Raw genomic sequence first — 72,089 nt, 5'->3', positions numbered from 1 at the left:
ACGGCTGCGGTTACCCTTGACGTTACATCACAGACAGGAGCGCCTGCGATGGTTTACTCGACGACGAACCTGGGTGCACGAATGGCAAAACGTCATTTTTTCGGATGAATCCAGGTTCTGTTTACAGCATCATGATGGTCGCATCCGTATTTGGTGACATCGCGGTGATCACACATTGGAACCGTGTATTCGTCATCGCCATACTGGCGTATCACCCGGCGTGATGGTATGGGGTGCCATTGGTTACACGTCTAGGTCACCTCTTATTCGCACTGACGGCACTTTGAACAGTGGATGTTACATTTCAGATGTCTGTGGCTCTACCCTTCATTCGATCCCTGCGAAACCCTACATTTCAGCAGGATAATGCACGACCGCTTGTTGCAGATCGTGTACGGGCCTTCCTGGATACAGAAAATGTTCGTCTGCTGCCCTGGCCAGCACATTCTCCAGATCCTTAATTAATTGAAAACGTCTGGTCAACGATGGCCGAGCAACTGGCTCGTCACAATAAGCCAGTCACTACTCTCGATGAACTGTGGTATCGTGTTGAAGCTGCATGGGCAGCTGTGGCTGTACACGCCATCCGAGCTCTGTTTGACTCAATGCCCAGGCGTATCAAGGACGTTATTACGGCCAGAGGTGGTTGTTCTGGGTACTGATTTCTCAGGATCTATGCACCCAAATTACATGAAAATGTAATCACATGTCAGTTGTAGTATAATATATTTGCCCAATGAATACCCGTTTATCATCTGCATTTCTTCTTGGTGGAGCAATTTTAATGGCCAGTAGTGGATATCAACGACTGTCGACAGCTTAAGGTCTTGATTTGATTATGATTTCAGTAAGAACTTCTGTTTACATCTCCAGTGATTCTAGAGGCATCCATGCTTCAGGCACCTGTTGCTTAGCTGTAACTAACGCTAGTAGATCAAACCGGGTGTGTTGCCAGATGTCCAGGTCTTTCACGACAGTCCCGCTTTTAAGATTAAAGAAATCGGCTTTCGGGACGTTAGTTTGTTTCAGATTTCAGAGAAATATTCTCATAACACCTAACTTTTGTCCAAATTGTTGAATGCATCTTTGTGTGTTAGGCTAAATACCAAAAGTTATTATCGCAGCTGAGCCCCGTAAGGCCTCGCATGATATCAGCTCTGAAAAAACATGTTATATGTCTAGTGTCTTTTTGAACCCATTGTGATTCTATCAACTTACTGGCGATAAAATGTAAAATATTTCCACAAAAACAATAATGATTTATTGAAAGACCCATGCACAATGTTGAACTTACAACTTCATAGTTACTTGCTATAATTAAGTTATACGTATAAGTTGCAATTATGTGCTAGGTAATTTTGAAATATGAAAAAATACGACTATGTATTACTTAGTCTGTCTGGTTGCAAAAATTATTTTGAGACAAAATATTCATATATCAAACACTATGTAACAATACCGCAATTAATCTTGAAAAGTTCATTGTGGCTCGAAAAATATGTAAGCCATACACATCTGACGAAAATTGCCTCAGTGGCTTCCCAAGCGCCTTGTGTAAATCAGCTATTGTATACATAACAAAGAATGTCTGTAGTTCCATAGAGTGAAGTTCAATCTAGTGCTCTAGATGTGGGAGTAGAATTTTACTGTCGTCTGAACGATTGTTGGTATGCATTACTGTTACTCTCTGCATGTGACTGGTGATAAGAAGTCTGAGACAATCTGCCCTGCTCTGTAATTGTGATGTAAGGTGACGTGGAATACGTGCAGTTTCAAGTACTACATTCCTCGAAATCTGCTTGCGCACATCGGGTTGTACTACGTCATATGCTATCTGTCCACTTCTAGTTAGAGGAGTAGGCGCACTATTCCTGAGCGAGCGAGGTGGCGCAGTGTTTAGCACACTGGACTCGCATTCGGGAGGACGACGGTTCAATCCCGCGTCCGGCCATCCTGATTTAGCTTTTCCGTGATTTCCCTAAATCGCTTCAGGCAAATGCCGGGATGGTTCCTTTGAAAGGGCACGGCCGATTTCCTTCCCCATCCTTCCCTCACCCGAGCTTGCGCTCCGTCTCTAATGACCTCGTTGTCGACGGGACGTTAAACACTAATATCCTCCTCCTCCTTCTCGAATCAAGAACAGCTGCCAACATAAATAACGTAGAAGTAGATATCCTCGGAGTAGTAAAGCAACTTAAATCACTTAACAAAAGCAAGTCTACCGATCCAGATTGTATGTCCGTTAGCTTCCTTTCGGAGTATGCTGATGCAGTAGCTCCATACTTAACAATCATATACAACAGCTCACTCGACGAAGCATTCGTACACAACGACTGGAAAGTTGCACAGGTCACGCCAGTCTTGGAGAAAGGCAGTAGGAGTAATCCACTAAATTACAGGCCCATATCGTTAAGTTTGATATTCAGCAGGATTTGGGAACATTATCAATTACCTCGAAGAAAACGGTCTATTGACACACAGTCAACACGGGTTTAGGGGACATTGTTCTTGTAAAACACAACTAGCTCTTTACTCACACGAAGTGTTGGGAGCTATTGACAATGGACTTCAGATTTATTCCGTATTTCTAAATTTCCAGATGGCTTTTGACACTGTACCACTCAAGCGACTTGTACTGTAATTGCGTGCTTATGGAATATTGTCTAAATTATGTGACTAGATTCGTGATTTACTGTCAGAGAGGTCACAGTTCGTAGTAATTGACGGAAAGTCATGCAGTACGACAGAAGTGACTTCTGACGTTTCCACAGGTAGTGTTATGGGCCCTTTGCTGTTCCTTATCTATATAAACGATTTGGGAGACAATCTGAGCAGTCGGCTTAGGTTGTTTGCAAATGACGCTGTCGTTTATCGACTAATAAAATCATCAGAAGATCAAAACAAATTGTAAAATGATTTAGAAAAGATACCTATAGAGTACGAAAATTGGCAATTGACTCCAAATAATGAAAAGTGTGAGGTCATCCACACGAGTGCTAAAAAGGAACCCGCTAAACTTCGGTTACACGATATATGAGTCAAATCCGAAGGCCGAAAATTCAACCAAATACCTAGGAATTACAATTACGAACAACTTAAATAGGAAGGAATACATAGAAAATGTTGTGGGGAAGACTAACCAAAGACTCTGTTTTATGGGCGGAACAATTAGAAAATGTAACAGATCTACTAAGGAGACTGCCTACACTACGCTTGTCCGTCCTCTTTTAGAATACTGCTGCGTGGTGTGGGATCTTTACCAGACAGGACTGACGGAGTACATCGACAAAGTTCAAAGAAGGGCAGCACGTTTTGTATTGTCGCGAAATGGTGGTGAGAGTGTCACAGAAATGATACAGGATTTGGGGTGAACATAATTAAAACAAAAGCGTCTTTCGTTGCGGCGGAAACTTCTCACGAAATTTCAATCACCCACTTTCTCCTTCGAATGCGAAAATATTTTGCTGACGCCGACCTACATACGGAGAAACGATCACCATGATAAAATAATGGAAATCAGAGCTCGTACGCAAAGATATAGGTGTTCGTTTTTTCCGCGCGCTGTGCGAGATTGGAATTTTTGAGAATATCGTGAAGGTGGTTCGATGAAGCCTCTGCCAGGCACTTAAATGTGATTTGCTGAGTAACCATGTAGATGTGCATGTAATGTAGACTTTATAATGTTTTTTGAGGTATCGCTATTTCTCATACGTCCCCACTTAACACCAATGTTTGGGCGTCTTAAAGTCGCTAGTACCGACTATTCTGTGATGCATCTGAGCAGGGGCTATTGCTAGATCGTACAAACATCCTCGAAAATGGTACGCGACATTACAGTTTTTTACTGATGCGCTGGATGAGGTGTAATGAAGCAGAATCGGCGCATGGTTGGCAGCATCAGAGGCAGTCCAGAGCGGTAAGTGATTTACGAAACTCTCGGAAGCAAACGTCTTGTCACGCAGAAAAATGGCGAGTCGGCACTACCAACACAAGTGGCGGGGAATCCTCATGTCATGTTAATCAGCAGCACGACTGCAGCTCCGTAGCGTCAGCGTTATCTGCTGCTAAGGCCTGACCCTGAATGTGCGACAGAGAGAGACTCTAGAGAGAGAGAGAGAGAGAGAGAGACGAAAGCAACGAGTCATGTGTGCCGGTAATTACAGCGCCTCTTGTAAACAAAACGGGAGGAATGCGCCGACAAATCTTGCCTCACAAGGCAGCCACACCAGCTCGAATGGCTGGAAACGATTTTCAAATATGAAGCTTCGTCTTTTTTAACAAGTTTGTTTGGCACAGACAATTCTATACAAAAATACACCCCAAAACTGCCAAAAAAAAAAACAAATACTTATACCAGAAAGCAGGAATATATCCGCTGCAGTGTAACACTTGTGAAGGCACATACATAGGGCAAACAGGGAAAACATTTGATGTCAGATACAAAGAACATAGGAGAGCATGGAAATATGGGACAAACCACTCTACATTTGCAGAATACCTAAGAGAAAATGACTACAAACCAACCACTAGAGAAGATGACATGAAAATAATTAGAATCAACAATAAAAAACACCTCCTAATCATGCAAGAAAATTACCACATACAGAAAACCAAAGCAGAGGGGAAAATCCTGTTGAATGACCAAGTACACATGCCAAGCAATTCATTATTTACAATAATAGATAAAATAATAGAACAACGTTCGGAAAAAGTATTAATATAATAATACTGTCCAACATAATAGTAATAGAACCCAACATCTGTACACTCTCTCATCCATGAACACCTCCACAGAATATTGAAATGATAAGTCAAATCAGCTCCCACCAAAGATTTCACCCACTCGCTAACAGCTAGAACCCCCCCCCCCCCCCCCCCGAAAAAAAGAAAAAAAAACAACTCGACGGCTCTGTCCCCCTCTCTCTCTCACTCATACACACACACGGTATAAACATCATAAATAGAAGTTAGTCTCGAACATATACTTCGTAAGGTTGGCAACAAGTAGGTAAACATACCAAGATGATGAAACACGTAATGGAGTTGTGAAAAGCAGTGTACGACAAAATATTTGTATCGAGTAACAAAAGAACAATAGCCCCCCACAAAAAAAGAGTGAGAAACACGGTGAACAGTGTGTGGAAGGCGAGATCACAAAGTTGTGATTATATGGCAGTGATGCAACCTCCAGACCAGATGTGAGGAAACGCAAATCAGCAATTCGCAAGTAATTACTTTGTTTACAAAAAAATCGCTAAGTGAACTGTTTAATAATCTAAAACTAACAAAACTGACCCGTTATAGATCCCATTGATGATGCCTTAGAACAGGAGAAGGCGAAACTCGTATGGGATAAATAAAGTAACTCTCTCTCTCTTCTGAGCGATCGCAGGCCCTGTAGACCCCGCGCTGCATCAGCGATCTGCTTCCACCGCCCTCTATCTCTCGCAGCCTCTCTCCACCCTGCGGAAATTCCTAATGCTGCGATGTCCTCCTCTATGTCATCTTTCCACCTTGCACGAGGTCGGCCCAATGGTCTTGTTGCCTGGAGAGTTCCTTCGAATGCTTTCTTGGTGATCCTGTTGTTTTCCGTTCTGGCCACATGTCCAGCCCATTCCAGTCTCCTACTTTTTAATTTCTGGATGATAGTAGATTGCTTCATTAACTGATAAATTTCATTGTTCTTTCGAATTCACCATACGCCATTCTCCAATACAGGTCCTCAGATTTTTCTCATTACTTTTCTTTCAAAAACATTCACTCTTTCTCTTTCATTCTTTGTAAGCGTCCAACTTTCTGAACCGTACAGTAATATGGGACAGATAGTAGTGTTGTATATCTTCATCTTTGTGGTGACTGACAAAGCTTTACTTTTGAGTGGGTTGCTTAGTGAGTACAGACATCTTGACCCTGAGGCTATTCTTTCATTTATATCTATTGTTATGATATTTTTACTGTTGAAACGTGATCCAAGATATTTAAAGTGGAGAAATTTTCTGAATTTAGAATGTTGGTTAATTTCAAAGTAAGGATTTGGGTTTATGACTCGACGTATTTCCATATATTCGGTTTTCTCTTGGTTAATCAAAATCCCGATTTTGCTGGCACTGTGCCTGAGAGATCTGTACGTGTCTTTCAGTTCTTCTTCAGTTTCACTCAGCAACACTATATCATCTGCATAAGCCAGGAGTTTTATTTCACTGTGTTCGAATCGAAGACCATTGTATAGATAAAAATTACTCTCCCGAACCACTTTGTCTAATGCAAGGTTGAGGAGCACACATGAAAGAGCGTCTCCCTGTCGTAAGCCTGTTTTAGTTGGAAAGGTGGAGGATATGGATCCTCTGAACTTCACTGCTGCCTGGGAGCCATCCATGCACACTTGTATCATCCTAATGACTTTACTTGGTATACTAAATTCTCGTAAGGTGTTGTAGAGGCTACTTCTGTGGATGCTGTCGTAGGCTCACTGGAAGTCAATGAAGAAACGGTGGATGTTTTTGTTAAATTCCCAGTATTTCTCAAAGATCTGTCGTATAGTAAATAAAGTAACTAGCAGCAGGAAAAGGCAGTTTTATTTACAAAACAAGTATTCGCCTGTTTTACCGCACATGAGGGCCATTCATATTTAAAACTCTGCCTTTGTGTGCAATCGATGTTTGAATATCAACGAGTCTAAAGACTAAAGAAGTAACGTAGCTGAAGAAATTATACCGCATAACAATTATGACCAGCAGACTCATAAATCTACCCCTACGAACAGGTTGGCTCAAAATACACTACTGGCCATTAAAATTGCTACACCAAGGAGAAATGCAGATGATAAACGGGTATTCGTTGGTCGTAGGTTTTGTTCCAAAACTGAACAGCATAGAGACAGAAGTGATGACACTTTCTGCAGGACCTGACCATCATTTTGCAGGACAATGCTCAAGCACGTACAGTGCAAGCTGTTGCTGATTTGTTTGATTAATGGGTCTGCTAAGTGCTGTACCACCTACTGCACTCCCCTGACTTAAGCCCTCGTGATTTCAGCTCCTAAACTGAAGGAAACACTTCTCGGCATTCGCTTCAGAACTGCTACACATTCGTCGGGCAATAGACCGCGCCGCTCCAACTGTCAACACAACTGGCACTGCTAAGAGCATCCTACGACTTCCACATCGCTGGTAACTGGTTATACACAATGCTGGTGACTACTTCGAAGGTCAGTAAAACTTTGAAACACGTACCTATTTTGTACGAGTTGTAAATAAATAGTTGCCACTATTAAAGTTCCAACCCTCGTATGTGGAACAAAAATGTTCCCAGGGTTATGCAGCCCTTTACGTATTGTCAATTAGTTTCTAAAGGGTCCACCCCTTCTGGTTTCGAGGAAAATGTAGAAAGATACTGATCGCAAACACAAACAAAGGGATCGAAATGAGATGACGCCCGATACGTACTCAACACACACGACGTACAGGTAACGCAGTTACGATCTTAATCGTCCAAAGCTACTAGGAAAATTACCGTATTCTGCGCTTACTTGTGACAATCTATGTGGTGTCACCGCCAGACACCACACTTGCTAGGTGGTAGCTTAAATCGGCCGCGGTCCATTTAGTACATGTCGGACCCGCGTGTCGCCACTGTGTGATCGCAGACCTAGCGCCACCACAAGGCAGGTCTCGAGAGACGATATAGCACTCGCCCCAGTTGTACGAGGAGATTGCTAGCGACCATACGGACGAAGCCTTCCTCTCATTTGCCGAGAGCCAGTTAGAATAGCCTTCTGCTAAGTCCATGGCTACGACCTAGCAAGGCGCCATTAGCCTTACCTACTTTGAGAGATAGTATAAATGTCTCAAGAAGAATGCTGTAGTCATCAAATAATAAAGTTAAGTATAAAGCAGCTACGTACTTTTCTTGCTACCATTCAATAGTTATCCTGTTCCAGAATTGACGCCCGTCGGCGTGAGTGTGTACGCGTGCCTTTCTATCGGCTACCCGTCACTGTGGACTGGCTGCCTTGTCAGTCCACTTCATTGGCGACGAGTCTACAAAGGATCTTGTGTTTTGCTTTGCCCTAATTTATTTGTGTCATGGCTTCGCCAGATGTACTGTCCGAATTTTATCGCTTGCAGAATCAGCAGACGCAGGCGTTATTGGATGCCCTTGGACAGCTCGTCCAGGGTCAACGTGCGCTGCACACCGATGCGGCCGCCGCCGCTTCACTGCTACCGCAGCCGTTGCACCGCCTTTTAGGCACTACGACCCGAACCAAGAGACCTGGCAAGAGTGGTCCCGCCAGTTTGCCTTCCACCTCGCTGCCTACAGAATTCAAGGTAATGAGCGGCAGCCGTTTTTGCTTTCTTGTGTCGGTGTGTCCACCTACCGTGTGATAGTGAAATTGTTTCCCCGACGAGACGTAGCAACTCTGTCCTACGAGGAAATTTTGTCTGCATTAGCTGTCTATTTCAAAGAAACAGTTAATGTGGTTGCAAAACGGTATACGTTTTTTCGTACAAAACGTACGGCCGGTCAAACTAATAGGGAGTGGGTAGCAACATTGCAAGGACTTACTAGGGACTGTGCCTTTGAATGTGACTGTGGTCTTTCTTATTCAGATACAATGGTGCGTGATGCAATTGCACAGAACGTTTCTGATGTTCGCATACGGGAGCAAATTTTGAAACTAGTTAATCCCTCCCTTCAACAAGTGATAGACATATTGGATAGACAGGACACACTTGACTGTGCTCAGGAATCTTTTGAAACTTCGCCAGCTGTGTGTAACATTAACCGGCCCGCCGGGCGCTCTCGAGCTGCGCGGCCCGGTCAACTGCCCTCGCATACGTCCGCACAGCTGCCGCCGCGCGCTAAGCCAGGTGTGCCGCGCCAGCACACAAATGCAGTGAAATCATGCCTGCGGTGTGCTACTAGACATTCGCGTGAACATTGCCCGTCACGCCAAGCTATTTGCTTTTTCTGTAATAGGAAAGGACATGTTCAAAGTGTTTGCCAGAAAAAGCTCCGATCAGACAATCACAATCATTCCAGGCCCTTTGCTTCGCGCCGGAATCGAACCAAGGACACTCAGGATCGTGGACCTTCGTCCATGGACATTCATGTCGTTAATTCCGCTTCGTCCAGTGACACTTTCTCTAACAGTGACTGTGTTCATCCCACAAAAAGAGTGCGTCGACGTCGCCGGAAATCACGTCCATTAGCAAGTAATTCTGTACCAGTGTCTGTTCCAATTGCACAAAACAGTCGCTCTTGTCGTCAGCAGAACAATAAACTTTTTGTGGACTTAGACTTTGAAGGCAAAGTGATACCATTCCAGCTCGATACCGTAGCTGCAGTTTCATTGCTCAATCACGACACGTACAAACAACTGGGCAAACCTCCGTTGCATTCCGCAAATGTTAAGCTAACCACATATTCAGGACAGACAATATCTGTGTTAGGACAGTGCAGCCTTCTTGCCACATACAAGGGACAAACAAAACTGGTGTCATTTTACGTTCTTCGTTCTTCTACGGCAGTGAACTTGTTTGGCTTAGATTTATTTCAATTGTTTAACATGTCTATTGTAAATCAGGTCCTCTCAGTGAATCAGACTGTGCCTTCAGACAGTGTTTCTCGCTTATGTGACGAAATTGCAGACATTTTTGCACCGGGCTTAGGTTGCGCTAAAAACTATGAAGCCTATTTGGAACTGAAAGTAAGTGCGCAACCGAAATTTTTCAGAGCGCGCAATGTTCCCCACGCATTGCGTGATGCGGTCGCACGACCGTTAAAGGATATAGCATCACAAGGTGTCAGTAAATATGTGCGCAATGCCTCTTCCATTTCAGCTCCGCTTCATCGCTTACGCCGTAAAGGTGTTCCGTTCGTCTGGACGACGGAATGCGAACGCGCCTTTCGCCAGTTGAAATCGGCGTTGCTTTCTAATACTTGTCTCACGCCTTTCGATCCCCAGAAACCCCTTTTGTTGATGGTAGATGCATCGGATTTCGGGATCGGTGCAGTGCTTGCGCACAAAGTTGGCTCCCATGATCGCCCTATTGCCTTTGCGTCCAAATTGCTCTCGTCTGCGCAAAGAAATTATTCACAGATAGATAAAGAAGCTTTGGCTCTCGTGTTTGGTGTTACTAAGTTCCATGATTTCTTGTATGGTCGTCACTTCACCATCATCACAGACCACAAACCTTTGACATCGCTTTTTCATCCGACCAAGCCTGTACCTCCACGTACAGCGCAGAAATTCATCCGCTGGTCTATTTTTCCTCTCGCAGTACCGCTACGATATCTTGTATCGGTCCACTGCTAAGCACGGAAACGCCGATGCGTTGTCCCGTTTGCCTGTTGCTGAGGATAAAGCATTCGATTCTTCCGAACTTGCTCGCATGTTCATTGATTCGGAAACCGATGAACTGGTCGAATCGTTTCCGATTGATTTTCGTCGTGTAGCTTCAGCCACAGCTGCTGACCCTGTCCTTGCTCCTGTTTTACGTTTTGTTGCTACGCAATGGCCTTTGTCAAAGTCTCGGATCGAGGATCCGTTGGTTCGCCGATTTTTTGCTCACAAGGAGAGACTTTTTGTTCGACGTGGTGTTTTGTTGTTGCGTTCTGATAATGATCAGTCCAGAGTCGTGATCCCACGTTCGTTACAGTCCTCTGTTTTACGGCTTCTCCACCAAGGACATTGGGGTATAGTGCGAACGAAACAACTTGCTCGTCAGCACTGCACTTGGTTCGGAATCGATGCTGCGATTACGAATATGTGTTCTTCTTGCATGGCGTGTGCCGAACAACAATCCGCACCGCCGCGGAAAGTTTTTGCATGGCCAAAAGCCACTTCCCCTTGGCAACGCTTGCACATTGATTTTGCTGGTCCATTCTGGAATGCTCGATGGTTGGTTCTGGTCGATGCCTTCAGTAATTTTCCTTTTGTTGTCCGGATGTCTTCCACGACGTCCTCCGCCACCATCCAAGCGTTGTCTGCTGTCTTTTGCATTGAAGGTCTTCCGCAGACTATTGTTTCCGACAATGGCCCACAATTCATGTCCGCAGAATGTCAGTCATTCTGCCAGGCCAATGGTATTAAACATCTGACATCCGCGCCGTTTTCGCCTCAGTCAAACTGTGCCGCTGAACGATTGGTCCGGACTTTCAAGTCACAGATGTTGAAATTGAAAGAGTCGCATTCTCGGGAGGACGCATTGTTGCTCTTTTTGTCTTCGTATCGCTCTCAGCCCCGAGATGGTCGCTCGCCGGCTGAGTTGCTCCACGGTCGTCCTCATCGCACCTTGATGTCTTTGCTGCATCCGCCGCATCAGGTTCCTGTGCAGCGGCAGACTCCTGCTTTTGCTCCAGGCGACGTTGTATTTTATCGCAACTATCGCGGTTCACGGCGTTGGCTCGCAGGGCGCATTCTTCGCTGCCTCGGCCGCGCGATGTATTTGGTTTTGGGGGCCTCTGGTGAGGTGCATCGGCATCTCAATCAGCTGCGCCTCTGTCGTCGCACGGGTTCTGCCGCTCCCCGTCTGCTTTCAGCAACGGTGCCGTCCGGTCAGCGCCCTGGGGACCCATCTACTGGCTCGCCTCATCCCCAGGTGTTACCGACGATGCCTTCCCATTTGCCCCATGGCGACGCGCCGCCGCCGCCGCCGCCGCCGCCGCCGCCGCCGCCGCCGCCGCCTGTTCTCCCGCCGGCGCCGCCCGCATTAGACGCTTCGCTGCAGCCGCCAAGCGCCTCCCAGGGTCACGCGCCGCCGATCGCTTCCCGTGACCAGCTGTCCTCCGCCATGGAACTCCCGACCGCTCCGGACCACATGACGTCATCGCGCGTCGGCTACCCCGACGCAATGGAGTTCGACACTTCGGCCCCTCATGTTTCTTTACGGGCGCATACACCGCATGTTGACGTGCACCCTGGACTAGCTTTTCAGGCGTTTCCTAGCTCCCCTCGGACCGAATGGCCGGGTGCGGGTGGCAGAGCCTCGCCTGTTGTTAGGCTCCCCACCTCGTCGCATACGTCAACATGGGGTCCTCCCCACGGCGGGCCTTATCTCACGACCGTTCGCAGATTTGCGGGGGAGGAATGTGGTGTCACCGCCAGACACCACACTTGCTAGGTGGTAGCTTAAATCGGCCGCGGTCCATTTAGTACATGTCGGACCCGCGTGTCGCCACTGTGTGATCGCAGACCTAGCGCCACCACAAGGCAGGTCTCGAGAGACGATATAGCACTCGCCCCAGTTGTACGAGGAGATTGCTAGCGACCATACGGACGAAGCCTTCCTCTCATTTGCCGAGAGCCAGTTAGAATAGCCTTCTGCTAAGTCCATGGCTTCGACCTAGCAAGGCGCCATTAGCCTTACCTACTTTGAGAGATAGTATAAATGTCTCAAGAAGAATGCTGTAGTCATCAAATAATAAAGTTAAGTATAAAGCAGCTACGTACTTTTCTTGCTACCATTCAATAGTTATCCTGTTCCAGAATTGACGCCCCTTCGGCGTGAGTGTGTACGCGTGCCTTTCTATCGGCTACCCGTCACTGTGGACTGGCTGCCTTGTCAGTCCACTTCAATCTAGAGTAGCCTACAGTAGTTTTACAACTCCATAGGCAACCTGAAATTTATTAGAGTAGGTTTTCGAGGGACTTTTCTTCTGCATTCCGTGATAACTTTCTAGAAAACATCATTTTAGACCGTACGAATCTCTCTCGACACGGAGGTAAGCATCCTGGAGTGTTTCAGGTGCACCTTTGAAATATCTGGTCTTCAGGTAAACACATGAGAAATAATCACACGGGTTGAGATCGTGACTATAGGGAGGCCATTTCACGCAGTGTCCAGTGATGCTAAGGTGTCCTAGGCAAGGATCTGATCTCTGAACGTTCCCGACAGAAATGGGTGACGCCCACAGTACGGTGTGGTTGTGCTCAATACTGCATGAAACAGCAGTTTCGGAGCATTCGGTCGTAGGAGGGAGCAATGCGTTGGTTGACTCTTCTACGAAGGTAAGCTCTCGGAACTTCAACAGTTGGTTGGTTGTTTTGGTGAAGAAGACCAGACAGCGAGGTCATCGGTCGCATCGGATTAGAGAAGGACGGGAAAGGAAGTCGGCCGTGCCCTTTGAAAGGAACCATCCCGGCATTTGCCTGGAGCGATCTAGGGAAATCACGTACAACCTAAATCAGGATGGCCGGACGCGGGATTGAACCGTCGTCCTCCAGAATGCGAGCCCAGTGTCTAACCACTGCGCCACCTCGCTTCCCTAAAGTGAAAAGTTTACTTTCTTTATTTTTGCAAAGTTATGATCTGTCCCTTCATTCATTGACGTCTCTGTTCAGTGTAATAAGTTTAGTGTCTGTGTTTTGCGGCCGGACCGCAAAACCGTGCGATTAGTAGCCGAAAGAACGTGCCTCTCCAATGGGAACCGAAAACATTTGATTGCAAGGTGCTTAAAACATCAGTGTAGGCCTGTGCTGTGATAGCGCCACGCAAAACAACAAGGGGTGCAAGGCCCCTCCATGAAAAACACGACCACACCATAACACCACCGCCAACGAAATTTACTGTTGGTACTACACACGCCGGCAGATGACGTTCACCGGGCATTCGCCATACCCACACTCTCTCATCGGATCGCCACATTGTGTACCGTAATTCGCCACTCAACACAATGTTTTTCTACTATTCAGTCGTCCTATATTTACGCTCCTTACACCAAGCGAGTCGTCTTCTGGCGTTTACCGGCGTGGTGTGTGGCTTATGAGCAGCCGCTCTGCCATGAAATCCAAGTTTTCTCACCACCTGCCTACCTGCCATACTACTTGCAGTAGATGCTGATGCAGTTCGGAATTCCTGTGTGATGGTCTGGATAGATGTCTGCCTATTACACGTTACGACCCTCTTCAATTGTCGGCGATCTCTGTCAGTCAACAGACGAGGTCGGCCTGTACGCTTTTGTGCTGTACGTGACCCTTCACGTTTCCACTTCACTATCACATCGGAAACAGTCGACCTAGGGATGTTTAGGAGTGTGGAAATCTCGCTTACAGACGTATGACACAAGTGACATCTAATCACCTGACCAAGTTCGAAGTCGGTGAGTTTCGCGGAGCGCCCCATTCTGCTCTTTCACAATGTCTAATGACTACTGAGGTCGCTGATATGGAATACGTGCCAGAAATGGCAGCACAATCCACCTAATATGAGAAATTTATGTTTTTGGGGTTTCCGGATACTTATGATCACATGGTGCGTATAGACAGTGGCAGTGAGAGGGAGATGCTGACAAGGGAATCTCCCCATCGCACCTCCCTCAGAATTAGTTATAAGTTGGTACAGTGGATAGGCCTTGAAAAACTGAACACAGGTCAATCGAGAAAACAGGAAGAAGTCGTATGGAACTATGAAAAAATAAGCAAAATATACAAACTGAGTAGTCCATGTGTAAGACAGGCAACATACAGGTGAGTTTAAACTCATGAGCGTCGTGGTCCCGTGGTTAGCGTGTGCAGCTGCCGAATGATAGGTCCTTGGTTCAAGTCTTCCCTCGAGAGAAAATTTTAATTTTTTATTTTCAGACAATTATCAAAGTTCAGGCACTCACATATAATCAACTTCGCTCTCCAAAATTCCAGGACATGTTCAGATTTGCTTGGACATATGCAGGATTTGACGGTCTACACACGGAAAAATTTGAAAATGTTAAAAACATATTTTGACAAAGCACAGACAAAACTGTGCGACTGTGAAACTGTTGCATTCATTTGTTGCAGTTTATGTGACAAACTCTTATGTTTTCACACTTTTTTGGGAGTGATTATCACATCCACAAGAAAACCTAAATTGGGCAAGGTAGAAGAATCTTTTTACCCATTCGCCAAGTGTACAATTTAGGTGGGTCGACAACATATTCCTGTCATGTGACGCACATGGCGTCACCAGTGTCGTATAGAATATATCAGATGTGTTTTCCTGTGGAGGAATCGGTTGACCTATGACCTTGCAATCAAATGTTTTCGGTTCCCATTGGAGAGGCACGTTCTTTCGGCTACTAATCGCACGGTTTTGCGGTCCGGCCGCAAAACACAGACACTAAACTTATTACACTGAACAGAGACGTCAATGAATGAACGGACAGATCATAACTTTGCAAAAATAAAGAAAGTAAACTTTTCACATTAGGGAAGATTTGAACCAAGAACCTCTCGCTCCGCAGTTGCTCACGCTAACCATGGGACCACGGCGCTCCTGAACTCGGACTCTCCTTGATGTTGCCTACATTGCGCATGGACTACTCAGTTTGTATATTTTGCTTAGTTTTTTCATAGTTCCACACAACTTCTTCCTGTTTTCTCGATTGATCTGTGTTCAGTTTTTCAAGGCCTATCCACTGTGCCAACTTATAACTAAATCTGAGAGGGGTGCGATGGGGAGGTTCCCTTGTGAGTATCAGGACTTAACGACAAAGAGGAGCTGGATGAACGATTTAGAATGTTAGTGCGAGTATGATCGCATGCCAAAATTTTTGGTGACGAAAGTGAAATAAGGACCTGAGACAGCTGGTTCCCCACTTTTCTGTAGGCGTCTTTTAAAGAGGAGCATATTCGCCTTTTATGTGCTCCGACAGTAGCATTTTTCCGATGGTCGTACAATAATGTCTCCCTGCCTATCTACTAGCAATTCGTCACGTTGTTTTTACTTTGAAGGCCAATTGCCACTCCCAGCACCAAACGACGATTCTTTGGAGGTCTTCCTCTCCATGAAACTGTCCGTTACGTAAGATACTTAGACCTGAGTGTGGTTCCCATCTTCAGACAGCAAGGACAACTGAGCTAGGTCTCTCCTACTCAGCTAATGAACGTCCGACTCCAGTCCAGTCTAAATCTTCTCTTGGAAAATACACTGACGGAAAAAATCACAACACCAAAGTAATTAATGCACATCTACATCTACACGGATACTCTGCAAATCACATTTAAGTGCCTGGCTGAGGGTTCACCGAACCACCTTCACAATTCTCTGTTATTGCAGTCTCATATAGCGAGCTGAAAGAACGAACGCCCCCAATTCCAGTATCATTTCAGTCAAATCTGAAGGCCGTAAACAACTTAAATTGGAAGGAACAAATAGAAAATGTTGTATGGGAGGTTAACTAGAGTTTTATTGGCTAGATACTTGGAAAACGTAACAGATCTATTAAAGAGACCGCCCACACTACGCTTGTCCGTCCTCTTTTAGAATACTGCAGCGCGGTGTGGGGTTGACGGAGTACATCAAAAAAGTTCAAAGGAGGGCAGCACGTTTTGTATTATCGCAAAATAGGGGAGAGAGTGTCACTGAAATAGTGCAGGATTTGGAGTGGACATCACTAAAACAAAGGCGTTTTTCGTTGGGGCGGAATCTTCTCACGAAATTCCAATTACCATCTCCTCCGGACGCGGAAGTATTTTGTTGAAGCCGATCTATACAGGCAGAAACGATCACCATGATAAAATAAGGGAAATCTGAGCTCGCACGGATAGATACAGATGTTCTACGAGATTGGAATAACAGAAAATTGTGAAGGTGCAACAGAAGTTTCCTTTCAGCACTCACGTGGATGAGCTCACACTTTTCATTGTTTAGGGCCAACTGTCAATTTTTGCACCACGTAGGTATCTTTTCTAAGTCGCTTTACAATTTGTTTTGATCTTCAGACTACTTTACTAATTGATAAAAGACAGCGTCATCAGCAAACAACCTAAGACGGCAGCTCAGACTGTCTCCCAGATCGTTTGTATACGGAAGGAACAGCAAAGGGCCTATAACACTACCTTGCGGAACGCCTGAAATCACTTCTGTTTTACTCGATTACTTTCCGTAATCACACTACTGGCCATTAAAATTGCTACACCACGAAGATGACAGGAAGAAGATGCTGCGATATGCAAATGATTAGCTTTTCAGAGCATTCACACATTGCTGCTCGCGTTGGTCGAGATCCAATGACTGTTAGCAGAATATGGAATCGGTGGGTTCAGGAGAGTAATACGGAACGCCGTGCTGGATCCCAACGGCCTCGTCGAGATGACAGGCATCTTATCCGCATGGCTGTAACGGATCGTGCAGCCACGTCTCGATCCCTGAGTCAACACATCGGGACGTTTGCAAGACAACAACCATCTGCACGAACAGTTCGACGACGTTTGCAGCAGCACGGACTATCAGTTCGGAGGCCATGGCTGCAGTTACGCGTGACGCTGCATCACAGACACGAGCGCCTGTGATGGTGTACTCAATGACGGACCTGGGTGCACGAATGAATCCAGGTTCTGTTTACAGCATCATGATGGTCGAATGCGTGTGTGGCGACATCGCGGTGAACGTACATTGGAAGCGTGTATTCGTCATCGCCATACTGGCGTATCACCCGGCGTGATGGTATGGGGTGCCATCGGTTACACGTCTCGGTCACCTCTTGTTCGCATTGACGGCACTTTGAACAGTGGACGTTACGTTTCAGACGTGTTACGACTCGTGGCTCCACCCTTCATTCGATTCCTGCGAAACCCTACATTTCAGCAGGATAATGCACGACCGCATGTTGCAGGTCTTGTACGGACCTTTCTGGCTACAGAAAATGTTCGACTGCTGCCCTGGCCAGGACATTCTCCAGATCTCTCACCAACTGAGAACGTCTGGTCAAAGGCGACCGAGCAACTGGCTGCATGGGCAGCTGTACCTGTACAAGCTCTGTTTGACTCAATGCCCAGGCGTATCAAGGCTGTTATTACGGCCAGAGGTGGTTCTTCTGGGTACTGATTTCTCAGGATCTATGCACCCAAATTGCGTGAAAATGTAATCACATGACAGTTCTAGTATAATATATTTGTCCAGTGAATACCCGTTTATCATCTGCATTTCTTCTTGGCGAAGCAAATTTAATGGCCTGTAGTGTACTACGAACTGTGACCTCTCTGAGAGGAAATGACGAATTCAGTCAGGTAAGTGAGACGATATTCCCTAAGTACGCAGTTTCACTAGAAGTCGCTTGTGTGGTTCAGTGTCAAAAGTCTTCTGGAAATCCAGAAATACGTAGATTAATGATATTTCGGCAGTACATTTGTGTAGGTAACATGTTTAAATGGTTTACACTGCAGGATCACAGGTTAATAAAAGTGCGAGAGAAGCCTTTGCAAATGTATAATGCTGGTATATTAATAAACGATGTAACCGCCAGAATGTTGAATGCAAGCATATAAACGTGCACGCATTGTGTTGTACATATGCCGGGTGTCAGTTTGTGGGATGGAGTTCAAAATGGTTCAAATGGCTCTGAGCACTATGGGACTTAACATCTATGGTCATCAGTCCCCTAGAACTTAGAACTACTTAAACCTAACTAACCTAAGGACATCACACAACACCCAGTCATCACGAGGCAGAGAAAATCCCTGATCCCCCCGGGAATCGAACCCGGGAACCCGAGCGCGGGAAGCGAGAACGCTACCGCACGACCAGACCTGCGGACTAGGATGGAGTCCCTGCCTGTTCCACTTGGGCGTTCAATACAGGGACAGTCATTACCGTTTCTGGATATGTGCTCGATTAGGGATGGATATGGTGATCGAACAGGCCAAGGCACTCTGTAGGACATGTTGGGTTACAACAGCGGTAAATGGGAGAGCGTTATCCTGTTGGAAAACACCGATGGAATGCTTGAGACGTGCACGGCTTGTGTTCATGCCATTTATTGTTTGTCATATTCTATTACAGTACTGCCGCCTCGTTTTCTTATTCCATTTACTGGCGTCACTAACTTCCTGCCTTACTTGTCCGTGAGCGGCAGCAGCAGCACGTATCGATAAGTGCACTGTCGTACCATCCCTGGAGCGACCGATAGTACTTCCGGGTCTTCGTGTGTCTGGCAGTCATTTCGGGACGGACCAGCAGTGCAGTCGGGACGCAGCAGCAGTGAAGTCAGGGGACGGAGCGATGGTGAGGCGCCGACGGAGGATGCTAAGTTCACCGGACTTGGATATGATGTGACGTCATTATGACGTATACACGCTACATCGAAAACGATAGAAACCGTGTATCGACTATTCGACTTTTGTGAACTTTCGAGAGGTTGTGACAGGGTAGCGCTGTGCTCTGCGCCATTCGTTTGTGAACAGTAGACTCCAAAGCTGAACTGAGTCATTAATGATGACCAAACACATTGGTTCTCCGAGTAAGAGACCTTTACTGGTGCCATCTTCTGCAAGCTGCATCCAGCAAAAGTAACGAGACTTCTGCATAGTTTAAGGTATCCGCTCATGTTGTGATGCAATTCGTATTTTGCATAATCTTGTCTTAGCAAATTATACTGCTGACACAAACCACAGTGACATGGCCAGGTACATGCTAAAACTATTGTGGTTGTATACATGACATAATATACAGTACGTCTGGTTTATCATACCACCATGGAATGCTCTGACACTGCATTCAATCATTTCATACGTCAATCAGTACTAGACACTAACCTTTGGTTAAGATTACATTGAAAAATCCACTTCCCCTCGTATTTCATCTCCGGTCGACGATTTTTCTTCAACAATGGCTCATATTTTTCTTTTTCAGTTCGAAATTCAATCATTCTACACACCAGTCACTACTGGACACTGAGGTACCTGTCTCTGCTGTCCGAGTGTAAAATTACTTGGAATTATGGTTGATAAAAGACTATCTTGGGATGGACATATAAATGACTTAGCTAACAAGCTTGCACGAGTTCTCTTTCAGCTATATAATTTAAGAAAAAAAAGTCAGCATGGGTATGCTGCTACAATCTAATATGTACTGACATTGTATGAAACCATTATAAAATGTTGATAATAAATAAATATTATTTTCGGCGTAAGCATTCAATACAACAATCACACAATCTAATCTGTTCGGGACATAAGAAGACTTCACTTTTTTATGAAACGTGTTGTCTGTGGTGTTTTCAAGGCCACAGTCAGGAATATTTCTATTAATATAATGTATATTTTGGCGAAATACGTATACGCTGCCACACTGAGCTGTTTTCAGAATCGCACGTGTCAAAACAAACCACTAGCTGACGACAGTTTAGAATCTCGAACGTTCGTAAAAGTCGATAGGTGTGTTAATCGACTAAAGCGTATATACGTCATAATGACGTCACATCATATCCAGGTTGGGTGAGCTTAGCATCCGCCGGCGCCGACAGCCAGTGTTCGCCGACCGCTGGCGACTGACACGAACTGTCCGATGGAGGCAGATGGGAGCGGGACGACCGTTGGTTGGTCGTTCGGTTGGTCGTCTCGTCGGCCGACGTATATTTGGTCCTTTCACAGTTTCTGGGCCTGGGCAGTCGGTCGGTTGGCGTGGAGCAGCGAGGAAGTCTCCGTCGCGCCTACTCAGGCCGGGGCTGCTGGCAGTGTGCACGCGCGGTTGGAGTGTGAGGTGCTGCTTATGGGTGCTACGAAGTTCGTCACCCACCGATCTTGGACATTTAACCTACTATCGAGCCTCAACTGTTTACATTTCTTCGTTTGATCCTGGTTGTCGCTTTTGGGACATTCCCTCGATCAGCAAGGTGTGTGTATTGAAGTCGGCCAAGATTCCAGCCATCTTCCTTTGGAGTTCAACTTAATTTATTCCCTGTAATTGAAGTTGACCAGCGGTATCTTCTGCGTTGTGGCTGTTGACGTTCCGGTTACCTGTCCTGGTCGTTGACGTAATTTTCGGCAGTCTGTTTTCCTCGTCGTGTTGTTGCTGTCCAGCGTGGCGTGTAGTTCGACAGCTGAGGGGTTGTTGGTCGTTGTGGGCGCCAATGTTCTGTGTGTCGTAGTACTGAAATCTTGTGGTCGTTTTTGCTGGTTCCGTGGAGCGGAACTGATTTTGTTGATTGGTCGCTTGGCTGTCTGTCGGTTGGGTTGCCTTCAGATTAGGAAGTCGTTGGTCATGCTGCCTGTCTCACCTAAGCGTGCGTTAGTGTTACAATCTCAGGCCGACCCTTGGAAACTTCTGAGGGCCGTTCCTTGTGTGTTACATAGTAATTTCCCTGTTTGGGTTTTAGTTATTTGGTTGATGTGTGGCCTTGAGTCGCCGGCCGCGGTGGCCTAGCGGTTGTAGGCGCTCAGTCCGGAACCGCGCGACCGCTACGGTCGCAGGTTCGAATCTTGCCTCGGGCATGGATGTGTGTGATGTCCTTAGGTTAGTTAGGTTTAAGTAGTTCTAAGTTCTAGGGGACTGATGACCACCCATAGTGCTCAGAGCCATTTGAACCATTTTTGAAGCTTGAGCCGAGTATAAATATCTCTTAAATCGTGTTGCCCTTAAGGCATGAGATTGTTATTCGTTTATATGGCACCTCAAGCCGAATTTTACATGAGATGTTTTAAGATAAGACCTTCTACCTTTAAATTGAATTGTTTCGTTGATATGTGGCCTTTAGCCGAGCTTTCGAGTTTTAATAGCTCTTAAATTTATGTTCTTGTCTTGCCCTTCAAGCTTAAGCTTTCGTATGGGGCTTTCAGCAGAATTTTGCATGAAATGTTTTAAGATAAGGCCTTCTGCCTTTTGAGTGAAACTCTTCTTATTGCTTAATATGCGGCCCCCAGCCAAGTTCCATTAAAATTAAATTGCTAAGGCCTTCAGCCTGTTTAAATTGAAGATATAAAAAATATTCTTCTGTGAAACCTGTATTTCAATTTCTTGCTTAGGCCTGGTGTCTTGGATTTTGAGTGTGACCTTCAGCCGATCTAAAGTTAATCAAAGGAAGTCGATTAAAGTTTTGAGTGCTTTGCATCCTTGTTGAAATAGTGTGTGTTCATGAATAAAGTTTGTATTTTGAGTGCAACTGACAGCAACTTATTTTGGCCCCTTTCCACAACCTAATCCGCTCTGTCATGCTAGCGTAGGCATTTCAGTGCTGTTCACAAATGGCAGCACAACAGGTTGAATCACCTGATTGACATGCTAATTTGCATCGAGGGTGCGTGGATATCGAAGAAAGCGCTCCAGCTGTCATATACACTCCTGGAAATTGAAATAAGAACACCGTGAATTCATTGTCCCAGGAAGGGGAAACTTTATTGACACATTCCTGGGGTCAGATACATCACATGATCACACTGACAGAACAACAGGCACATAGACACAGGCAACAGAGCATGCACAATGTCGGCACTAGTACAGTATATATCCACCTTTCGCAGCAATGCAGGCTGCTATTCTCCCATGGAGACGATCGTAGAGATGCTGGATGTAGTACTGTGGAACGGCTTGCCATGCCATTTCCACCTGGCGCCTCAGTTTGACCAGCGTTCGTGCTGGACGTGCAGACCGCGTGAGACGACGCTTCATCCAGTCCCAAACATGCTCAATGGGGGACAGATCCGGAGATCTTGCTGGCCAGGGTAGTTGACTTACACCTTCTAGAGCACGTTGGGTGGCACGGGATACATGCGGACGTGCATTGTCCTGTTGGAACAGCAAGTTCCCTTGCCGGTCTAGGAATGGTAGAACGATGGGTTCGATGACGGTTTGGATGTACCGTGCACTATTCAGTGTCCCCTCGACGATCACCAGTGGTGTACGGCCAGTGTAGGAGATCGCTCCCCACACCATGATGCCGGGTGTTGGCCCTGTGTGCCTCGGTCGTATGCAGTCCTGATTGTGGCGCTCACCTGCACGGCGCCAAACACGCATACGACCATCATTGGCACCAAGGCAGAAGCGACTCTCATCGCTGAAGACGACACGTCTCCATTCGTCCCTCCATTCACGCCTGTCGCGACACCACTGGAGGCGGGCTGCACGATGTTGGGGCGTGAGCGGAAGACGGCCTAACGGTGTGCGGGACCGTAGCCCAGCTTCATGGAGACGGTTGCGAATGGTCCTCGCCGATACCCCAGGAGCAACAGTGTCCCTAATTTGCTGGGAAGTGGCGGTGCGGTCCCCTACGGCACTGCGTAGGATCCTACGGTCTTGGCGTGCATCCGTGCGTCGCTGCTGTCCGGTCCCAGGTCGACGGGCACGTGCACCTTCCGCCGACCACTGGCGACAACATCGATGTACTGTGGAGACCTCACGCCCCACGTGTTGAGCAATTCGGCGGTACGTCCACCCGACCTCCCGCATGCCCACTATACGCCCTCACTCAAAGTCCGTCAACTGCACATACGGTTCACGTCCACGCTGTCGCGGCATGCTACCTGTGTTAAAGAGTGCGATGGAGCTCCGTATGCCACGGCAAACTGGCTGACACTGACGGCGGCGGTGCACAAATGCTGCGCAGCTAGCGCCATTCGACGGCCAACACCGCGGTTCCTGGTGTGTCCGCTGTGCCGTGCGTGTGATCATTGCTTGTCCAGCCCTCTCGCAGTGTCCGGAGCAAGTATGGTGGGTCTGACACACCGGTGTCAATGTGTTCTTTTTTCCATTTTCAGGAGTGTAAAATCGCACCCTACACCATAACTACGGGTGTAGCTCCAGTATGTCAAGCACGCAGATGGGTTGGTCGCAGGTCCTCAACTGGCCATTACTGGCACTGAGACAGAACCAGCTTTCATCAGAAAACACAACATTCCTCCACCCTGCCCTCCAATGAACTCTCGCTTGACACCACTGAAGTCGCAAATGGGGGTCGTTTGGGGTTAGTGGAATGCACGTGAGGCGTGCTGTGGCTCGCGTTGGTGCAGTTTGTAGTTTTTTGCCCTCTGTTGGAGGCCAGACGGTATGGTGGCGGTGCTTGTCTTCTTCTCGTGTCGACTGGCGCCACTCGGCTTCGCGAGCGTTGCCTGTCCGCTAGTGGCAGCAGCGGCGGTTATCGATATGTAGTAACTGTGGCCTTACGTTTGGGGCGACGTGGTGGTTCTTCTGGCTCGTGTCACTATGCATTTCGGTTGGGGACTCAGGAGGAGCCATGTCCGCGCACTGCCAGAACACGCCAGGACCGCTGGCGGCGCACATGGACTGCCGGATGGAAGGACTGTGGTCACGAGGGTGCACGACCTCGTCGTAAACCGGATCCAGCAAGCTTTAAGATCAGTGCATTTCGATTCAAGTAGAGAAACAGCCACCATTGTGAGGTCTCGCGATTCTCCAGTGACTTGGGTTCGTGTTGGTGCTCGTAGTGTCGCCGAGGCGAAGAGCAGCAAGTGGAGTGCTTGGGGAAGGTGGATCTGATTATCTTTCATCGACTTCTTATTACTGTTTACTGCGTTCAGTTTGTTAAGTTCAACCAGCGGTATTTTTCCTGCTTCGTGGCCGCTAACGTCCCAGTTACCTGCCCTGGGGGGGGTTAATATATGTAACGGTTGGTTGGCGACTCTTCTACTCTGGTGGTAGTGGTTCCTTTCTCGTTCCGAGCACTCTAAGCACAGTATTCAGTGTGCGGAGTCCAGACCGCCAGTTCCGGCTTTGGCGTATTTTTACATCTTTGCATTTGGTTTATTGGGCGTCAGGTAGCGTGAGCAAGATTATCATTAGTCATTCGTTAGACTGCCACTAGTCTGGGTTACCATCTTGTGAAGTGAATGCAACTCTTGGCTGCCTATCTCATCGCTCGTGAAGGTGTTTTTGGCCAGACGTACTCAGAGGTCAGTTCCTGGTGCACTGTCTGTGACTGTCCCTTGTGTTTTATTATTGTATTTGTTGTTTTGTTGTATGTTTCTAAATTTTTTATATAACTGCCATTCTTGGCCTTACAGCAGGTTCAAATGATTGTGCTACCAAGTTTACCACCATTTTGTCACCTGTTTGGCGATCAGTTGCTTGTCCTTTTAAATTACCCTGTGCTGTTGTATTTGCTGTTTTACAGCATATTTTTTTACATTTTTATATAATTGCCATTATTGGCGTTACAGCAGGTTTAAATGGTTGTGCTACCAAGTTTACCATCATTTTGTCTCACCCATTTGGTAATCAGTTGCCTGTTTTCTTTTAAATTAACCTTTGCTATTGCATTGCTGTTTTACAGTATGTTTCTTAAATTTTTTTATAATTGCCGTTCTTGGCTTCAAAGGCCTTCAGCCGTGACTGTGGTTACTTGCCTTAAAATTCTAACTGGGATCACATTGGCTTGTTTTTAAAGCTTTATTTGCTGTGTCTGTATTTTATGCTCATTTGGTAAATTCTAACGCACTGAAAGCACTATTAATTACACGGTTGTTTATTCCTTCATTAATAACGTGTGATATCTTTATTTATTACTGAATCTGGCATTACCGTTGAAATGTTGGCAGAAGAGCCAACACCGTGTTGCTAGAGGAAGCCGAAATGCACGCTTTTAAGCTCACGCAGATTGGCGTGAGATCTGTAACAAGGTAAAGTAATTATCCTACAAAGAAAAGAACGTAGTTCTTGGAATACTTAACTTTAATCCACAATTGGTGTACATCGCTCTTGACGGTACATGTTATATCCTCAATATAAACTGGTAATGGCGCCTTGCTAGGTCGTAGCAAATGACGTAGCTGAAGGCTATGCTAACTATCGTCTCGGCAAATGAGAGCGTATTTGTCAGTGAACCATTCCTAGCAAAGTCGGTTGTACAACTGGGGCGAGTGCTAGGAAGTCTCTCTAGACCTGCCGTGTGGCGGCGCTCGGTCTGCAATCACTGATAGTGGCGACACGCGGGTCCGACGTATACTAACGGACCGCGGCCGATTTAAAGGCTACCACCTAGCAAGTGTGGTGTCTGGCGGTGACACCACAACCGTTTTAAAATAAATCTGTGTAATTGTAAAAGGGAACCAATAGTAACTGATTACAGCCCCGTCCACAATCGTAACCGAATCCTGCCTTTCTTGACTATTAGGTTCCAGTACGCTGGCTCGGAGATGTGTTAAATTAACCGGTTTGTGACAGTTTGTTGCGTCAATGTGGTGCCAGCTGCTGCTCAGATTGCTGCTAAAGATGCAGTACGATGTAACAGAGCCATACGGCGAACACGATGGTCCTCCCTATCGGTGTTGCCAATTGTCCGTCTGGAGCCCGGTCTTCTTGCGACTTTACATTCTCGTGATCACCGCTGCCAGCAGTCATGTACAGTGACTACATTCCTGCCAAGTCTTTCTCCAATATCGCAGAAGATACGAGGATAAGTCAAATGAAAACCTTACATTTGTAATAACAAATCGAAATTTCGCGCCCTTATCCTGTAAGTTGGTAAGCGTGCTGCAAATAGTGTGCAGAATGGCCTGTAGGCGGCAGCATAGTGCAGATGCACACACGCCGTCGCAGTGTCAGTATAAAGATGGCCGCCCGACTTGCGACTTGCACAGCACTCTGTTATTCGGTTTTTGCGTAGTGAAGGTGTGAAACCTATTGAAATTCATCGACGAATGAAGGTTCAGTATGGTGATGCATTTTTGTCACAGCAGCAAGTCTACTAATGGAGTAGGAAGTTCTCAAATGGTGTGACTGCAGTGGAAGATGCTCCTCGTCCAGGTCAGGCACAACGAGTTGTGACTCCACAGAACATTGCAGCAGTTGAAGCCATAGTGAAGGAAAACCGCCGAGTGACACTGAATGACATTGCAGCATGTTTACAGATTAGTCACGGGTCAGCACACCACATCGTGAATGATGTGCTCCAGTTTCACAAAGTGTCTGCAAGATGGGTGCCACGGCAGCTGAAATGAGAGAACGACGTGTTGATGCTTGTGAAGAATTTCTTCGGCGCTTTGAACGAGATGGTGATGGCTTCCTTGCAAGAATCGTTACTGGGGATGAAACCTGGGTTCACTTCCACCAACCGGAAACGAAGAGAGCGAGCAAGGAATGGGGCCATTCCTCATCACCAAAACCAAAGAAGTTTCGAACAGAGCCATCAGCAGAGAAGGTTATGCTGACTCTCTTTTGGGACGAAAAAGCCGTCATTTTGGAGCATTACATGCCTAGAGGGACCACTGTCACCAGTGCATCATACACAGATCTCCTAAAAAATCATCTGCGGCTTACAATCTGTGGTGTCACCGCCAGACATCACACTTGCTAGGTGGTAGCTTAAATCGGCCGCAGTCCATTTAGTACACGTCGGACCCACGTGTCGCCACTGTGTGATCGCAGACCTAGCGCCACCACAAGGCAGGTCTCGAGATACGATATAGCACTCGCCCCAGTTGTACGACGACATTGCTAGCGACAATACGGACGAAGCCTTCCTCTCATTTCCCGAGAGACAGTTAGAATAGCCTTCTGCTAAGTCCATGGCTACGACCTAGCAAGGCGCCATTAGCCTTACCTACTTTGAGAGTTATCGTATAAATGTCTCAAGAAGAACGTTGTAAACCAACAAAGATTAAAAGTTAAGTATAAAGCAGCTACGTACTTTTCTTGCTACCATTCAATAGTTATCCTGTTCCAGACTTGACGCCAGTCGGCGTGTGTGTACGCGTGCCTTTCGGCTCCCTTCTCAATGTGGCGTAGCTAGCTTGTTACGCCACAACACAATCAAATCAGAGCGACGTGGATTTCTGTCAGCAGGTGTCCTTTTGCGACATGACAATGCAAGGCCCCACACTGCCCGTACAACAGTTGCAACAATCACAGACCTCCATTTTCAGTGTCTTCCTCATCCACCATACTCACCAGACCTTGCCCCAAGTGATTTTCATATGTTTGGACCACTCAATGAGGCAATAGGAGGAAAGAAATTCCGTTGTGATGAAGAGGTACGCCACGCAGTGCATGAGTGGTTGCGCGGACTACCAAAAGAATTTTTTTGTAAAGGAATTTGTGCACTTCGTAAGCGCTGGAGGACTTGCATTGAGCGTGGGGGAGATTATGTTGAAAAGTGATACAGCTGTGTACCACTTGTGTACAACAAATAATGTTTTTAAATAAATGTAAGGTTTTCCTTTGACTAACCCTCGCACATCCAGCTTCTGGTTGCCCTATTACACGACCTCGTTCAAACTCAGTGAGGTGTAGATAAAGATGTCTTTATCGTCTTAAAGTCATGTTGACTAACATCAATTCGCCATGTGCAGTCTCGAAGATACACTACTGGCCATTAAAATTGCTACACCAAGAAGAAATGCAGATGATGAACGGGTATTCATTGGACAAATATATTATACTAGAACTGACATGTGATTACATTTTCACGCAATTTGGGTGCATGGATCCTGAGAAATCAGTACCCAGAACAACCACCTCTGGCCGTAATAACGGCCTTGATACGCCTAGGCATTGAGTCAAACAGAGCTTGGATGGCGTTGTAACGTACCCTCTCTCTCTGTTATTGTTTTTGTTTTTTTTAAATTGCTTTTCGTTATTGTAGTTGTAGAGATATGAAATTATTGTAGCGGTTTGCTTAGTCAGCCGAACTTCGGAATTTTTTGACATTAAATGGAGCCTGAAACTTGCGTAATAAATACTTCGTGTGAAGTGCGATTTGCGGCATAAACAAAAATTAATTGCGGAGATGCAATCCACAGAATATTAACAGAAAAGCTTTAGAACAATGCGCACGACTGACTAGACACATTCAGAGGGTACGTACATTCGCGTACGAGTAGATGCGATCTGATGAGAAAGATCTATCTTAAATTTTTTTTGTGTAAAATAATTACGTCGTAACACACTCGGAGATTGCGAACGTACAATCAGGGTAGAGGCACGTACGTTCTATCATTCCCCGTGGCCTGGGTAAAAGAATTGCAATTATTTAAATTTAAGAATATTTCTTTTATCACTCGGACTCCTATTTTTATACGAAAAGGAAGATTCCAGGTTCTGAATGTCTCGGCAAAAACACATCGAAATTAATCTTAGCAACCACCAGAGGAAAGTAGGCTAGTGAGCACAGTCAAGTACCTCTATTGTTGAGCAGCGCCGTCGTAAGGATTATCGTCGCAATCTAAAATTCGCCTTCTCGAATTAACAGAATAATTTGTACTCCATTGGTATGGGATTTAGGCTTGATCTTGACAGAAATAATAAAACACATTCTTCAAAAAATGGTTCAATAACTCTGAGCACTATGCGACTCAACTTCTGAGGTCATCAGTCGCCTAGAACTTAGAACTAATTAAACCTAACTAACCTAAGAACATCACACACATCCATGCCCGAGGCAGGATTCGAACCTGTGGCCGTAGCGGTCGCACGGCTCCAGACTGTAGCGCCCAGAACCGCACGGCCACTCCGGCCGGCACACATTTTTCATCATTTACCACCTTCATTTAACACACACATAGACATGAAACTATACAGTACGTCTTTTATGCCAGCACATCAGAAGAGAAGGTAGTTAATACCAGAAGTAATAAAAGAATCTCGAAATTAGTCCTTTGTCTCTCAATGATAAAAAAAGCTTTTTAGGGTATTCCTCTGGTATGACAGTTGAACAAATATTCTTCTGGTATCTTTGAGATTATATTACAACATTTTTTAGTTCCTTTTCAGCGTGTACACGTACAGCTGCCCATGCAGCTTCAACACGATACCACAGTTCATCAAGAGTAGTGACTGGCGTATTGTGACGAGCCAGTTGCTCGGCCACCATTGACCAGACATTTTCCATTGGTGAGAGATCTGGAGAATATGCTGGCCAGGGCAGCAGTCGAACATTTTCTGTATGCAGAAAGGCCCGTACAGGACCTGCAGTATGCGCTCGTGCATTATCCTGCTGAAATGTAGAGTTTCGCAGGGATCGAATGAAGGGTATAGCCACAGGTCGTGACACATCTGAAATGTAATGTCCACTGTTCACAGTGCCGTCAATGCGAACAAGAGGTGACCCACACGTGTAACCTTACCATCACGCCGGGTGATACGCCAGTATGGCGATGACGATTACACGCTTCCAATGTGCGTTCACCACAACGTCCCCAAACACGGATGCGACCATCATGATGCTGTAAACAGAACCTGGATTCATCCGAAAAAATGAAGTTTTGCCATTAGTGCACCCAGGTTCGTCGTCGAGTACACCATCGCAGGCGCTCCTGTCTGTGATGCAGCGTCAAGCGTAACCGCAGCCATTGTCTCCGAGCAGATAGTCCATGCTGCTGCAGACCTCGTCGAACTGTTCGTGCACATGGTTGTTGTCTTGCAAAGGTCCCCATCTGTTGACTCAGGGATCGAGACGTGGCTGCACGATCCGTTACAGCCATGTGGATGAGATGTCTGTCATCTCGACTGCTAGTGATACGAGGCCGTTGGGATCTACGAGTAGCTCGGCGTTCCGTATTACCCTCCTGAACCCACCGATTCCATATTCTGCTAACATTCATTGGATCTCGACCAACGCGAGCAGCAATGGCGCGATACGATAAACCGCAATCGCGATAGGCTACAATCCGACCTTTATCAAAGTCGGAAACGTGATGGTAGGCATTTCTCCTCCTTACACGAGGCATCACAACGACGTTTCACCAGGCAACGCCGGTCAACTGCTGTTTGCTTATGAGAAATAGGTTGGTAACTTTCCTCGTGTCAGCACGTTGTAGGTGTCGCCACCGGCGCCAACCTTGTGTGAATGCTCTGATAAGCTAATCATTTGCATATGACAGCATCTTCTTCCTGTCGGTTAAATTTCGCGTCTGTAGCACGTCATCTTCGTGGTGCAGCATTTTTAATGGCCAGTAGGGAAACTAACGCTCACGACCATTACAGTGTGTACAGGGTGTGATTCAAAAGTTTCGAGACTTAACTCAGAACTAGATAATTATTGGAATTTAAGTACAGCGGACTAAAATTCTACGAAATATGGTCCTTCAGCATCAACACAGCGGTTCCAGCGCGTCTTCCACTGTTCGTAGCCCTTCTGGAAGGCCTCGGGCGTCATGCTATCGTCGAAGTCTGCTGGATGGCGTCGATGGAGTCGAATCGCTTCCCTTTTAGGCCTGTCTCGATTGGGGGAAGAGGAAGAAGTCACTCGGAGCCAAGTCGGGGCTGTAGGGTGGCTGCGGCAGTGTTGCCACGTTGAACTCGGCCAAAACTTCAGCGGCGGCGCGCGATGTGTGAGAGGGTGCGTTGTCGTGGTGGAGAATCCAGTCGCCCTTGATCACCGGGCATACGCAGCGAACGCAATCCCTCAAGCGGAGGAGCACTCCAACGTAAAAGTCACCTGTGACAGGCTGTCCACGAGCACAAACTCCTTTTGAATCACTCCTTTACCCTTTTTTTTTGTTTTCGTGTGACTAGGGCCTCCCGTCGGGTAGACCGTTCGCCTGGTGCAAGTCTTTCGATTTGACGCCACTTCGATGGGAATGAAATGAGGGTGATTATGACAACACAACACCCAGTCCCTGAGTGGACAAAATCTCCCCCCCCGCCCCCAGCCTGGAATCGAACCTGGGCCCTTAGGATTGACAATCTGTCGCGCTGACCACTCAGCTACCGGGGGCGGACACTCCTTTACCATAAAAAAAGCAACCAGCATGCACTTCACATGGTTCAAATGGCTCTGAGCACTATGGGACTTAACATCTATGGTCATCAGTCCCCTAGAATTTAGAACTACTTAAACCTAACTAACCTCAGGACAGCACACAACACCTAGTCATCACGAGGCAGAGAAAATCACTGACCCCGCAGGGAATCGAACCCGGGAACCCGGGCGTGGGGAGCGAGAACACTACCACACGACCACGAGCGCATGCACTTCACACATGGCTTGCTCATGCGAGTTTTCTTGGGCTTTGGCGAGGAAGCAGTGTGTCATTCTGAGCTTTGACGCTTCGACAGGATCGTACTTGCAGAGCCAGGTCAGTTCGTTCCCTGAAACCCCCCACTGCTTCCCGCACCCAGTGTAACTAGTCCGCGCGCGCGCTTCCCTACTCAGAAATGAATCAGACTTGAAACTTCTGAATCACACCTTGTATTTAAAGCAAACCTGATTTGCATCTTCATAGCGGTGCTACTAGGTCCATTCATAAGCGACTGGCACGTAATTTGAACAGACGTCGTCTTTCAGATGTAGAAACAGGCCTACCAACTTTCGTTTATGTCACGCTGCTCCTTTGGGGTTGAGATTTTTTTTTTTCGTCAGTGTAATTCAATATTGCCCGGAATGAAACCTGCAGGCAGATCATAGTGAGCCGTGCTCCGGCTCGCGTTTGTGCCGTTGACTGGTTGGCGTCGTGTATTCGCATTGTGACCTGTCGTTTTGTTAGTCCGTTCACTGGCGCCACTACGTTGCTCGCTTTGTCTGTCCGTGAGTGGCAGCAGCGGCGTTTATCGATAGCGAGTATTGTCGTACTATCTTTGGAGCGACCTCTGGTATTTACGGGTCGTCGTGTGTCGCAGTTCAGTTGGGGAACGGTGCAGCAGGGAGGTCCGACAGCGCCAGGACTCGCCGAGATAGAGTTTAAGTTCAATGGATCGTTATATTCGAGCAGTGCAGCCTTCACTTGGGTAAATGTGTGTGTGTGTGTGTGTGTGTGTGTGTGTGTGTGTGTGTGTCGAAGGGACCTCATGCATTCAAGCTGTCGGTTGGCGGTTTTACACTCCGACGTTCCGTTCGCAGCTCGTGGTCTAGTGGCTAGCGTTTGCTGCCTCTGGATCATGGGGTCCAGGGTTTGACTCCCGGCCGAGCTGGGGATTTTCTCTGCCCAGGGACTGAGTGTTTGTGTTATCCTCGTCATATCATCATCATCATTGGTGACAGTGGCTGGATTGGATTGTGTAAAGAAATGGACCGTGTAAAAATTGGGCCTTTGTACGGGCGCTGATGACCGCGCAGTTGAGCGCCCCACAAACCAGACATCATCATCATCACTCCGACGTTTCCCTTGCCTGACTTGATTGGCAACGACCGATGGTTGGTCGCTCGGTCGGTCGTCTCAATGGACGACGTGTACGAGGTGTGGCTAGAAAAAAACCGGACTAGTACTGGTGAAACAATAAAACGAATGCAATAAGGCTGAAAGTCGCGTGGCCTGTCACGTGACTCTCGCTCCGCCTACTGCTCGAGTTTCATCTGCCTCCTGCACTCAGTCTGCCCGTGGCGTCTGTTTTAAGTAGTTGACGTTTTGTCTGTGCGTCGGAAAATGTTGAGTGTACAGAAAGAACAGCGTTTTAACATCAAATTTTGTTTCAAACTAGGAAAATCTGCAAGTGAAACGTTTGTAATGTTACAACAAGTGTACGGCGATGATTGTTTATCGCGAACACAAGTGTTTGAGTGGTTTAAACGATTTAAAGATGACCGCGAAGACACCAGTGATGACACTCGCACTGGCAGACCATTGTCAGCAAAAACTGATGCAAACATTGAAAAATTCGGTAAACTTGTTCGACAAGACAACAAGTTAACTCAGACATTGCTCTGATTGTTAAACGGCGATCTTGTCGAACAAGTTTACCGATTTTTTCAATGTTTGCATCAGTTTTTGCTGACAATGGTCTGCCAGTGCGAGTGTCATCACTGGTGTCTTCGCGGCCATCTTTAAATCGTTTAAACCACTCAAACACTTGTGTTCGCGATAAACAATCATCGCCCTATACTTGTTGTAACATTACAAACGTTTCACTTGCAGATTTTCCTAATTTGAAACAAAATTTGATGTTAACACGCTGTTCTTTCTGTACACTCAACATTTTCCGACGCACAGACAAAACGTCAACTACTTAAAACAGACGCCACGGGCAGACTGAGTGCAGGAGGCAGATGAAACTCGAGCAGTAGGCGGAGCGAGAGTCACGTGACAGGCCACGCGACTTTCAGCCTTATTGCATTCGTTTTATTGTTTCACCAGTGGTAGTCCGGTTTTTTTCTAGCCACACCTCGTATCTGGTCTTGCGACCGTTATTGTTTGAGTTGTTTGATGTTCCATGTGCATCTAGTCAGAGTTTGAATAGGCAGTTTGGTCTTAACCCTGTCTGCGTACTACGATTTGGTGGAGCCAACTTGTGTAATTAAATGCGTGTCATTTGACGATTTTAACTGTTATTCTATTGTGGTATTGGTTATCGCATCTTAGGTGGAGTACGCGAGTGTGCTGGTCGGCGTTCAAGATGTCCCTAGTTTGAGTTGGCATCCTGTTGAGTGAGCATAGCTCTTGGCTGCCTGTGTCGCCGCTTACGCAGCTGTAGGGACGTTTCTCAGTTCGATCCTTGGAGCACTGTCTGTGGATCACTCCCTTCTTTATTTGGTCTGATTGTGTCAATGGTTTAAACATAATATAAGTTTCCTTTAATTTACGTCTATGGTCACAATCTTTTTGTTTGACAGATTACCGGTTTCCGTCTTTAATGGCCATTATCAGATCTGTTTCATAAACGATGTGATTTATATGTATTTCACGATGCTGGTGTTGATTCCGCATTTAACATTTGACGATGCCACTATGGCTGCAGTACATTAGGAATTTGTTTTTATGAAACAGATCTGATGATGGTCATTAAAGATCGAAACCGGTAATCTGTAAAACAAAACGTTTGTGACCATAGTCCTAAACTGAAGGAAACTTATTACATATACGGGTAACTGTGTTTTTTCGCGACGATGTCGCAGCTTGTAAACATAATATTTTGTTTAAATTATTCCTATTGCTTGTGGGCTTCAGCCGACAAATAATTTGAATTCTTCTCAATAAGGCTTTCAGCCGTCAGTGTAGCTTGTGTTACAGTCAATTTTTTAAAAATGATTGGTTTTAAAAATTTATTTCCTTTAATAAAACCGGCCGGTGTGGCCGAACGATCCTAGGCGCGTCGGTCTGGAACCGAGCGACCGCTACGGTCGCAGGTTCGAATCCTGCCTCTGGCATGGATGTGTGTGATGTCCTTAGGTTAGTTAGGTTTAAGTAGTTCTAAGTTCTAGGGGACTGATGACCTCAGATGTTAAGTCCTGTAGTGTTCAGAGCCATTTTGAACCTTAAATAAAGTGCACGTATTTACTGTGCAACCAACGGTAGCTGATTACGCTCCGTCCACACCTTTTCCTGTCTTCCCTAAGTCCCACGTCTCACATAGGTTGATGGGAATCAATGCCTACACGAAAGTTGTATTCATTTGTAGCACAGCCCCACCCAGTGTGAGACGTGAAGAGTCCGCTAATGCAGAGGGCTAAATTGTTTGTAGCAGCTCAACCCACACCCTCCATGAATATCAATCTCCATCAGCTCGTCTGAGGCCTAGGAGGGGTTTCTTGCCGTTTTCTGCTTCACTTCGGTCAGACCCAAGAAAAGTTAGGGTTGAAATATGGAAACAGAGGTATCCCGATCCATCAGAACGTATGAAAAGTGAGGAAGAATTTTCGATGTGTTTATCAAGAAGGATGGTATACGTGGAAGCCCTGAAACAGATGAAACACAGGCAGCGCAAAATCTAAGGACAACGTCAAGAAGTGAGTGAGGCACCATGCAAGATGGAGACTGACTATGTGGATGCTGGCAGGAACGAAGTTCTGGTCATCTCATGACTTGCGACCTTTGTCCGGATTCATTCACGGGGTTGCAACTGGCACTGCCTGAAAGCAGTGCTGTCAATGTAGCCAAATACTGGTTATAGTTTGTATGAGTACTGTATACACGAGGTAGTCTGAAAAGTTCACGGAATGAAATAGAAAGAAACGACTTACCTCAGTGAAACTTCCAGAATGATGTTTTCCTCTCTGCAGCGGTGCGTGGTATATGCTGGAAGGTAGGAGATGAGGCACTCGCGGAAGTAAAGCTATGTGAGTCGTGCTTGTGTGGCTTAGTCGGTAGAGCACTTGCCTGCAAGAGACAAAGTCCTTGGTTCGAGGCACGTAGTTTCAATCTGTTTGGAAATTTCAGTGTGATTTCTTTATTTTTAAATTCACTTGGTCCAGCGATGTTCCAGTGCCTTGATCCGATCTCGAAAATTAGATTCCTCCAGACCTGCAAAATACTTCGGCTGTCAGTTCTCTGTTTCAAGAGAATCTCCGTCCACTGAGTTTGAGGGAGAGATGGAAGCGCGATGGTGCCGAATAAGGCGGTTGTAGCAACGAATCGTATCCTAGTTTATGTTTTTCCGTGGCAACGACTATTGTGTCAGGACGCACCATCTCGATGTAAGATGACTTTCTTCCTTGCCAATGCAGTCCATTTTTCGCGTATCTTATGGTGGACTTAGACAGGAACGATAGTATAGTGTTTTCTAGTAATTGTTTGACCAGAATCCCTTTAACATCCCAGAAAACTGACACCATGATCTTCTTAACCAATTGTATTGCTTTATTTGGTGGTTTTAAATCAACGTATAAGGGACGATAGAAAAGTTTCCATTGGTTCTGCGTATATGCGACGTAGCAACGTATTCCAGAATTCGAAACCAGAACAGCTGTTAGCATGAGTGACGTAAAAGTAGATATCTTAGCTGTTGCGAAACAACTCAAATCACGTAAGAAATGCAAGTCCTCCGGTCCACATGGTATACCAATCAGGTTCCTTTCAGAGTATGCAAACACAATAGCGCCTTCCTTAGCAATCATACACAACCGCTCACTTGAAGAAATGACTGTTCCTAAAGACTGGAAAATTGCGCAGGTCACACCAGTATTCAAGAAAGGAAATAGGAGTAAGCCATTGAATTACAGACCCGTATCACTGATCTCAATTTGCGGCAGGATTCTGGAGCATATACTATACTCGAACATTATGAATCACCTTGAACAAAATGACTTATTAATACAGATTCAGAAAATATCATTCTTGTGCAAGGCAGCTAGCTCTTTATTCTCATGAAGTAATGAGTGCTGTCGACAAGGGATCTCAGATCGATTCCATATTCCCAGATTTCCAGAAGGCTTTTGATACCGTTCCTCACAAGCGACTATTAATCAGATTGCGTGCATATGGAGTATCATCTCAGTTGTGTGACTGAATGCGTGATTTGCATTATAATTCTCCGGGCTGTTATGCCGTGGTCTGTTGATGAATTCCGTGTTAACACAGACTTCATCAACCGACCAAGGCAACTGTGTTAACACCGACCACGGCATAACAGCCCGGATAATTATAATGGACATATTTCCAGCCGTGGAAATCTACATTTTTGAATGCGTGATTTCCTCTCAGAGAGAGTGATAGACGGTAAATCATCGAGTAGAACAGAAGTGATACCTGGCGTTCCGCAAGGTAGTGTCGTAGGCCCTCTGCTGTTCCTGATTTACATAAATGATCTAGGTAATAATCTGAGCAGCCCCCTTAGGTTGTTTGCAGATGACGCTGTAATTTACCGTCTAGTAAAATCATCAGACGATCAGTTCCAATTACAAAATGATCCAGAGAGAATTTCTGTATGATACGAAAAGTGGCAATTGGCACTAAACAAAGAAAAGTGCGAGGTCATTCACATGGGTAAAAGAAATCCGATAAATTTTGGGTGTACGATACATCGCACAAATCTAAGGGCTGCCAGTCGACTAAATAACTAGAAATTACAATTATGAAAAACTTACATTGGAAAGACCACATAGATAATATTGTGGGGAAGGCGAAACAAAGACTGCGCTTTGTTGGCAGCACACGTAGAAGATGCGACAAACCCACTATAGAGACAGCCTACATTACACTTGTCCATCCTCTGCTGGAATATTGCTGCGAGGTGTGGGATCCTTACCAGATACGGCTGACGGAGTACACAGAAAAAGTGCAAAGAAGGGCAGCTCGTTTCGTGTTATGGCGCAATAGGGGTGAGTGTATCACTGATATGATACGCGAGTTGGGGTGGCAGTCACTGAAACAAAGGCGGTTTTCTTTGCGGCGAGATCTATTTACGAAATTTCAATCACCAACTTTCTCTTCCGAATGGGAAAATATTTTGTTGCCACTCACCTACGTGGGGAGAAATGATCATCATAATAAAATAAGAGAAATCAGAGCTCGAACGGAAAGATTTAGGTGTCCCTTTTTCCCACGCACCATTCGAGAGTGGAATGGTAGAGAAGTAGTATGAAAATGGTTCGATGAACTTAAGTGTGAATTGCAGAGTAACCAGTTGGATGTAGAACAATGGAAGCACCGGTGGGACAGATGTACTAGTTGTAATGGAGAGTATTTAGAAGAGGATGAGGCTGTTTTGTACACAATTTGAAAATAGATAGCTTTTGCAAAATAATCCAGGTTGTTTTGGGTATCTCCTCATACAACAACATTTATGATAGTGTTCTCCACAAGAGGGGGGGGGGGGAGGAGGGGGGGTTGGTCGCCCACTGTTTCAGTTGCCAACGTGGACAAGGTACGGCAGGCGTTATCCAGGACTCGGCTAGAATTGGTGTGTACGGCGTCCAGAGAGTTGTAAATGAGACGATCAACAGTGCAGAGCGTCTTGCATAAGACGTTACGGCTACATGTCTACAAGGCGCAGCTGCTTAAGGCATTAAAGCCTATGGGCAAACTTCAGCGCGAACACTTTACACTAACGTGTTGGGCAATAGTGACATTTTCGGGAAAAAACGGTTTCCCCGATGATGCAACATTTCATGCATTCTGCGATCTAAATCGTGTCGTTGTTGTGGTCTTAAGTCCAGAGACTGGTTTGATGCAGCTCTCCATGCTACTGTATCCTGTGCAAGCTTCTTCATCTCCCAGTACTTACTGCAGCCTACATCCTTCTGAATCTGTTTAGTGTGTTCATCTCTTGGTCTCCCTCTACGATTTTTACCCTCCACGCTGCCCCCAGTACTAAATTGGTGATCCCTTGATGCCTCAGAACATGTCCTACCAACCGATGGCTTCTTCTAGTCAAGTTGCGCCACAAACTTCTCTTCTCCCCAATCCTATTCAACACCACCTCATTAGTTATGTGATCTACCCATCTAATCTTCAGCATTTTTCTGTAGCACCACATTTCGAAAGCTTCTATTCTCTTCTTATCTAAACTATTTATCGTCATGTTTCACTTCCATACATGGCTACACTCTTTACAAATACTTTCAGAAACGACTTCCTGACACTTAAATCTATACTCGATGTTAACAAATTTCTCTTCTTCAGAAACGCTTTCCTCGCCATTGCCAGTCTACATTTTATATCCTCTCTACTTCGACCATAATCAGTTATTTTGCTCCCCAAATAGCAAAACTCCTTTACTACTTTAACTGTCTCATTTTCTAATCTAATTCCCTCAGCATCACCCGACTTAATTCGACCACATTCCATTACCCTCGTTTTGCTTTTGTTGATGTTCATCTTATACCCTCTTTTCAAGACACTGTCCATTCCGTTCAACTGCTCTTCCAAGTCCTTTGCTGTCTCGGACAGAATTGCAATGTCATCGGCGAACCTCAAAGTTATTATTTCTTCTCCATGGATTTTAATACTTACTCCGAACTTTTTTCGTTTCCTTTATTGCTTGCTCAGTATACAGATTGAGTAACATCGGGTAGAGGCTACAACCCTGTCTCACTCCCTTCCCAACTACTGCTTCCCTTTCATGCCCCTCGACTCTTATAACTGCCATCTGGTTTCTGTACAAATTGTAAATAGCCTTTCGCTCCTTGTATTTTACCCCTGCCACCTTCAGAATTTGAAAGAGAGTATTCCAATCAACATTGTCAAAAGCTTTCTCTATGGCTACAAATGCTAGAAACGTAGGTTTGCCTTTCCTTAATCTTTCTTCTAAGATGAGTCGTAGGGTCAGTATTGCCTCACGTGTTCCAACATTTCTATGGAATCCAAACTGATCTTTCCCGAGGTCGGCTTCTATCAGTTTTTCCATTCGTCTGTAAAGAATTCGCATTAGAATTTTGCAGCTGTGACTTATTAAACTGATAGTTCGGTAATTTTCACATCTGTCAACGCCTACTTTCTTTGCGATTGGAATTACTATATTCTTCTTGAAGTCTGAGGGTATTTCGCCTGTCTCATACATCTTGCTCACCAGATGGTAGAGTTTTGTCATGACTGGCTCTCCCAAGGCTGTCAGTAGTTCTACTCCATGGGCCTTGTTTCGACTCAGGTCTTTCAGTGCTCTGTCAAACTTTTCACGCAGTATCATATCTCCCATTTCATCTTCATCTACATCCTCTTCCATTTCCATAATATTGTCCTCACGTACATCGCCCTTGTATAGATCCTCTATATACTCCTTCCACTTTTCTGCTTTCCCTTCTTTGCTTAGAACATAACACTCGTATATGTGGTTTACAACATTCTCATGTTACACTTGGAATGGAGATAGACAGTCCCATGGTCAATATCTGGTGCGGACTGATCCACAACCGATGCAAGGCTCCATTCCTTTTGCATCGAGTCTGCCGTCAACGGTGGCGTTAACAGGACATGTTACAATAGTTAGTTGCAATTTTATGTTGTGTTCCAGCAGGATGGAGCACCACCGAACTGGTCCCTAAATGTCCATCAATTTCTACATGAGAAGTTTCTGGATGGGTGGCTAAGTTACATTAAGTATTGTGTAAGTCTATGGACCGATGACCTCTGCAGTTTGGTCCCTTAGCACTTCTCACACATTTGGACATTTTCTCCTTCTATAACAACGCCAATCAGTGGGCTCGACTACCAGTTCGATCGGCAGAGCGGCCGAAAGATACAGATTAGGGCCACAGCAATGAGTTGTGCTTTGCACGTCTAGTGTTAGAAATGTGTACAACACAAGCTCCGCCCACAGCTGTGTTATTCGTTTCTTTATTTTTTTTTATTTTAGTACCCCTCGTATGCCAAGCTCCAATAGTTGGCCGGGACAGTGGTTGCCTTCCATATCATATTCGAAAGTTTCGTTGCCCTTGGGTATCGAATGCTGTCTCTGTGAACCGGGTCACACACTGAGCTTTCTCCTGAGTCGTCCAAATTTTATCAGGTTTTCCATTTCAATTTTGCATCAAAATTTCCTCACCTGGAAGGTAAAAAACTTTGTGAGTTACCTTATCACATGTTTATAAACCATGTCTTAATATCTGCTATAGTTTTAAGGTTGTGAAAATAATTTATGGACACCCATACTTAATCGTCGCTTGGATCTTGATTTTCTTCCATCTTCGTAAATCACGACAAGGGAACAACAGAGAGACATTCGCCCCAAGAAATCATCCAGAGTACTTAGACATAACGCGTCTACTCATAAAGGATTATGCAGGAACCTTGTTGTGCTAGCGTTGACATTCTAACAATACCACCACTTGCAAAGTAGGTTAGAAATCAGATTAACAATGCTGCTCACGCAGCATATGTTCGGGCTTTATCGGGCAACAACAAAGTTATTGACTGTGGATGGTATCGTCACAACGGAAATAATGAATTCACTGTAAAAAAAGTCATTAATTTTGGCACTTATCGTGAATGGATTCCCACGTAGATTTCGTCGAAGTTGTTATGGCTCATCTTCTTGATTCTAGGGTGATTCCACTTTGACTGCTAGAAGGTCCAGATATGTATTTTAGCAATAATTGAAGACCTAACAAATGCGTTTTTCAGGAAATTGTTAATGATCAAACAATCCCAGATCAGAACAATGGTATGGTAGAAATAATTTTTGACTTGGTGTTCACGATCCACATTTTTATTAAACTTCTTGTAAATTCACATATACTTCTACTTAATTGTCACATCATCAATAAAACAGTTTTGTATCAATCTTCATATATTTAATTTCCACTTTAACCAAACACAAGACTTGACTGTTCTTTTACAAAGCGAAATAACAACTTCTGCAAAGTGAAACAAAAACTGCCCTGTGCGCATTCGCGCCAAAATGGTTACAAGTAAGTCAAAGATTATGACAGTCTCACAGAAATGAATACACACAAGAACCATCTCACTGTAATATATCGATACATTGGAGTACCTATACATTAATAACACCAAATGTGAATATTGTCACAAAACTATGTCTGTCACTTCGCAGAAAAATAGTACGATATTACTCGTATCGAGAACTGGGATTGGAGTGCCGTAATTGTCACGTAAATGAAGAACCATTACAACATCTGGTGGTAATTCCGCAAACTTCTCAAACTACTCTCGTATAGTAAATATTTGTTTATTTACATTATCTGTGTAGTACTTTACGCCCTTCTGTTTTAATATCTTTGTTAATAAATATCGTTAATTGACTAATCTGACCACGAATATTTCGTATTCTTTGTATTCAATAGCTGTATTGTCTTATACTTCCGATACGAGTTAAGAAGAAGGCTACTGTGGTGGATGAGATGAACAAACTGCTAAGCGGCCAGCAGGTCACAACTTCGGAGGCAGCGCAGAGCGCTAGCATGAGTTACGAATCCTTTCATTAGCAGCTGATGCGTTATTACGTCGCTGAATGACGACTCAGCAAAACAGCTGCGAGTGGTGGGGAATCCTTACGTCATATTAATCAGCAAGATGGATATAGCTCCATGACCGTCAATGTTATCTGTTGGAAAGGCTGGCACTCGGAGAGAGAGAGGGAGAGAGAGAGAGAGAGAGGGAGAGAGAGAGAGGGAGAGAGAGAGAGGGAGAGAGAGAGAGGAGTGGGGGGGGGGGGCGGGGAGAAGGAGAGATATATAGATAGAGAGAGAGGGAGATAGCAAGTTTCCTGGTAGTGAGTCAAGCAGGCCAGCGATAGCAGAGGTGCCAGTTACTTCCAAACAAAGTGCTAGAAATGTGCAGAGTAATCTTGCTCACCAGTGAAGTAAGCCAGCTTAATCACCTGCAACCGAACTAAAAATTATTTTCACCCGCGGACATATGCGCGTTTTAACATTGACCAGGATTTTTTTATCTATAAAATTAGTATTTTTGTGCGACTGACGTTTTAACGAATGGAAAGACTGTACAGGACCTTAAAGAAAAGTATCCCATATTTTGAGATGTGGTAGTAAGGACGAAACAAAACAGAAATGTCCTCTAAACACTGCGTCCAAAATGCATCTCTTAAGTACTAGGAGCACTTCTGTATGTTCATTACTGTGAAACACATCTCTTCTACACTGAAGTGCCAAAGAAACCGATATAGTCATGCGTACTCAAATACAGAGATATGTAAACAGGCAGAATAAGGCGCTGCGATCGGCAACGCCTATTTAAGACAACTGCGACATAGTGGCGTATACGAACAGTGATCCAATACTGTCGAATGTTTTTTATTCCAGTCTTTGATCACAATATCAATTCTTTTGATGATGACCTGTTTCAGTCCTTAATGACCATCTGAGGATGGTCATTACGGACTGAAACCGGTCATCATCAAAAGAATCGATATTGTGATCAAAGACTGGAATGAAAAACATTTGGCAACAAGTGAGTTTGAACGTGGTGTTATAGTCGGCGCACGAGCGAAGGGACACAGAATCTCCGAGGTAAAGTGGGGATTTTCCGAACGACCATTTCATGCGTGTTCCGTGAATATCAGGAACCCGCTTCGACCAGAAAAAGGTCCTGCAAGAACGGGACCAACGACGAATGAAGAGGATCGTTCAACGTGACAGAAGTGCAACCTTTCCGTACATTGCTGTAGATTTCAATGCTGGACCATCAGCAAATGTCAGCGTGCGAAGAATTCAAAGAAACATCGTCGATATGGGATTTCGGAGGCGAAGGCCCACTCGTGTACCCTTGGTAACTGCACGACACAAAGTTTTACGCCCATCAACACCGACATTGGACCGGAAACATGTTACCTGGTCGGACGAGTCTCGTTTCAAATTGTATTGGGCGGATGGACGTGTACGGGTATGGAGACAACCTCACGAAATAATGGACCCTGGATATCAGCAGGGGACTGTTCAAGCTGATCGAGGTGGATTGTATCGAGCGGATGGATGTGTACGGGTATGGAGACAACCTCAAGAAATAATGGACGCTGGATATCAGCAGGGGACAGTTCAAGCTGGTGGTGACTCTGTACTGGTGTGGGGCGTGTGCAGTTGGAGTTATATGGGAACCCTGACACGTCTAGATACGACTCTGACAGGTGACACGTACGTAAGCTTTCTGCCTGATCATCTGCATCCATTCATGTCCACTGTGCATTCCGATGGGCAATTCCAACAGGACAACGCGACATCCCACAAATCCAGAATTGCTACAGACTGGCTTCAGTAACACTCTAATGAGTTGAAACACTTCCGCTGGCCACCAGACTCCCCAGATATGGATATTGTTGAGCACATCTGGGATGCCTTGCAACGTGCTGTTCAGAAGAGATCTCCGCCTCGTCGTTCTCTTACGGATTTATGGACAGCCCTGCGGGATTCATGGTGTCAGTTCCCTCCAGCACAACTTCAGACATTAGTCGAGTCCATGCCACCTTCGTGATGTGGCACTTATGCGTGCTCATGGGGGCTCCTTCACGATATTGGGCAGGTGTACCAATTTCTTTGGTTCTTCAGTGCACTGCTACTAATACAGGTACTACTACCATACTACTACTACTAATAATAATAATAATAGTAATGATAATAATATCGTATGGCACGTCGATCTAATTCAGGTCTTTCAATTGGACGTTACTTGGGCGACTTGTGGTCCTTCAGGAAACGCCACCCGGTTTTCCCTACACGATCACTTATCCAAGTGGTATCCGTGTCGAACGTTGCTTAACTTCGGTGACCGCATGGGAACCGAGGTTACTATAGTTGCACTCACGGACGATGGCTGTCGGGTTAAGTATGTTTTTCGCATCTACGTCACGCATTCTCCGACAACCAATGAGCGTTTAGTAGTGTTCTCAGCCGTCTGCTGTGAATGTTGCAGCCAATTCGAGCATTAAGCGCGTTCGAAGCAAGTTATTTGGAGAATTTTTATTCCATTTGTTGCGAGTTGTCACAGCTGATGATGGTGGTAGGTCCTGCACAGGCAAGCGAGGCACATACCAGATGTAGAAGTATGAAACCGGAATTTCCATATAGACGGTGCTAGCCGTCAGTGTAGGGCAAGTGAGATCACGTCTGCAAGGCCATCTGCTTCCTGAAACGGCTGACGACGAATGTCAACACACAGTAACCCAAGTCCCGTACATTGGCCCTGTTTCAAACCCGTAAACATGTCGAGTTTTGTGACTAAGAACTACGATTTGCGGACAGGATTGGTTTTCTGTTATCATTTGAAGAAAACCGCTGCAGAATCGCATCGTATGCTTGTCGAAGCTGTCGGCGGTCATGCTCTTGGGGAAAACACAGTGTTTCGAGTGGTTCAGAAAATTCAAAAGTGGTGATTTTGACGTGAGAAACGACGAGCGCGGGAAACCACCGAAAAAGTTCGGACACAGCGAATTGCAGGCCTTATTGGATAAAGATGATACTCAAAATCAACAGGAACTCGCAGAACAATCGAATATGACACAGGAAGAGCAGTTTCTCTTCGGTTGAAAGCTATGGCAAAGGTGCAGAAAGCGGGAAAATTGGTTCTGCATGAACTCAATGAAAGCAGCATGGAGCTCGAAAGACCACTTGTGAAATGCTGCTTGCTAGATACAAAATAAAGTCGTTTCTCCATCTAATAGTGAAAGGTGATGAAAAATGGACCCTAACCGTCCTAAACTATGGGTGAACCCAGACAAACCATCGACATCCACTGAAAAACCAAATCGCTTTCGAAAGAAAACAATGCTCTGTGTTTGGTGAGATCAGAAGCAATTGGAAATTTGTGGTAAGGACTATGAGACCAAAGTGCTGTTGTCGGTCCCTAGGCTTACACATTACTTAAACTAACTTAAACTAACTTATGCTAAGGACAACACACACACCCATGCCCGAGGGAGGACTCGAACCTCCGACGGGGGGAGCCGCGCGAACCGAGGCAAGGTGCCTTAGACCACTCGGCTACACTGCGCGGCTGAACAGAAGGGTCTTAGCCATTATGAGAGCTGCTAAAATCTGGTGAAATCGTTGACACTGATTCGCTACCAACAGCAAATGATCAATTTAAATCGAGCATTACGTGGAAAACGACAGGAATATGGAAAAAGGAGACACAAAGTCATATTGCTCCATGATAACGCTCCGTCACACACAGCAAAACGGGTCACGGAGACGATCGAGGCGTTCAGCTGGGAATATTAGGGCATGCAGCTTATTCTCCAGACTTGGCTCCGTCCGATTAATATCTACAATCCTGGAAATTGAAATAAGAACACCGTGAATTCATTGTCCCAGGAAGGGGAAACTTTATTGACACATTCCTGGGGTCAGATACATCACATGATCACACTGACAGAACCACAGGCACATAGACACAGGCAACAGAGCATGCACAATGTCGGCACTAGTACAGTGTATATCCACCTTTCGCAGCAATGCAGGCTGCTATTTTCCCATGGAGACGATCGTAGAGACGCTGGATGTAGTCCTGTGGAACGGCTTGCCATGCCATTTCCACCTGGCGCCTCAGTTGGACCAGCGTTCGTGCTGGACGTGCAGACCGCGTGAGACGACGCTTCATCCAGTCCCAAACATGCTCAATGGGGGACAGATCCGGAGATCTTGCTGGCCAGGGTAGTTGACTTACACCTTCTAGAGCACGTTGGGTGGCACGGGATACATGCGGACGTGCATTGTCCTGTTGGAACAGCAAGTTCCCTTGCCGGTCTAGGAATGGTAGAACGATGGGTTCGATGACGGTTTGGATGTACCGTGCACTATTCAGTGTCCCCTCGACGATCACCAGTGGTGTACGGCCAGTGTAGGAGATCGCTCCCCACACCATGATGCCGGGTGTTGGCCCTGTGTGCCTCGGTCGTATGCAGTCCTGATTGTGGCGCTCACCTGCACGGCGCCAAACACGCATACGACCATCATTGGCACCAAGGCAGAAGCGACTCTCATCGCTGAAAACGACACGTCTCCATTCGTCCCTCCATTCACGCCTGTCGCGACACCACTGGAGGCGGGCTGCACGATGTTGGGGCGTGAGCGGAAGACGGCCTAACGGTGTGCGGGACCGTAGCCCAGCTTCATGGAGACCGTTGCGAATGGTCCTCGCCGATACCCCAGGAGCAACAGTGTCCCTAATTTGCTGGGAAGTGGCGGTGCGGTCCCCTACGGCACTGCGTAGGATCCTACGGTCTTGGCGTGCATCCGTGCGTCGCTGCGGTCCGGTCCCAGGTCGACGGGCACGTGCACCTTCCGCCGACCACTGACGACAACATCGATGTACTGTGGAGACCACACGCCCCACGTGTTGAGCAATTCGGCGGTACGTCCACCAGGCCTCCCGCATGCCCACTATATGCCCTCGCTCAAAGTCCGTCAACTGCACATACGGTTCACGTCCACGCTGTCGCGGCATGCTACCAGTGTTAAAGAGTGCGATGGAGCTCCGTATGCCACGGCAAACTGGCTGACACTGACGGCGGCGGTGCACAAATGCTGCGCAGCTAGCGCCATTCGACGGCCAACACCGCGGTTCCTGGTGTGTCCGCTGTGCCGTGCGTGTGATCATTGCTTGTACAGCCCTCTCGCAGTGTCCGGAGCAAGTATGGTGGGTCTGACACACCGGTGTCAATGTGTTCTTTTTTCCATTTCCAGGAGTGTATAATGCCGCGCCTTCATACTAGAATCACAGTTCGTGCTGAATGTCCAATAGCACATCATTCAAAACCTCCGCCAGCACTTGTTGCAGGAATATCAAGCACCTGGCACCCGTTAGGTGGGGAGGGATAATGTACGGTCCAACGACAGGAACATCGCAGATACCTGCCCAGACACTGATGCCGCAGTTGTGCTGAAATCTCCGTGTCTTTGGGGTTTTCTTGATCCCAAAAACACCTTCGCTGTTGCAGTGCTCTTCGTCGGTGAACAAAATTCGCCTTGAAAACAGAATAATCCACACAGCGGTGAAAAATCCAAGTACAGAAATTGAGTCGTGGCACAGAATCCGTCGGGTGCATGGCGTGTATCTTCTGATGGTGTTACGCGTGCAGTTGCTGTCCACGCAGAACACGACAGACAGACGAGTGCGACACGTGCAAGTCATGTGCAATGGCTCGAGTGCTCGTCGATGGCTTCTGCTCAACTTGACGAAACACTTCCTCTTCCAGTACAGCAGTACACCGCCTTCTTCGAGCATTACACTTTGCTGTATCGCTTGTGAATTGCTCGTTTTCCCGCAGCCGTGATTCTACTCTGGCAAACATGATGTGAGACGGAGTCGCACGATTTTGAAAGCATTTGTGGTACAGAGGCTGAGCTTCTCTTCCATTACGGTGAGCTTCACCGTAAATTAACAACATATCGGTGTCAACTGATTCATCGCCAGCAAGCATGAAGACGAGACAGATGGAAATAAGAGACATCAAGTGACACCGTGTCATTGTACCACTCATGAATGTGGGTAACCTATCATAACAGGCGAACTGCGTAAAGAACATTTATTTATTTTATTTATTTATTTATTTAACCTGGCAAGATTAGGGCCATCAGGCCCTCTCTTGTGTCTAACCAGGCATTCTACTTATTTTACGTTCATTTGTTTTAGTAGGCATGTTAAACTACCGGGTGATCAAAAAGTCAGTATAAATTTGAAAACTGAATAAATCACGGAATAATGTAGATAGAGAGGTACAAATTGACACACATGCTTGGAATGACATGGGGTTTTATTATAACAAAAAAAAACTACAAAAGTTCAAAAAAATGTCCGACAGATGGCGCTTCATCTGATCAGAATAGCAGTAATTAGCATAACAAAGTAAGACAAAGCAAAGATGATGTTCATTACAGGAAATGCTCAGTATGTCCACCATCATTCCTCAACAATAGCTGTAGTCGAAGAATAATGTTGTGAACAGCATTGTAAAGCATGTCCAGAGTTATGTCTTTCAGCATCCCTAGAGATATCGGTCGATCACGATACACTTGCGACTTCAGGTAACCCCAAAGCCAATAATCGCACGGACCGAGGTCTGGGGACCTGGGAGGCCAAACATGACGAAAGTGGCGGCTGAGCACACGATCATTACCAAACGACGCGCGCAAGAGATCTTCCACGCGTCTAGCAATATGGGGTGGAGCGCCATCCTGCATAAACATCGTACGTTCCAGCAGGTGTTTATCAGACAGGCTGGGGATGATGCGATTCTGTAACATATCGGCGTACCTCTCACCCGTCACGGTAGCAGTTCTGCTGTCCAGCGCCATCCGTCGGACATTTTGTGAACTTTGTTTTTTTTTTTTTGTTCTAATAAAACCCCATGTCATTCCAAGCATGTGTGTCAATTTTTACCGCTCTATCTACATTATTCCGTGGATTATTAAGTTTTCAAATTTATACTGACTTTTTGATCACCCTGTACATCTAGTACAAAAAGTGAAATGAACAATTACAAAGGCACACGTGGAAAAATACATACAGATAGAGTTTATATTCGTAGATGATAAGTACTGTTGTAATTAGACATTATGAAAGAGACAGATTTTAGATAGGAGTGCTAGCAGCAGGGAGTAGGAGGGAGACTGATGGTGAAGGGAGGAGAAGAATAGAGACATGATGTAACATAATTAAGGAAATATAAAGGAAAAGATGATTGCATGGTTAATAGAGATAGATGAAGAGGAAGAAAAGAAAGGAGCAAGATAGGAGACACTAGCTTTACTATTTGACAGAGGAGAGGATTGGCCTTGTACATTAATTTTGTGGAAAACGTTATGACTATGATAGCAGGAAATGCTTCAACTTCTTCTTAGAAACAGCAGGGGATTGAATTTTACGCAAGGTATCGGACAGTTTGTTCCTGAGGCGGACAGGGGCAACTGAGAAGGAGTTTGCAAAAGTTTTTGTTTTGTGAGTGGACACAGTTAGGATACCAAATAAGAGTGATCTCGTGTTTCGGTTATGATGGCATGAAAGGTGTTTAATCTCTGAAGCAAGGTCCTGGGGTGGTCGGGCGACGAGGAGTCGGTGGAGTAGACATAGAGAGTGGTAGTCACGCAATTTGTCCGGCCGCAGCCACCTTAGCTCGGAGTATGAATCACTAACATGATCATATCGGCGAATGTTGCAGGTGTGACGCACACAGGCATTCATGGTTAGCTCTAGCCGTCTTTTGGTTTCACTACTCGTGCCTTGTTGAATCACGTCACAATAGTGGAGGTTCGGTAGAACGAGTGCTTGCACGAGCTGGCGTTTCAAGTCCTGTGGAAATACGTTCCGAAACTTTTTGAGAGCATAGAGACAAGCGGACGTCTCTCGGCACACTGCGACCGTAATCTCCACCCAGTTGAGATGCTCATCCAAAGTTACACCCAAGTTCTTAACTGTTTTCTGATATGGTATTGGAATACCGTCGAGCACAATAGGAGGCAGCCGTTCGCGGAAATCTGAACTTATTAATTTCTGATGCGCTATTAAGAGTACTTGCGTGTTTTTTGCATTTAGTTTAAGGCCCCAGGTTTTTCGCCCATGTCACTACTGAAGACAGATCATTTAGACGCGCGATTGAGTTGTTTTCCTTGTAACATGGAAACATGGGTTCCTTTGTAAAACTTGATCTATTAAGTCCCCTCTACAACCCTTATAAGTGTTTAACATGAACTGGCCAAATCGGACGAAATTTTAACACCAGATTTAAAGAAGACACTTGATACAGTGATAGTATTCGTCAAGCTTCTATTTACATCTGAGAAAGTTGCTTTTGTTTTAGCGATATTACACAGAATACCGAAAGTCCTTACTATGAGCATTCTCGAAGAAATGGAAATATATATTCATGCAAGAAAATATACTCACAAAATTTTAAATGAACAAACAGATTTTAAACATAAATACATTTTCGAAAACTTTATTGACATAATAGAATCAAAATTTTAAACATGGCTGAAGCAGCAATTGTTGAAAATCTTCATGGTAAATGATAACAGCCAAACAGTTGTAGGATAAAGATTTATTGAAATCCTTGACCACGGTTTCGGTATATCTAAATTACCTTCATCAGAAACAAAAATACACCTCAACAGGAAGACACCTTCATCAACAAAAAAAACTTAGGAACATAACTGAGATAGAAGGAAAAAAAAAACACTTATAGCTTTAAGTAACCATGAAAATTACCAAAGCATTACAAGCACAAAAACTTTTCGTCACTCACTAAAATAACATCCTGCAGTGGAGATGCATAAACAAATCGTGCCGAAGGCGTCGTCAGTATTTAAAATTAAAATATCACCTGCATCTGTACAGCATAATTATGAAGAGAAGGTCGATGCGAACGCGGCATATTATCTGTACTTAGCCTGTGAACCAGCGTGAAGAGGGTGTGGAAGCACTAAGGCAGACAATTTCACCGAGAGAGGGCACTTGGGGTACGCACGAAACACTCGCGCACATTAACACCCAGGTATACATGCTAAATTTAAAGGTAGTGCTAATTCAAACCCTCTGTCTTAATAAATAAAACATATCAGAACCATTTAGAACACCTACATACAATAGAAAATATGAATACCAATTTGCCTGTGTCCTAGTGTCAAGCAGGTGAAGCTTGCGCTAAGGAACATATGTACGTCATACGCCACGTAAACTGGCTGACGTGGAATTGCTACACGAAGTGAGTAAGGGTTACAAACAGGACCTGTTTGAGGAATTAGAAATTTTCAAACATTTATCTCCTAAAGATGGACTCATTCTTAACGAACAGGTGCAGCTTAGAACCAAACATTTTTTGGATATTTTCATCCATCTTGCTCTATCGTAATATAGTTTGGCTGACTAGAAGCTAGTTTTCTTCTCAGCTGATGCTGGTGAGATGCTCCTTTCCTGTCTTGTTGGGATTTTACGTATTTTTGATGTTGTTCGCGGTTCTGGGTGTGTATGTGTGGTTTAAATGATTTTGTTATGCTTTTTATTCATGACGACAGATGGTTTCAATTTACTACAACATTTTGTCGTTTTCGCTAGTATGTATCCTAGTCTTTAATTTGTGCGAGATTCTCGCGCATAAAACTAATGGCCTCTCTCGCTGGATGTGTTCCTTAGCGCAAGCTTCACCTGCTTGACACTAGGACACAGGCATTTTGGTGTTCATATTTTCTATTGTATGTAGGTGTTTCAAATGGTTCTGATATGTTTTATTTATTAAGCCAGAGGGTTTGTATTAGCACTACCTTCAAAATTTTGATGCGCATGAGTATGTATCCCCGTGCGTTAATGTGCGCGAGTGTTTCGCGCATACCCCAAGTGCCTTAGTGCTTCCACACCCTCTTCACGCTAGTTCACAGGCTAAGTAGTGATAGTATGCCGTGTTCGCATCGGCCATCTCTTCATAATTATGCTGTACAGATGGACGTGATATTTTAATTTTAACTACTGACGACGCCTTTGGCACGATTGTATTATGCATCTCCACTGCAGGATGTGATTTTAGTAAGTGACGAAAAGTTTTTGTGCTTGTAATACTTTGGTAATTTTTATGGTTACTTAAAGCTATAAGTGTTTGCTTCTTTCTTCTATCTCAGTTATGTTGCTAAGTTTTTTTGCTAATGAAGGTGTCTTCCTGTTCAGGTGTTCAAAATGGTTCAAATGGCTCTGAGCACTATGGGACTCAACTGCTGAGGTCATTAGTCCCCTAGAACTTAGAACTAGTTAAACCTAACTAACCTAAGGGCATCACAAACATCCATGCCCGAGGCAGGATTCGAACCTGCGACCGTAGCGGTCATGCGGTTCCAGACTGCAGCGCCTTTAACCGCACGGCCACTTCGGCCGGCCCTGTTCGGGTGTATTTTTGCTTCTGATGAAGGTATATTTAGACATACCGAAAAGTTTTTGTGCTTGTAATACTTTGGTAATTTTCATGGTTACTTAAAGCTAAGTTTTTTTTTTTTTTTTTTTTTTTTTTGCTAATGCAGGTGTCTTCCTGTTCAGGTGTAATTTTGAACCGTGGTCAAGGATTTCAATAAACCTTTATCCTGGAACTGTGTGGCTGTTATCATTTACCGTGAACATAATAGAATACAATAAGGCATAGTTATACGGAAAACAAAACATACACAGACCATAGAAGACGTTCAGAGGAAAATAAGAACAACGAAATGTAACTGCCATGTACCCGCCGTTCGCCTAAAGAGATCGGCAACCCCTCAGACGCAGATGCAACACGGGTTTACATATCTACTGCTGGTTACCTCGCAGGACTTCGTCGATCACAGGGACGACAGACGACGAGACAAGCGCCACCAGAGATCCTCCGTGCCAGGGACCTACTTCCTCCGCCGTGCCACGTGTGCGGAACTAGATCGGCACGAATTCCTGCGCGCCCCGACTGCAAAGGGCGGCGCAAGCCGACTCATCGGCACTTCGCCCCACCGGAGCTCTGGACCAGTTGATGCTCCGGCTTTTAGCAGCGCATCAGTCAGAGCTCGATCGGACACCATCGCAGCGGGACCTACGACTCTCCAGTGGTATCCCAATACGTACCTTTTTCCAACTACGCCGAAAGTTCAACCTCCGTCGTTAGGGATTCATAGTCTTCACGTCCCACTACGTTTATTCATTGTGTGCCTGTTGGTGCCTGAGAAGTTGTTATTTTCCTTTATTATTAAACCTCACACACGTGCTACACCACAAAGATGACGTGGTACATACGCGAATGTACTGGTAGGTAGGACAGCCTGGCTGTGGAAATGGAAGGTTAGCCCACAACATAGACAGATAACAGTATTTACAATTACAAGCACCCAAGCTTTAATGATCTTCCAGCAATAAAGGCTCTTAAAAAATCTCAGTTAAGCAAGGACATAAACTTGGTTCCAAACATATGTTAACCTTCAACCAGTGAATAACCCCAATAAAGAATTACCAATCAATAAAACATAGATAAAGGACTGCTTTAAAACATGCTTAAATTAAGTAAAATCATGAAGGCTAAGTAACAAATTTTATGTTAAGCTTCAACAGGTGAATAACCCCAATAAAGAATTCTCATTTAAATAAAACATAGATAGGAAAATGCCTTACCGAAATGCTTGAATTGTGTAAAATCATGAAAAGCGGAGTTACAACTTTTCTCACAGACTACTTAGGAATTTACAGCAAATAAACAAGTTTGATCTGTTTTACCAGAAGGGTAACTGCCAAGTCCAAGCGACAGAAGCCACTCAGAGCGGACGACCGCCCCACCGCTGATCATCAACCGACATCGTCACGGCCCAGTGGCCACCCTGCTAAAACAGACTAGCGTTTCGGTAAGCGACCGACAGCAACACAGGACTGAAAGTCGGCGTACGCCTTACGAAACACGGCACACCCTGAAGCGGGAGCAGGCACAGCTGACTAGCGGCCATACAACCGCGAGCAAACAAATCTCACGCCACCCTTACTAACGCGGGAAATGATAGCGACCGACAAGACGCCACGCGCAAAGCAGCAACCGTGCCGACCCCTCGACCGCAGAATGTGCCCTGTCTCCTTCTCTATGGTAATACAATTTATAGCACACAAGAAACGATTTAATAATGGCATTAGTTCAACGCAAGATCAGTTAACAGTTAGGTCCAGTAAAGATTTACCGACGGATTTACCTTCAAACCACCTTCCGGACCACAGGCGGAAATTAGTGCCGGCCAAAGTGGCCGTGCTGTTAAAGGCGCTGCAGTCTGGAACCGCAAGACCGCTACGGTCGCAGGTTCGAATCCTGCCTCGGGCATGGATGTTTGTGATGTCCTTAGGTTAGGTTTAACTAGTTCTAAATTCTAGGGGACTAATGACCTCAGCAGTTGAGTCCCATAGCGCTCAGAGCCATTTGAACCATTTTTTGAAATTAGTGAACTTGGCATAAGTTTTCACCAGACCAATAAACAAGAAATCAAATTAAACAGTTAAAAATACAGTCACGATACGCAAGCACCTTGCTATCTTACTCACAGTTGTCATTAACGGCGAAACATACACAAATGAAGGCGGTAGCGTTCTCGCTTCCCACGCCCGAGTTCCCGGGTTCGATTCCCGGCGGGGTCAGGGATTTTCTCTGCCTCGTGATGGCTGGGTGTTGTGTGCTGTCCTTAGGTTAGTTAGGTTTAAGTAGTTCTAAGTTCTAGGGGACTTATGACCACAGCAGTTGAGTCCCATAGTGCTCAGAGCCATTTGAACCATACACAAATGAATGAGAAGAAATTCACCATTGAAAGCAAAAAAACAACACACCACAAAGGTTAAATTAATTAATTTGCAGACGAGCCAGTCACTGAAAGCTCAGTTCCACAAGATTAGGGCTAACCTCACTCGGCAGCGATACGTTTGTGTGCGTGATAACTAGGTTGCCCAAACAGGACTCCAAAACCCAAAACAACAGGTCACACGTTAGCTGTCTCGTTCTCGGATACTAGGCACCACCGGGCTAAGACAATCGCGACAAAAAAAAAATCTCTGAAATTACAGCTACCTGCAGCAAAACAACTGAGTCAGGGTGCAAGAACGTAAAGCACAAGCCACTGTTCCAGCCGGAGCGTAACCTTTTCAATGCAGATACGGACAGAACAACACACGTGGGCATAAAGGGAGCAGCAGATGTGTACGGAGCAAACTATACTGCGCCAAAATACGAGCCACGGCACATCCACAAACCGGAGCACTGCTCCCGGAGCTGGTGTCTGCTCGCTGGACTGCCGCAACTCTCTGTCCCCCGGAAAGCGATGCTGACTGCCGCCTTGCTGGACGCTCCCTTCTCGGCCGTCCACCACAACTCTTCTCTCGTCGCCTCAGAGTGCGGCCGCAATGTCCCTTCTCCCCTGCTGTCCGCCCCAGACTCCCCTTTACTCGCACTCACTCCCTCGTTAGGACCCGCTCCGACAGGAGGCGCTCGAGATCGCACATAGTGCCAACCTCAACCAGAGGAGTAATCGATAGCGTCTTGCGCCCGAGAACCGCGCCACGGCTCAGTCAAATTTAACTGACATGAAGAAGATGCTGTCATATGCAAATGATTAGCTTTTCAGAGCATTCACACAAGGTTGACGCCGGTGGCGACACCTACAACGTGCTGACATCAGGAAAGTTTCAAACCGAATTCTCATACACAAACAGCAGTTGACCGGCGTTGCCTGGTGAAACGTTGTTGTGATGCCTCGTGTAAGGAGGAGAAATGCGTACCATCACGTTTCCGACTTTGATAAAGGTCGGATTGTAGCCTATCGCGATTGCGGTTTATCGTATGGCGACATTGCTGCTCGCGTTGGTCGAGATCCGATGAATGTTAGCAGAATATGGAATCGGTGGGTTCAGGAGGGTAATACGGAACGCCGTGCTGGATCCCAACGGCCTCGTATCACTAGCAGTCGAGATGACAGGCATCTTATCCGCATGGCTGTAACGGATCGTACAGCCACGATCCCTGAGTCAACAGATGGGGACTTTTGCAAGACGACAACCATCTGCACGAACAGTTCGACGACGTTTGCAGCAGCACGGACTATCAGCTCGGAGACCGTGGCTGCGGTTACCCTTGACGCTGCATGACAGACAGGAGCACCTACGATGGTGTACTCGGCGACGAACCTGGGTGCACGAATGGCAAAACGTCATTTTTTTGGATGACTCCAGGTTCTGTTTACGTCATGATGGTCGCATCCGTGTTTGGCGACATCGTGGTGGACGCACATTGGAAGCGTGTATTCGTCATCGCCATACTGGCGTATCACTCGGCGTGATGGTATGGGGTGGCATTGGTTAGACGTCTCGGTCATCTCTTGTTCGCTATGACGGCACTTTGAACAGTAGACGTTAAATTTCAGATATGTTACGACCCGTGGCTCTACCCTTCATTCGATCCCTGCGAAACCCTCCATTTCAGCAGGATAATGCACGACCGCATGTTGCGGGTCCTGTACGGGCCTTTCTGGATACAAAAAATGTTCGACTGCTGCCCTGGCCAGCACATTCTCCAGATATCTCACCAACTGAAAACCTCTGGTCAATGGTGACCGAGCAACTGTCTCGTCACAATACGCCAGTCACTACTCTTGATGAACTGTGGTATCGTGTTGAAGCTGCATGGGCAGCTGTGCCTGTACACGCCATCCAAGCTCTGTTTGACTCAATGCCCAGGCGTATCAAGGGCGTTATTACGGCCAGAGGTGGTTGTTCTGGGTACTGATTTCTCAGGATCTATGCAACCAAACTTCGTGAAAATGTAATCATATGTCAGTTCTAGTATAATATATTTATCCAATGGATACCCGTTTATCATCTGCATTTGTTCTTGGTGTAGCAATTTTAATGGCCAGTGGTATCTATATATATTCGTATATTTTCTCCGAATTAACAGATAACACCTCACAGTTATTTAATCGACAATGCATCAGTCGGGGAAGTCAGTACGTTTGCCAGCTCTTTTCCGAGATCTTAATCCTTTGAATTTTTGGTTGTGGGGACACTTTAAATCTTTTGTGTATACAACCCCCTTCAACGATATACAAACATGACATCACCGTCTCATCAATGGCTACCAGTGCGTTCGTGTCCAACCTGAAGTTTTTCAGAGTCTCTGTGGTTCCGTATGACGTCGGGCAGAAGCGCTCATTAACGTCAATGGACACCATATGGAGCACCACCTTTAGCGACGGCTGATAAGTGCGTGTCATTCATCATAGCAAGCAGCCCCCAATAACAGAATAGTACGTCCTTATTTGTTTACTGCATTCGATATGATGACGATGATGTTTGGTTTGTGGATCGTTCAACTGCGCGGTCATCAGCGCCCGTACAAAGTCCCAATCTTTACACGGTCCAATTTAGCCACTTTCAGGAATGATGATGATGAAATGATGAGGACAACACACAGTCCTCAGGCAGAGAAAATTCCCAATCCGGCTGAGAATCGAAGCCGGGACCCCGTGATCCAGAGGCAGCAACGCTAGCCACTAGACCACTCATACTAACAATGACTTTCCAGTCGAAGGAGTGTGTTTCAAAGTAGCAGCGACACACAGTTGTTCCTAGACCCCATGTTTAGCTGATGCATTTTTTTGTTCTGGTCTATACTATTGGGCTGACGCATACGGTCGTAGCCATTATTTATTTTTTATTTCCATTCTTTGCATGCTCGTATTCCAGCCGCTATGGATTTATTTACCGATTGTAATTGTTTTATTTGTAGTTCACTGTCGCTATTTGAGCTTACATTATGTCATTTTGTCATTTGGAGGTAGTGAGTGGAGGTGTGGACGCTAGAAAATTGAGTGCCAAGTGGAGAAAGCGGAACGTTTCCGACATATTCTTCTGTTTGAGTTCAATAGAGGGGTGACAGCAGCGCAGGTAGTCAGAAAAATTTGTGCCGTGTATGGGGATAATTCCACTGGACAGAGCCCCCCACAAGAAAAATTTTTTCTTTTTTTAAGGAGGACCGTTTTGACACTAGTGGCGTACACGTTCAGGAAGAAGTTTGGGTTTGATGTAGATACACTCCTGGAAATGGAAAAAAGAACACATTGACACCGGTGTGTCAGACCCACCATACTTGCTCCGGACACTGCGTGAGGGCTGTACAAGCAATGATCACACGCACGGCACAGCGGACACACCAGGAACCGCGGTGTTGGACGTCGAATGGCGCTAGCTGCGCAGCATTTGTGCACCGCCGCCGTCAGTGTCAGCCAGTTTGCCGTGGCATACAGAGCTCCATCGCAGTCTTTAACACTGGTAGCATGCCGCGACAGCGTGGACGTGAACCGTATGTGCAGTTGACGGACTTTGAGCGAGGGCGTATAGTGGGCATGCGGGAGGCCAGGTGGACGTACCGCCGAATTGCTCAACACGTGGGGCGTGAGGTCTCCACAGTACATCGATGTTGTCGCCAGTGGTCGGCGGAAGGTGCACGTGCCCGTCGACCTGGGACCGAACCGCAGCGACGCACGGATGCACACCAAGACCGTAGGATCCTACGCAGTGCCGTAGGGGACCGCACCGCCACTTCCCAGCAAATTAGGGACACTGTTGCTCCTGGGGTATCGGCGAGGACCATTCGCAACCGTCTCCATGAAGCTGGGCTACGGTCCCGCACACCGTTAGGCCGTCTTCCGCTCACGCCCCAACATCGTGCAGCCCGCCTCCAGTGGTGTCGCGACAGGCGTGAATGGAGGGACGATTGGAGACGTGTCGTCTTCAGCGATGAGAGTCGCTTCTGCCTCGGTGCCAATGATGGTCGTATGCGTGTTTGGCGCCGTGCAGGTGAGCGCCACAATCAGGACTGCATATGACCGAGGCACACAGGGCCAACACCCGGCATCATGGTGAGGGGAGCGATCTCCTACACTGGCCGTACACCACTGGTGATCGTCGAGGGGACACTGAATAGTGCACGGTACATCCAAACCGTCATCGAACCCATCGTTCTACCATTCCTAGACCGGCAAGGGAACTTGCTGTTCCAACAGGACAATGCACGTCCGCATGTATCCCGTGCCACCCAACGTGCTCTAGAAGGTGTAAGTCAACTACCCTGGCCAGCAAGATCTCCGGATCTGTCCCCCATTGAGCATGTTTGGGACTGGATGTAGCGTCGTCTCACGCGGTCTGCACGTCCAGCACGAACGCTGGTCCAACTGAGGCGCCAGGTGGAAATGGCATGGCAAGCCATTCCACAGGACTACATCCAGCATCTCTACGATCGTCTCCATGGGAGAATAGCAGCCTGCATTGCTGCGAAAGGTGGATATACACTGTACTAGTGCCGACATTGTGCATGCTCTGTTGCCTGTGTCTATGTGCCTGTGGTTCTGTCAGTGTGATCATGTGATGTATCTGACCCCAGGAATGTGTCAATAAAGTTTCCCCTTCCTGGGACAATGAATTCACGGTGTTCTTATTTCAATTTCCAGGAGTGTAGTTTAAGCGCATTATTCCACAATGATTCACGTCAGTGTACTCGAGAGCTGTCAAATGTGATGAATTGTGATCATTCCACCACCGCGCGGCATTTGCAAGTAATGTGAAATGTTCAAAAATTGGGTGTATGGCTACCGCATGCTCTAAGTCAAAGTCACAAAAACAGTGGGTGGCAGTTTGTGCATCTCTGCTTGTTCGTGAACAACACAGACCATTCCTATCCTGTATCGTTACTGGCGAGGAGAAATGCTGTCTTTGTGCTAACATAAGGAAAAGAAAGGACTGGTTGAGCCTCAACAAGTGCAACTCGCCTATCAAAGACCTACTCGCAACGACGAAAGGTAATGTTATGCATCTGGTAGTAGAGCGAATTGCTTCCTTGAGGTGTAAACCATTACTGCAGACATTTATTGCCAACAACTGAGACGTCTTGCGGATGCAGCCCAAGAACAACGACCAGAAAGAAGTCGTGTGAAGTTAGCACCCCTTTTTCGAGAACTATACATTTTTTTCACAGTTCTTGTTAGATGTGCCATAGTTCTAGAGTTCTTTGCACAAAATTTCAGTAGTTCTGCAAAATGTAACGAAGAAAACAACAATACTCGAAAAAATTTTCGTATCGAAAACATTCTCTGACAATTTCCGCAAAATGTAAATAAGTACAAGAGTTCTGAGCACAGTTCTGAACAGAGCTCCAAGGGTTCTTTCGAAAACCAAAGTAACATTTTTTTGTGCAGCTAACAGCTTACGATATAATTGCAATTTAAGGAGAAAATCTTTTCACTTATTGTGAAGTTGGTGCCCTTTTTTTCAGAAATGTATACTTTTTTCAGAGTTCTTGATAGATATGCCATAGTTCTAGAGTTCTTTCTACAAAATTTCAATAGTTCTGCAGAATTTGGGGAGGAAAACAATATTCGAAAAAATTTTCGTATCAAAAACATTCTTGTAAATAAGTACAAGAGTTCTGAGCACAGTTCCGAACAGAATTCCAAGAGTTCTATCGAAAACCCAAGTAACACTTTTTTGTGCAGCTAATAGTTTACGAGATAATTGCAATTTAAGGAGAAAATCTTTACACTTACTGTGAAGTTGGCACCCTTTTTTTCAGAAATGTATATTTCTTTCACAGTTCTTGACAGGTATGCCATAGTTCTAGAGTTCTTTGTAAAAAATTTCAATAGTTCTGCAGAATTTAACGAAGAAAACAACAATACTCGAAAAACTTTTTCTATCGAAAACATTTTTTGTCAATTTTCGCAAAAATTAAACTTGTACAACAGTTCTGAGGACAGTTCTGAACAGAACCCCAAGAGCTCTATCGAAAATCCTAATAAAATTTTTCTATGGCGATAATAGTTTGTGATAAATTAATTTAATGTGGGACACACTCTCTCTACAGAAAATATAAATATATTCGTACAACAGTTCTGATGACAGTTCTGGACACCACGTGAAGAGTTCTATCGAAATTCCTAGTAGAATTTTTTAGTGCAGGTAATAGTTTAAGAGGTAATTGCAACTTAATTAAGAACCCCATTAGAGCTCCTACTGTGAAGCTGGCAGCCTTTTTTTCAGAAATACATATATTTTTCAGAGTTCTTGATAGATAAGTCATAGTTATGGAGTTCTCTGTACAGAATTTCAATAGTTATGCAGAAGTTAGCGAAGAAAACAACATTGTATAACATAGCTGATTCAGGAACCCTTTCCTTCTGATACAATTCTTACTGTTGCCACAATAAATCACTTGTGCATAGATTCCAACTGTACTGATCATTACAAAAATACAACCATTGACCAGCGGCACACATTTCTTGCAGCGTTGTACAAAGCATTCGGCTTATCCGCTGTGAAAATACCACACTTAACGCTATTGTAAAATTTACGGTGGATGGCTTCCGTTTATCTACAATGTCAGCATCTATCGAATTATCTTCATGCAAACGTGATGCCTGGATCACTCACTTCCCCTTTTTAGGTACGGAGGAAACTAGAGTTCAGTCTTGTGAAAGCCAAAAAAGGAAATGTGGGCAGCCCTTCTTTTACTGATAGCAAACTCTAGAGAAATATCCACGCTTGTTTTTCTTCATCATGCCAACAAAAGAAAAATTCTCCCTTCATAGCTCTATTATCATTCCAGTACTAGTAAACCAGTTGTCCGCTTTCACATTTCGACCTGACTGATATATAGGTTTACACAGTCACAGAACAACATCAAAATGTTTATTGCTCAGTTGGTAAATCCTTCTGGTTGCAACACAGCGTATATTTCCAAATTGTACAGGTAAAATACTTAAGAATCCACACTTAAGAATCCATACTCGTTTGTTTTGATTGATACATATTGGCGAAAACTGTACCTTCCACAGAATCCTTCCAGCTTCTTGTCTACTGTAACATTTTCTCCAAGGGTGTAAGATTTGTGGTAGTTGCGTACAAACACAGTAAATATTTCCCGAATAGCTGTTAGCTTGTCTAATTGTCTCCTTTCATCACGAATGGCGCGACTGTAAAATCTAAGGCTCTCCAGAATAAATTTGAAACGTTTTATGTTCATTTACGAGGTGAAATTTTTCAATGCCATCACCATAAGTTCCACACAGATCTTCCAGGCTTTATCTGTTACTTTTGTTAACAACAATTAAAAACAAGAGACTGATGAAGGCTTTCAATTCAATATGATCTATTGATTTTACCCCTCTCTCACGCTGAAATGGGGCTTTGATGCTCTCAAAATTCTGATTGGAATACAAAACTACAATAGACAAATATCGTTATCTATGAGGTAATTACAGCATCACAAATGCTGCTTTGGCTGCACCTATTGGTACAGGTAAATTTCGAATAATATTATGCTCTTCGAACAATATGCTTTGGATTTCTTCAACATTATCTAGTACTTCCCACAATAATAAAATTCATATAAAATAACGCAACCAGGCGCAGTGTATTATTCTGACATTTGACGTTCAGACAGCGGACACTGACTATTAAACAGTTCAAACAGAATTTGAGTGCAGTTTACATTCTGGATTAGCTTTGTACTACTTACTACGTTCATAAACAAATAAATTAATCGCTGAAATGAAATACGAAAGGGCACAGTGTATAAAAACGAGCAATCGGTTCATATCTCATCAAGGGAGCATTAGCCTCGATACTGAATCATACAACAATGAAAGGCACACATGAAGTGTATATTTTTAGAATCAGGAAGAACCAGATGAATTTTATTACATAAAACAGTAATTGTTTTGAGCTCTCATGACATCCAGGACCCACTAACAGCTAAAAATATGCCCAGGACCGTCATGGATGAAAGTTATGTGGCAACATCGCCAGCCGCTAGGATACATAAAAACATGTGCTGTGTGTAACGAATAAATTTGAAACTGCTGTCGTTAATATTGTTGCAATCATTTGTTCTAGTTAGAAAGGAAGTGTGGAAGTTTGATGAGTTACACTACAGTGAGAGTTAAAAGTCTTTACAATGTATAGAAATGTAAGTATATTTACTGAATATATCGTACAAACGAACTAAGTAGTATGTTTAAATCCTAATTCAATACATGACTGATAGAGGTGTTATAATGTTGAGGGGATACAGTATTAAAGTTAATAAGAAGTTCGAAATTTGTAAATAAGAACCTCGTTTATTTGGTACTCAATAATACGGATTTCCGGTTTATCCGGATTCATATTTTGTGTCCCTTGGTATTTTTCTTGTAACACGAAGATGTGTAGTCGGTGAGGTACATAGGCTGCTTATCACTAGGCCGGTAATTTAGTCTAGTACTGAGTGATAATGAACTCGGAGTGTGTGAATGACATTGTTTCTCAAGTATTGTACATTAATATAACGGTGTATTGATGCCCATCAAGTAAGTTGCATAGTAACCACGCCAACAGCACTCCACCACAGCTCATTGTACCTCTGGTGCGATTCTCGACAGGTGTGACACCATCTGGTTAGTGGCGCGTGTGAATGTATCTGCTCTCTCAGCCATCTGCTTGTTTTGCACTGACGAGCATTCTCTCTTTGAATCATCTAAGCGTGCACATCCCACGCTTCCACCTACAGTTACTACAGTCAGTCTTAAGAAGGTGTACTGGCATTTGTATAGTGCTGAACATTTAGCCTTTTTGTATTTAGTAGAATATACATCCGGGTTTTCGATTTTCGGTTTTCCAGAATAAAAGTGAGAAATTACGATCGTCCTCATAGCTGTACTTCCAGCAGTACTTCATCTCCTGCGTTCCCAATTTCGTAGAAGTTGTCCTACGAAAATTGCAGAAGAAGCACTCCTGGACGAAAGGATATTGTGACGATATTCCTTCGTCATAGCCTGGGGTTAGAGACCCGTTCCGGCACACAGTTTTTATCTGCCAGCAAGTTTCACATCGGCGCACACCCACTGCAGAGTGAACACACAATCTATTTCATAATCTACTGGCACCATAAAAATGTTATGAGGGTTTTTAAAAGATCTCTTTCGGTGCTATCCAGAACTGTCAGTAAAAGGGTTGTGCCAATTTATTATAATGTAGACCAAGAGGGTCTCTCGAAAATGCTATTATCTCATTAACTGTTATCCCCACAAAAAATGTTATTACAGTTGTCGGTAGAACTCTTAGAGTCGTATTAAGAAATGCCATCAGATTTTTTGTACGAATTTATTACTTTTCATGACAAAAGTGAGTCCCACATTAATTATCTCATATAATGTCATCGTCACAAATAATGTTATTATAGTTTTTGGTAGAACTCTGTGGGTGATATTCAGAACTGTCATCAGAACTATTCTACGAATTTTGCTATATTAGATAAAGTGAGTATCAGATTAAAACAATTATTGTATAAACTATTATCGCCACAAAAATGTTCTTATCATTTTAATGCAACTCTGCCGGTGCTATCCAGAACTGCCAACAGAACTGTTATACAAATTTATTTTTTCCAAACAGACAAATAATTTTTTACCATACCAAAATTTTGCCGAGTTATTGTTTTCTTCCCGAAATTCTGTAGAACTATTCGTGTTTTGAGCAGGGAAATCTAGAACTATTGCATATATATCAAGAACTGTGAAAAAAATTTATATTTATCGTAAAAGGGGTTCAAACTTCACGGAAAATGCTTATAAGCATTTCTTATTAAAGGCAGTTACTACGTAAAAAATTACCTGCACAGAATATGTTACTAGTATTTTCGATAGAACTCTTACAATGCTATCCAGAGCTGGTATCAGAGCATACGAACAGACATATTTTTTTTTTTTTGAGTGAGTGTGCCCCACAATTAATCAATTACCGTACAAACTATTATAACCACAAAAAATGTTATTATGATTATCGATAGAAGTCTTGAGGTGTTAACCAGAACTGTTCATCAAAACTGTTGAACGAATTTACTTTTTCTGTGGAGAAAGTGGGTCTAACATCAAAGCAGTTACCGTATAAGCTATCATCGCCACGAAAAGATATTATTAAGATTTTCGATAGAGCTCTTGGTGTTCTGTTCAGAACTGTTGTACGAATTTACTTTTTCCGAAAATTGACAAAGCATGTATTCGATACGAAAAATTTTTCGAGTATTGTTGTTTTTTTCGCTAAATTCTGCAGGACTATTCAAATTTTGTACAAATAACTCTAGAACTATGACATTTCTATCAAGAACTCTGAAAAAGTATATATTCCTGAAGAAAAGGATTCCAACTTCACAGTAAGTGAAGAGGTTCACCCCTTAAATTGCAATTATCTCGTAACGTGTTAGCTGCACAAAAAATTGTAATTAGGATATTCGATAGAACTATTGGGGTTCTATTCAGAACTGCCCTCAGAACTGTTGTCCGAATTTACTTTGTGCGAAAATTAATAACGAATGTTTGCTATACGAAATTTTTTCGAGTATTGTTGTTTTCTTCGTTAAATTCTGCAGAACTATTCAAATTTTGTACAAAGGACTCTAGAACTATGCCATATCTATCAAGAACTCTGAAAAAAATATATATTTCTGAAAAAAATGGTGCCAACTTCACAGAAAGTGAAAAGATTTTCTCGTTAAAATGCCATTATCTCGTAAAATATTAGCTGCAGTAAAAAATGTTACTTGGATTTTCGAAAGAACTCTTGAAGCTCTGCTCAGAACTGTGCTCAGAACTCTTGCACTTATTTACATTTTGCGGAAATTGCCAAAGAATGTTTTCGATACGAAAATTTTTCGAGTATTGTTGTTTTCTTCGCTAAATTCTGCAGAAGTATTCAAATTTTGTACAGAGAACTCTATAACTATGACTTATCTATCAACAGCTCTGAAAAAAAAAAAAAAATCTGAAAAAGAGGGTGCCAGCATCACAGTGGGAGCTCTTATGGAATTCTTAATTAAGTTGCAATTACCTCTTAAACTATTACCTGCACTAAAAAATTTCACTATGATTTTCGATAGAACTCTTCACGTGGTGTCCAGAACTGTCATCAGAACTGTTGTACGAATATATTTATATTTTCCGTAGAGAAAGTGTGTCCATATTAAATCAATTTATCTCAAACCATTATCGCCATAGAAAAATGTTGTTGGGATTTTCGATAGAGCTCTTGGGGTTCTGTTCAGAACTGTCCTCCGAACTGTTGTACAAGTTTAATTTTTGCGAAAATTGACAAAAAATGTTTTCGATACGAAATTTTTTCGAATATTATTGTTTTCTTCTCTAAATCCTGCAGAACTATTGAAATTTTGTACAAAGAACTCTAGAAGTATGGCATATCTATCAAGAACTCTGAAAAAAATTTATATTTCTGAAAAAAAGGGTGCCAACTTCACAGTAAGTGAAAAGATTTTCTCATTAAAATGCAATTATCTCGTAAACTATTAGCTGCACAAAAAAATGTTACTAGGATTTTCGAAAGACCTCTTGGAGCTCTGTTCAGAACTGTGCTCAGAACTCTTGTACTTATTTACATTTTGCGGAAATTGCCAAAGAACGTTTTTGAAACGAAAATTTTTTCGAGTATTGTTGTTTTCGTCGCTAAATTCTGCAGAACTATTGAAATTTTGTACAAAGAACTCTAGAACTATGCTACATCTATCAAGAACTGTGAAAAAAATGTATATTTCTTGAAAAAGGGGCGCTAACTTCACACGACTCCAGAAAGACTGTGCAAAGTGGTGCTTCTCCACGTTAACGCCCACAGGCGTCATGCTGGACTGACAAAAAATACTATGTAGGAGTTGGCTTGGGAAGACATTCCGCAACCGCCTCGTTCATCTGATCTAATTCCCTCAGATTTTCACTTTCTCCAGACTCTACCGACAACCTTCAAGGGACTATCTCTCTGGATGAAACTGCTCTCCGAACATGGCTCGATGTCTTCGTCTCAAAACCATTACATTTCTGTTGTTGTTGTTGTGGTCTTCAGTCCTGAGACTGGTTTGATGCAGCTCTCCATGCTACTCTATCCTGTGCAAGCTTCTTCATCTCCCAGTACCTACTGCAGCCTACATCCTTCTGAATCTGCTTAGTGTATTCAACTCTTGGTATCCCTCTACGATTTTTACCCTCCACGCTGCCCTCCAGTACTAAACTGGTGATCCCTTGATACTTGAGAACATGTCCTACCAATCGATCCCTTCTTCTAGTCAAGTTGTGCCACAAATATCTCTTCTCTCCAATTCTATTCAATACCTCCTCATTCGTTATGTGATCTACCCATCTAATCTTCAGCATTCTTCTGTAGCACCACATTTAGAAAGCTTCTATTCTCTTCCTGTCCAAACTATTTATCGTCCATGTTTCACTTCCATACATAGCTACACTCCATACAAATACTTTCAGAAACGACTTCCTGACACTTAAATCTATACTCGATGTTAACAAATTTGTCTTCTTCAGAAACGCTTTCCTCGCCATTGCCAGTCTACATTTTATATCCTCTCTACTTCGACCATCATCAGTTATTTTGCACCTAAATAGCAAAGCTCCTTTACTACTTTAAGTGTCTCATTTCCTAATCTAATTCCCTCAGCACCACCCGCTTTTATTCGACTACATTCCATTATCCTCGTTTTGCTTTTGTTGATGTTCATCTTATATCCTCCTTTCAAGACACAATCCATTCCGTTCAACTACTCTTCCAAGTCCTTTACTGTCTCTGACAGAATTACAATGTCATCGGCGAACCTCAACGTTTTTATTTCTTCTCCGTGGATTTTAATACCTACTCCGAATTTTTGTTTTCTTTCCTTCACTGCTTGCTCAGTATACAGATTGAATAACATCGGGGATAGGCTACAACTCTGTCTCACTGCCTTCCCAACCACTGCTTCCCTTTCGTGCCCCTCGACTCTTATAACTGGCATCTGGTTTCTATACAAATTGTAAATAGCCTTTCGCTTCCTGTATTTTACCCCTGCCACCTTCAGAATTTGAAAGTATTCCAGTCAACATTCTCAAAACCTTTCTCTAAGTCTACAAATGCTAGAAACGTAGGTTTTCCTGTCCTTAATCTAGCTTCTAAGATAAGTCGTAGGGTCAGTATTGCCTCACGTGTTCCAATATTTCTACGGAATCCAAACTGTTCTTACCTGAGGTCACCTTCTAGTAGTTTTTCCATTCGTCTGTAAAGATTTCGTGTTAGTATTTTGCAGCCGTGACTTATTAAACTGATAGTTCGCTAATTTTCGCATCTGTCAACACCTGCTTTCTTTGGGATTGGAATTATTATATTCTTCTTGAAGTCTGAGGGTATTTCGCCTGTCTCATACATCTTGCTCACGAGATGGTAGAGTTTGGCAGGACTGGCTCTCCCAAGGCTGTCAGTAGTTCCAATGGAATTTGTCTACTCCCGGAGCTTTGTTGCGACTCAGGTCTTTCAGGTTGGACCTCTAGTGGGCACAACCGAAACTAAATGAGTCCCCTATCCAATACCGTCCTCTATCGGCTGATACATAAACTACGTGCGCGTCCAGTCCCGCGTCACCATCTGTCGCTATCCAGCTCTGAGACACTTCTTCGACTTAACCGCCTCCAAGGCAGGATCGGCATACGGCGCTACGCCTCAGGGGAAAATTCGAGAAATTTGAGCCGATACAGAGGATTACCGACAATCAATCTTCCCACGCACTATTCGCCAGTGAAACAGGGTTTGAGCGATCAGATAGTGCTACCGAAAGTACCCTCCGCCACACACCATTATGTGGCTTGCAGAGTATAATGCAGGTGTAGATGTCAGTCGGTGCATAAAATCATGCACTGGCAAGCCTTTCGTAATCGTGGTCGGGTGCAGAGGCAGCTTGGAAACTTCCAACTACTTGTTGAGTGGATGCCTCGAGCCGCTGCAGTACGCCGGGTGGAAACAGGTCCGACGCGATACTAGGAGATGCCCCGTGACTTTTGTCACCTCAGCGTAGGGACCAAATGCATCATCGCATCCAGCTCGTAGTCTGACTAAGGCCGCACAGACGTGGGTGATTGGGAAAGAAGGCCATCGACATGGACCGCAGACGACAAGTCCCGCCAGTCGAGGAACTGATTCGCAGCACTCGCAGAGCTACTATCGCTGGCATTGCTCAGCAGTTGCGCATCTCAATAGACGGTCCTCAGTCCATTGTCTGAGATCGGCTGCAGTATCGGAAATTATGCTCAAGCAGGGTTCTGCGATGACAGTCACTTGCAGACAAAGGCGCGGGCTTTATCGCGTATCTGGACATCCTAGAGCGTAGGTCCGTGGGTGATGATGATGATGTTTGGTTTGTGGGGCGCTCAAGAGCGCGGTCATCGGCACCCGTAAGAAGTCCCAATTTTTTCGCAGTCCAATTTCTACACAGTCACGAATGATGATGAGGACAACACAAACACCAGTCCCCAGGCAGAGAAAATCCCCAACCTATCCGGTAATCGAACCCGGGACCCTGTGATCCAGAGGCAGCAACGTTCAGCACTAGACCACGAGCTGCGAACTTAAGCTATGGATAGCAATGGTTTGCTAAGCTAAGCCACATAATTAGAGGCGACAAGACGTGAGTCAATCACTTCGTACCTGCAACAAAGAGACTGTCTATGGAATCCTGACTCAGTACCTCGCCTCCGAGGATGAAATGCGAATTTGCGCCGTCGGCAGAGAAGGTCGCAATCCCTGTTTTCTTCGACTGTGAAGGAGTTTTGAACACTGAGTTTCTGCCAAAGGGCACAAACATTAATGCCGACTCGTATTCTGCAACAAGGCCATCGCTGCGTAACTAGGGCTGGGATATCGGATAGTTCTATATGAAATTTCGGTATCAATAACGCGTTACTTTTAATCGATATCTGTCCAGTGGATAAATCGGTAACATTGATAATTTGCGGCGATATAATCCGATAATATCTATATTATCATCATCTAACTCGTAACATAAAAAACTCAGCAATACTTTCTTTGTAATTTTTTTTTAATTTTACGCATGGCTGCGTGGTTAGCAATAACAGCTCTTGGTCGTAAAAATTAAGTCTTTGGACCTATGTTTCGGCACTACTATGAGTGCTTTCATCAGAAGTGAAGCATTCAAACTGGCCTATAAGGAAAAAAATTATGGGAAAAAAATTTTATACACGGCTAAACTTTCAGGAAACATTCCTCACACACAAAGAGAGAAAATATGTTATGAAGACATGTGTCCGGAAACTCTTACTTTCCATGTTATAGCTCATTTTATTACTTCTATTCAAATCACATTAATCGTGGAATGGAAACACACAGCAACAGAACGTACCAGCGTGACTTCAAACACTTTGTTACAGGAAATGTTCAAAATGTCCGCCGTTAGCGAGGATACATGCATCCACGCTCCGTCGCATGGAATCCCTGATGCGCTGATGCAGCCCTGGAGAATGGTGTATTGTATCACAGCCGTCCACAATACGAGCACGAAGAGTCTCTACATTTGGTACCGGGGTTGCGTAGAGAAGAGCTTTCAAATGCCCCCATAAATGAGAGGGTTGAGGTCAGGAGAGCGTGGAGGCCATGGAATTGGTCCGCCTCTACCAATCCATCGGTCACCGAATCTGTTGTTGACAAGCGTACGAACACTTGGACTGAAATGTGCAGGAGCTCCATCGTGCATGAACCACATGTTGTGTCGTACTTGTAAAGGCACATGTTCTAGCAGCACAGATAGAGTATCCCGTATGAAATCATGCTAACGTGCTCCATTGAGCGTAGGTGGAAGAACATGGGGCTCAATCAAGACATCAACATTGCCTGCCCAAACGTTCACAGAAAATCTGTGTTGATGACTTGATTGCACGATTGCGTGCGGATTCTCGTCGGCCCACACATGTTGATTGTGAAAATTTACAATTTGATCACGTTGGAATGAAGCCTCATCCGTAAAGAGAACATTTGCACTGAAAGGAGGATTGACACATTGTTGGATGAACCATTCGCAGAAGTGTACCCGTGAAGGCCAATCAGCTGCTGATAGTGCCTGCACACGCTGTAGATGGTACGGAAACAACTGGTTCTCCCGTAGCACTCTCCATACAGTGACGTGGTCAACGTTACCTCGTACAGCAGCAACTTCTCTGACGCTGACATAAGGGTTATCGTCAACTGCACGAAGAATTGCCTCGTCCATTGCAGGTGTCCTCGTCGTTCTGGGTCTTCCCCAGTCGCGAGTCATAGGCTGGAATGTTCCGTGCTCCCTAAGACGCCGATCAATTGCTTCGAACGTCTTCCTGTCGGGACACCTTCGTTCTGGAAATCTGTCTCGATACAAACGTACTGCGCTACGGCTATTGCCCCGTGCTAATCCATACATCAAATGGGCATCTGCCAACTCCGCACTTGTGAACATTGCACAGACTGCAAAACCACGTTCGTGATTAACACTAACCTGTTGATGCTACGTACTGATGTGCTTGATGCTAGTACTGTAGAGCAATGAGTCGCATGTCAACACAAGCACCGAAGTCAACATTACCTTCCTTCAATTGGGCCAACTGGCGGTGAATCGAGGAAGTACAGTACATACTGACGAAACTAAAATGAGCTCCAACATGGAAATCAAGCGTTTCCGGACACATGTCCACGTAACATCTTTTCTATCTTTGTGTGTGAGGAATGTTTCCTGAAAGTTTGGCCGTACCTTTTTGTAACACCCTGTATAAGTGTAAGTACTGACTATCAGTACAAGAAAGAAAGACTAATTATACGCCACGTACAAAAGAAATATCAAGTTATAAAGCTTTAGTCACAAATTTTTGAAAAAGATTACAAGGAAGACAAGCCACTATGGGCTGCTGACACATGTCGAGCTACAGGTAGCAACAGACTGAGGCGCCCGCCGTAGTAATTGCGGGCAGGTGAACATTACACCAAGAGTGCCGTCTAGTAGCCACAAATACAAACAGGCTATTTCACATTCAAAATGTCCGCCCTG

This window comes from Schistocerca piceifrons, chromosome 10 (assembly GCF_021461385.2).
Source record: "Schistocerca piceifrons isolate TAMUIC-IGC-003096 chromosome 10, iqSchPice1.1, whole genome shotgun sequence".
In the NCBI taxonomy this organism is placed as follows: domain Eukaryota; kingdom Metazoa; phylum Arthropoda; class Insecta; order Orthoptera; family Acrididae; genus Schistocerca; species Schistocerca piceifrons.
Note: the sequence above shows the minus strand (reverse complement) of the source record.